At 39.8% G+C, this 72,089-nt stretch overlaps 1 protein-coding gene across 1 annotated transcript; it reads right to left on the bottom strand.

Annotated features, from left to right (window-relative positions):
* Nucleotides 1-56,040: 56,040 nt before the first annotated feature.
* Nucleotides 56,041-71,570, bottom strand: CRLF2 (cytokine receptor like factor 2). Its single transcript, XM_075135914.1, has 8 exons — nt 71,495-71,570; nt 64,558-64,669; nt 63,687-63,859; nt 61,681-61,820; nt 60,786-60,948; nt 58,647-58,761; nt 57,521-57,605; nt 56,041-56,313 (listed from the first exon to the last, which is right to left on the bottom strand). Exons 1-8 carry the CDS (start codon nt 71,568-71,570, stop codon nt 56,041-56,043), a joined length of 1,137 nt encoding a protein of 378 aa, XP_074992015.1.
* Nucleotides 71,571-72,089: the final 519 nt, after the last annotated feature.

The raw sequence follows: 72,089 nt of genomic DNA, 5'->3' as shown, positions 1-72,089 counted from the left end.
CTGCAAATTTCATCTGTTGCTCATGAAAAAAAAGGTATCTTCAAATACGCACATACGTTTTTCCCTGATTTTGTCTCTTGTGTGGCAAGCGAGGCTGTATGGGGCAAAAGTAGATTTTACTGTGCAAATGTGAGCATGTGCATCTGCATAGTCTTCTGGCCCTTTAAAAGGTAATTAGCCAGTATAGTAAGGCTGCTGTGTATGTGTGATACCATCATATTTAATGAATTGTAGGATTGAATGTGAGGAAGAAACTCTGTTGAGTCGAGATCTCCCAGAGGCTTTGCTGGAGCTTGGACTGGCACATGACTGATGCTTTTCTGTATCCTCAGATTCAACACCAAGGTCAACTTTACTTGCAAAGAAAAGATCCAATTAAATAAATCCATACAAAGCCTGCTAAAATAATACAATTTGAGCAAATCAATGCCTTAGGACTTTCTCAAAAGTATCTTAAGAAACTCACTGAAAGGGAACAGTGCATTTCTAGTGAATACCAGTTAGGGACTTTAACACAGTCCTCTGTATCTTGGTGACCTTGCAGGAGGTGGGATAGATTTTCCCCACATAGAGCACACGTCTTCATTTTGCAGCACATTGTAAACACACTTTTCATGGTAATGTCTTGTTTTGTTTTGGTTTTTTTCATAGATTATGCATTAGTAATTTGCGCATCACATGCTGGCAAGCAGAATCACAGTATATTGCGCACACTACTAATGTGAGACAGAAACCTCAGCGTATTCTAGCTCTCTTCTCATATCTTGTTAGCATCTGTTTGTGGTAGGCTGGGATGATGAGGTGCTAATATGATACAGCGAAGGAAGTGTAATCCATGAACATTTTTGTGTCACATTTGTGTAATATATTACACTAATCTGACCAGACTTTCATGTGCTCTTACCCAAGGAATGCCATTCCAGCCTCCTCCCTTCCCCCATCAATGCCTTTGAAGGTTTGTGAATGATTTCCTGTACACAGGCTGTGTAAGAATGTGCACACATTCTTTCCCTGGTCGAGGAAGGACTGCTTTTTATGCCCGCTTGCTCTCAGCGCAACAACGTTCATGAACAAATTGCACTAAAGAGGGAAGCATGTTCAATTATATTCTTCTTTCTTGGCTCAGAGGTAAATGAAGTAGAAGGTGCACTCTCTCCAATAAGCGTCAGATCCATTCAGAGCGCTTCGTGCAGTGTCTGGGGGCAATTTTTTAGCAAAACTTTTATGAGGCAGCAGCCTGCAGGTTACACAGCAATAACTAGGATGACTGAATTGGCAGCTATAGTTTCTTCCTGAGAGGTACAGTCAACCGGTGGCATCTTGCAAACTGGTTCTGATTTTGACCTTGTTACTTGTCCGTAGAGAATTTGCTAGGTCTATTTTTCCTATCCATGATTAGTTTTGCCCTAAACTGGTTCTTCAGGTGATAGCTGTCTCTTCCTATGTGTCTACGTAGCTTCAGCACATTGGGATCCTACTCCTCACTGGAACTTCTTGTCAGTACTGCAATAGAAATAAATGCAGTAGTAAAGTCAAGTCATAAAAAAAAAGCATTATAATTATAATATGCAATGCTTCATCTTGCTGATCTGATTCAGGAATGGAAAGCCATCAAAGGTCTGGATGAAAGACATGAAATTAGAAAGACATAATGGTTTTGGCAAGTCATTGCATATTTCTCTTCCTTGTGGATCCTCAGCGTAAGGTAAAATTTATAAGGAATGGTGAAGAAAAGATATTTAATAGTGAAATTTAACTGGACTGTGGAGTCCATATCTATCTATCTATCTATCTCCATATTTTAGTTATTCATCTAAATATCTCCATATTTTAGTTATTCATCTGAGACTAGAATGCCCTGATACCCATCATATGGTGTAACTCTTTAGGTGAGTCATCCTATAAATTCTTAAGAGCTGCATGCAATGGAAGATCACAGCCTGGTGTGGTGAGTTGACCTTGGCTGGACACCACGTGCCCACCAAGCTGCTCTATCACTGACCTCCTCAGCAGGACAGCAGGGGAGAGAAAATAAGATGGAAAAAAACTCATGGGTCAAGATAAAGGCAGTTTATAAAGCAAAAGCAAAGGCCATGTGTGGAAGCAAAGGAAAACAAAAGATTTATTCTCTACTTCCCATGAGCAGGTGATGTCCAGCCACTTCCCGAGAAGTAGGGCTTCGATGCGCATAGCGGTTGCTCCGGAAGACAAATGTTGTAATAATGAGTGCCTCCCTCCTCCTTCTTTCTCTTAGCTTTCATTGCTGAGCAGATGTCATATGGTATGGCATATCCCGTTGCTCAGTTTGGGTCAGCAAGATCCCAAGATCTTGCCCACCCCCAGCCTACTGGTGAGAGGGAAATGTTGGAGAGACAGCCTTGATGCTGCGCGAGCACTGCTCAGCAGTAGCCAAAACACTGGTGTGTTATCAACACCTTTCTAGCTACCGATACAAAGCACAGCACTATGAGGGTTGCTGTGGGGAAAACTAACGCCATTTCAGCCAGACCCAATACAATCTCCACCCCTTATTCCATACCATTTGAGTCATGCTCAGGACTCACATAATTTAATACCTATATATATGTCTTCTTATCATCCCATTGTATTTAATTCTCAGGACTGAAATCCCTTCTTACCAACACTTAAACTACATACTTAAACTATCTTTATACGCAACATACAGATTTATACATTCTCATTAACTACTATCCCCTGTCCTTTAACAGATAGACATTACTCTTCCATTCCATGGGCTTCCTCCAGATGTTCATAAGAACAGGCTATGACTTGGGCCCCATCTGTCAAGATGGGTGCTCAGGACAGGAGAAGCAGTATGTTCAAGTGTTGGGCACCAACACCGGTTTGGTTTGGGTCATTGTTGCACTTGTCTGGTTCCTCCCTCACTCTTCATTGGTTCAGGTCGTTCCTGCTACATTACTTCCTACAACATGCAACTCACATCACAGATTATTTTTCCCCCAAGGTTAAATCTTCTTGAGGCACACATCCTTCCGCATTACCCATCAAGTACACCCCAGTCCTTGAGCAAAGACAATCCCACAAATGGGTTTGCCTTTTCCCATGGGAGGAGCAATCCACACCACCTTCCCCAGCCACTTCCCTATGTGCACTACGGGGACCTTATCTCCTCCCACCTGTAGGGGTTTTGTTTGGGCAGGACCAGGATGGTTAGCAGATCCTCTGATGTTAACCAAGTGGCTTCTGCTAAATTTGTATCCCAGTGCTTGCATGCCCCATTGCCCAACGCTCTCAACATAGTCTTTAACAGCCCATTATATCTCTCAATCTTTCCAGAGGCTTGTGCGTGATAGGGGATATTTCCTTTGAACATCCAGTGTAGCACGGGCAATTGCGGTGCCAAAAGGAGATATGCTTCTGTACCAACAACTTCTGAAGTGGCTCGACATCCTCATATGCTGCTAGTATCTCTTTTTCAGTTGGGGTGTAGTGGGCTTCTGATCCTCGATACCCCCAGCTCCAAAACCCTAATGGTCAACCTCAGGTTTCCCCTGATGTTTTCTGCCAGAGGCTCCAGGTGAGACCATGCTCCCCAGCTGCAGTGTAGAGCACATTTTGCACAGCTGGTCCTGTCCGGACAGGCTCAAGAGCTACCACACAAGCAATCTCCTGTTTGATCTGCTCAAAGGCTTGCTATTGCTCAAGGCCCACTCAAAATAGTTCTTCTTTTGGGTTACTCAATAAAGAGGGCTCACAAGCTGATTATAACCTGGAATATGCATTCTCCAGCATCCCACAAGGCCTGGGAAAGCTTGTGTTTCCTTCTTGTTAGTTGATGGAAACATAGTTGCTATCTTGTTGACTACAGCCATAGGCACATGACAGGTCCATTCTGCCATTTTATTCCCAAGAACTGGATCTCCTGTGCATGTCCCCTGACCTTGCTTTTTTTTATGGTGAAACCAGCTTTCAGAAGAATCTGAATTACTCTTTTTCCCTTCTCAAACACTTCTTCTGCTGTGTTGCCCCACACAGTTATTGCCCCACAGAAGTCATCGATGTATTGTAGATGTTCAGGGGCATCAACCTTTTCCAGTGCAGTTTGGATTAGTCCATGACAAATGGCAGGGCTGTGTTTCCACCCCTGGGGCAGTCGATTCCAGGTATATTGGGCACTCCTTCACATGAAAGCAAACTGTGGCCTGCTCTCTGCTGCCAAAGGAATTGAAAAAAACGCATTGGCAATATCAATTCTAGCACACCACTTGGCTGCCTTTGACTCCAGTTCATACTGGAGCTCTAACATGTCTGGTATAGCAGCACTCAGCAGTGGCGTTACTTTGTTCAGGCCACAATAGTGTACTGTTAACCTCCACCCTCCGTCAGACTTTTGCACTGGCCATATGGGACTATTAAAAGGTGAGTGAGTCTTGCTGATCACTCCTTGGCTCTCCAGTTGATGAATCAGCTCATGGATGGGAGCCAGAGAGTCTCCGTTTATGCAATATTAGCAGGTGCACTGTCCTGGTAGCAATTGGCACCTGCTGTTCTTCAACCTGCAGCAATCCCACAATGAAGGGATCTTCTGAGAGGCCAGGCAGGGTAAATAGCTCTTTGATCTTCTCTGTGTTCACAGTGGCTACACCAAAAGCCCACCGGTACCCCTTTGGGTCCTTGAAGTACCCTCTCCTGAGGAAGTCTATCACAAGGATACAAGGGGCCTCTGGGTCAGTCACAATGGAGTGCTTTTCCCACTGGTCCCCCTCACCTCAGCCTCCAATACAGACAATTCTTGGCAACCCCCCATCACTCCAGAGATCCAGATGGGTTCTGTGCCCCTACACCCTGATGGCACCAATGTACACTGTGCACCAGTGTCTACCAAAGCCTTATACTTCTGTGGGTCTGATGTGCCAGACCATCGAACCCACACAGTCCAGTGTACCCGGTCATCCCTTTCCTCCTCCTGGCTGAAGGCAGGGACCCTCTATTCCTGTTCCTGGTCAGAGTATTCACTGTCTGACCCTTGTAGTGCCAGACCATAAGTCCCCTCACAAGGACCAAGGGAGGTGATATTAGTTCTTCTATGTCTGGGAGATCACTGATTGCCTTTTGTGTGTCTACAGCAACTAAGCTGACAACCTTCTTGGGTGGCCCCTTCTTAACAGCTGTCTTCCCTCTCAGTTCACATACATGGGCTTCCAGCTTAAAGGTGGATTCACCATCCCACTTCCTCATGTCCTCCCCCTGGTCATGCAGGAAGAACCAGCCCAGGCATGTGCCTTGGGCTCCCTTTCCCTCTGACCAGGGCAGGAGAGGACTGATTTCTTGGGGCACCCCTGACCAGCCAAGGTGCTGGCCCGTAGGGATGAGGAGGGACAGAGATTTTCTTCAAAGTCTTGGAGCCAAGAAGACATTCTCTCCACAGTTGGTGTGTCCATATCTGGGCAATACATCATTGCCAAGCTGTTAGAATATGACACTGGGGCACTTTGAATCACCTTCCTCCACATAGCCCATGTGCACAGACATCCTCTGGATCTTTGGAGACCTCATCATTGTCTGGATCACTGTAGATGACTTCCAGCACCGCTAATTCTCTCAGGTACAGGATGCCTTCATCTGTGGTAGACCACTTTCCTGGAGAGTTCACAAGATCTTCCTTGAATGGCTACCTTGCCCTCACACTTGAGAGGAGCCATCTCCAGAAACTGCAAATTGCTGCCTCTTTTCCAATTCCTCTCTCAATTCCCCGGTTTCTAGCAAGGCATCCCAGCTGCTGGGCTTCCTTACCTTTCAATTGCTGACTGTCGGCCCCGTTGTCCCAGCATTGGAGCAGCAAGGCAGACCTGGCTCGCAGCTGTAATCTTTCTGCATGTCTCGAAGTTCTGATGACGTCAAGGACTGGGTAGTTTCCGCTTCTTGTCTGAATTCTGTCACTCCTTCCTCCAGTTTCTTTGTTGAAGGACTGGCTTCTTTATCAAACCTTTCCTCTTCTTCCTCCTCCCTTACTAATTGATGATATGGACCTGTTGTTTTCTTTGTCCACTGTTTCTTTTTCACTACTGGGGCAATTACTGTAATTGTTGTTGTTTGGGTCCCTGCCTCAACCACAGTCCTCTGAGAGTACTGAACTGTGGCTTCACAGGCACAGGCCAGGCCTCAGTACAGTGCCAGAAGCTGCTGGTTTTCATTGGGGTAGGCAAGGCACCCTTCTATTAGGTGGCCTGTCAGTTTGCTGGGGTCTCTTGCCTGTTCAGGTGTAAAGTCCCAGGTTATGGGAGGAGATAACCACCTTAGGAATCTGCCCAAATCCTTCCACACACCTTGCCACCCAGGGACTGGCCGCCTCAGGGCACATTTCAGCATCACCTCAGCCAAAAGTTATCTTCTTTTACACCAGGACGACACCAAATTCCACAAACCCCATAATATGCTAACAGTGTTAATTAGTAGTATTAAACAGCTCACTTAAGGGTGAACAAGGACTTCGGGAACCTGCATGATAAAACCATCCACATCAATGCCAGGTAGGAAGAGGGAGATGTATTCCCTCATCTTCTCCACAAGTAGCTTCCCCAGCACAGCAAGGCCATCAACGCCAGGGCAAAGCCCATAGCCATTATTTGTATTACCATGTTCCCAAGCTCAGCAAAATAAAGACATAAGCAGTGCAGCCAATAAACTCTGTGACTGGCATAGGAGCTTGCCACTTAATAACTACTATAGCTATAGCATGCTTAATACAAAACCGCCATTGTCTCGAGCCCCACATTGGGCACCAGAAAGGACTGTGGTGGGTTGACCTTGTCTGGACACCAGGTGCCCACCAAGCTGCTCTATCACTGACCTCCTCAGCAGGACAGGGGGGAGAGAAAACAAGATGGAAAAAACCTCATGGGTCAAGATAAAGGCAGTTTATAAAGCAAAAGCAGAGGCTGTGTGTGGAAGCAAAGGAAAACAAAAGATTTATACTCTGACTCATCCATGATTTCAGGTTAGAATGACACTCAGCTGCACATGATCCTCTCCTGAACCTTGGTGGGTTTTTTGTTTGCTTGTTTGTTTTTTATTTTGCTTTACTGGGGAAAAAAAAATCCCACAAGCATGCAGGGTGAAAAAGAGGCATGATGTTTTTCCTGTCCTGGACAGTGACCAGAATGGCTGGTGGTGCCATGCAGTGCTTCTGTCCTTCAGTGCAGCCAGTGGAAACTGGAGCAGACATGTAATGCAAAGGCAAGCCATGCTTGTCTCTTCTCTAGGCAAGCAAGTTATACATTGTAGTATTTCAGCATCATGAAACATAATATTGGTGAATTAATCTCAGTGAAAGAAGAACCAAGACCCCAAGTAAAGTGTTTGTGGATAATGTTGATGTAAAGAAGACAAGTATGTACTACAGTACATTAACTTGGTACTACAATATGGGAAAATAATGTAGTATTATTTCATGTACTGACTTCCTATTGATGTGATGAGGTTTTGAGCATAGCTAGTTTATTGAATGTCCTGGTAAAGCAAAGTTGAATAAAATTAAAATAAAGACTGTATAAATTGTAAAAGAGAAAAAAAGAAAAGAGGTAATAGACAGAAGCTTTCAGAGTCCCATGAGCTGTCTTTTTAAAATATTTTTTTCTCTAAGAACTACTCTTCTCCTTATGTCTTTCCCTGACAACATTTTGCTTTTTATCTCATTTTAATAAAAAGATAGTATTTGAGGGCATCTCAGAATCCAGCATCTCAGCCTCTGACTTTGCTGTTTAAATTACAAAAAGAAGAAGAAAAAAAAGAAAAACCAAACCTCAAAGCCTTTCGAGAGAACCTCATCAATGTGATTTGGGCTTCCTCTTTAGAATTCAAAGCTTCTTTAACTGCCATTAAAATCGGGAAACTTGATCATCCCCTCCAACAAAAAGCCATTGAAACAGGACTCCAGCACAATAACAGAAAACAATACTTTATCTGATGCTATCTATTGTGAAGTGGAGGCTTGAGAATGACAGGAAAAGGTGCTACCCTGAGACTTTCCCTGAGCTAGTGTGTACCTCTTTGCATTCATCTTGCCGAGGATTTGAAAGCAGGAGCGTTCCTGAGAGGTCAAGTCCTTGGCTACTGAGACTATAAGGACCTCATGACTTCTCAGGGGACCCTCTCCAGGCCATATGCCACGTGCAAAGGAGATATGAGGACAAAAAGACTCTGCAAGGTAGAAAGATGCTGGAGGGATGACAATGAGTTAGTAGTGAATTGCCTAGGACGAAGGGGTGCTTATCTTTCAGGTACCAAAAACGTGTTACTAGGCTGCCCAGCTGAGTATTGTAGGAGGGATGAACAACTTGGAGGAGGTTAATTCAATATTTAAAAAAGCTTTGGAAGGAGCACATTGTTTCTTTCGCAAGATTTCTGCTGAAGACAGTGAAACTTGTTATATAATCTGGAGAACCAGAGAGAACTATGTTTAGATGCTCTGGTAGGTCACTGCCCAGTTAATTATTTACAGGAGAAAAAAACCTGACACGTTGGAAAACACTGCATTTTCCGCGTTGGCTTTGGACTACGTTTGTTTGCAATCTCAGTTTGTTACTTTGAATCTTGTGTCAATAATATATATCTACAAAAGGAAATGGTTTATCCCAATACCTCCTTTCTTAATATTTGGATCTAAAAGCTACACTTGATGTGGTAAGAAGTGGCAAATGCTTTTTCCAGATCTCAGGAGAAAATCAGACTCCTTTTAGTCATTTAAATATTTGTAAATACCTGCTTTCACCATGACGAAAAAATGCAGGTGCATGCAGAACAGATAATTTTTGTAAAAGGGTATTACAGTGATTAATTAAATGATTTTATTTCTGGTCAGCTGGGGGCTGACTAACCAGAATTTGGGGTGAAGACCTGGGTTTCCTAAGTGTCACTGTTCTGTGACATATGACAGGGAATAGAGTAGAATTAGTTTATTATACCTGCAAGCTCTTTCTTGTTAAGCAAGGCCTCTTTTAAAGATTAGGCATATGTCAAAGCATATAGTCACTCACTGTTCAAAGCATATAGTCAGTCCTATCTGCTGGGAGAAGAGAGGTTGGATATACTTACGTATCATCTATGATGTTTAAGCATACTTTAGGAAAGGAGCCTCTGAAAGCTATAAAGTTATGGGTTTATTAGCCATACTAACTGTCAACAAAGGGTAAGTGATTTGTTTAAACAATCAAACACTAAGGTAATTAGTATTATAATATAACATGCAGGAGTTTTCAAGTTCTATAAATACGTGTAAAACACGGCAAATTGGTCTTTTGGGGCTGATTCTATAATAGAGCAGACCAGATAATTGAGTTTGTGCAGTAAATGAAATACAATATAAAGGGATTGGATTGTAACATATGCAGTCTTCATTGGTGTAGATTGGTGTCTGCTTAAACAACTATTGATAGCCCAGCATGACATATAGGAAAGCTCATAAGTAAGATTTAAAGATGAAGACTTCAGGTAAGACATCACCACATTTTCCCTTAGAAGCATAAAGGTAGGATGAAACAAAAAGTGAGGTGTGATGATGTATGCATTTTCATAGTTAGACTGAAAAAGGTCTCACCTAGAACCACTTTTCCACTGGAAAAATGGAGCTGAAAAATATTTTGAGATAACATTCAAAACCTACAAGAGCTTCTAAAATAATCACCAAACTAAAAATATCTTCATATGGAATTTGATCAAACTCAGGCTAATATTATTAGATTCTCATTGATTTCAATAGAAGCCAGATCAGACCCTAAAATATTTTTTGCAGCTATCTTAAAAACAAAAGAAATGTGTGATTCCGTGTGCAAGCAGTAAACAATTTTAACAAACATATCTATCTTCAGATTTTTTTTTAAGAATGGAAAGAATGTTCAGTTTTATACACATGAAACAGGCTTAGAAACATCTGTATTCACAGAATACTATTATTTATTGTTTAATATTGCTCATGTTGACTCACTCAAACAACCATGAGAAAAATGGTAGACAATATAGGGAAGGTACAGCACTGTCATAAAAGTGAAGCAATTCCTCAGTCATCTGAACTAATGCACTTTCTTTCATGTGAAGAATGTTGGCCAAATTATAGAGGGAGTCCAGGCCAACTGAACTTTATATTTTGCATTAGGTTCCATTGGTCCATAGACCATTAGGTGCATATTTTATACCCACACAAAATAGGCTTCCCAAAAGATAAAATAAAATTTCCAGCTCATAGTGCACAGAACAGAAATGAAGAGCAAATTGAAAATTATACTTTACTTGCTATAACAAATATGGTTTACATTTATTCCTATGTAAATTTTAGCTTGTCCTGTCCCACTGAATTATTTGGCAGAAGTTGTTTGACCTCAGTGGAAACAGAATCCTTGCAGGAGGTCTGTGACCAGGTTGCCATGGGAAAGAACCATAATTTCTTCGTTATGGTTTTGATAAGGATCTTCCTTGTGATTTTTTCCATGCTTCTACATTTTGATCGCAATGGAGCCGAGCAGCACAGTTACTCAAGCAAAAGGTATCAGGGTAAAATTTAAAGATTCTTGAAGATGACTAAGCAGAGCTGACATGGGAGCTGCTGAAACGCTCGATGGGAGCAGGATTGTGGGTGAGATCTAGGGGAGGAAGTTCTTCTTAGAGAGTTTCCTTCCCCATATTTGTGTCCCAAGAGTCTTGCTCATTATTTGATTCTCAGAGGCAATCTAATCACTGTTGGCATCACTTAACACTTCTGGGTTCAGTTCCCCAGCCTGCCACTTAGAGTAATTTTCTCTAGTCTCAGTGTATCTCAGTTTATTTATTTTAAGTAAAACCTGTTTTGTTATTTATTCTGTTCACTGGAATGGAAGGAGATTGATTTATTTTAAATATTTATATATAAATAAACATTATATATGTAGGACATTACATATATAATTTTATTAAAGTAGCATAATATAGTATCTATTTACAAAGTACATATAGACAACTGTGAGCAAAATGACACACACATATTTATGTAAATATATGTATGTGTCTAGATTATTGGAAATTACATTGGTACTTGTGAATGGACAAAAAAAAGTCACTTCTCATATCCCAGTTAAAGTAATACCAACTTTACTTCTTTCCTCTGCATTGATTTTTCTTTTAAAAATTCTCTTATTTTTCTCTAAGTAAAGGCCTTAAGTGAAGAAATCTCTTTGCTATTCTCCAAATTAAAAGCAAACTTCCTCCTCCACACACTTGGTTGAAGGAACTGTTGACCTTAACTAGACTACTCACCTCCATTAGAGTAAAATGTATTTGTCCCAGATGTGTATATAACTGTGTAATACATACAATATTTCTACACAGGCAACTTAATCTTTTTTGAGGACATTATTTTTAAAGTGTCTCTAACCAGATGTGCTTTCTGCTCATTCTTTAATTTCTCTGACCATTTCTAAACATTTTACTTTACCCATTTTCATAACAATTCCATTCACAGGCAACTTCAAAAGCTTTGTACCAGTCTTCCTGTTGTATAGGATGCAAGGGGACCCGTCACCTCAGCCAGCATCCCTGCCATGAGCCATTTATCGCAACAAAAGGCACTGTGTTAATGACATGGCTCATCATCAGTCAGTCCTGGTGCAGAAGATGTCAGATCCACTGCTGGAGAACAAGGATAATTTGGACTTTGCTTTTTGAAATGGAAAGATGGCAGGGGCTGCGAAAAAAGTCACCTGTAAATTGGTTGATGATTTTCTACTTTTTTCCATGGTAAATCCCTACTCTGACTCTGACCCTCTTTTTTTTTTTTTTAATTTTGCCTTTAGAAAGCATCTTAATTTTAATCAACCTGGACATTTTAGTTTACCCTCCCATTTTAAATTTAAAGGAATTTTATAAATTTAAATTCCTGTTCTAGTGTGAAATGTTTTTTTCACTGATCCTGTAATTGAAAGGGCTGAGAAATCATTACTATAGAAATTGGAAATATTTTCATAGAAATCTCCAGAAAATGATAAGCCTGCCTGCCACTGATATATATCTTTTAAAGTTTTGGTCTCACTTTTGACAAGTTTAACACTAACGTTGGCAAGAAAGCAGCTGCATGTTCTGATAGGAGAACGTCAGTTTTAACAAGTAGTTGGGCTGGAAATAATTGTACAGGCCTTTCAAAGGCTTTTACTCAATTTTTTTCTTCTTGAGTTTTTGTAAAAAGTTTGATTACTGGTATGTGAGTTCATTGTTACATCCTTTATTACTGCACTGTTTCTGATTCTTTTTTTCTTAAATATACTACTAAGGAAAGCTGAAACTTACCTGTCACTGAGGATTTCAGCACGATATATGACACTTTGCATTGAACTTTGGAGGGATAATATTTCTGAAGATAAAGAACTGATGTACAATCTGACCCCAGATTTACAGTAACCATTTTTGAACTAGGTAAATAAGCCACCAGCTTGCAAGCACATGCATGACTCATTTAACTGCAAGTAGTGTTTACTCACACTTACTTTAAACACATGCTTAAAATTAAGCATGATCATAGGTGTTGAAGAATCAGGGCCTCCACAGGTAGATAAAAGGAAAAGTGAGACATGTAAGTTATTTGCATTCAGCTAAAGCATTCAATATCGAGTCTCATGAAAATTGGACTAAAAAAATTAATTCAGTTTGGTTTGAATATACATGCTCTTCTGTGGTTTGAAGAGTGTTCAAAGGAGCTTGGTAAACAGTTAAGTAGCAAGTATCAAACTAGGTTAAGGTGTCTAGTGAGGTACCACAGGGATCTCTATTAGGTTTTATTTATTTAAGTGTCATTAAGAACTAGAAGAGGGATTCTGTTAGTAAGGCATATAAAATGAATGTTAATGACTGCAGTTTAATTAAATTCGCAGTTAATGCTAAATTGGAAAGAAGTTGCAAACAATAGAGAATTAATAAAGAGGGAGATAAGCATCTGGACAGGACAAAATAAAGTGAGGATCAGTTTGAGAAAACTGATACAAGTGGGGAAAAATATTGTAATGCAGAAGGAGGAAGAAGCAAATAATGCAGAGAGACTTAGGAATGACAGTGAATAGTAAAAAGCTCTATACAACTTTTTCTTCTTGGTGTGTCTGTATTCAGAAAGTATTATGTCATGAAGCTGCTTTCTGTACTACTTTTGTGCACTGCCCTATAACATTTTGTTTCTATGTTGAAGTTGTTTTATTGAAAAGATATTGATTCATTTAGTGGATTACAGGGTAAAAAAGCACTGTCTCAGAATGCTGGAAGAAACAAGAATTAGAGGTGTGAGACCATAAACACATGAAGACAGAATGGGTTTTATTTTGGGTAGTAAAGAGCATCTTATCTATTGGTAAAAGGATGGAAGTAAAAAAAAAAAATCTGATGTGGGTTCCTTTATATGGTGGGAATGTGTGTGTTGGGGCAGGCTGGGGGACTATGAGGCACTGCCTGGACTTTTTAAAACCATAATCTTTAGAATTTGGAATGATTCTACCTGACTGAGAGACATTATCCTATTCAAAAAAACCCCAAAAGTCTATTGCCAGCTGTGATTTTCTTGACAGAGGACAAACCCTTTAAGCAAGCCATACCTCTTCTGATTCTGACTTCTAAGTTTCTGTGACACAAATTATTCCTACATGAGGAACCTGTAGTGTCTGGTTTATGTGCTTCTACACTCTGCTAGGAGACAAGATTTTCTACATTTCGTTACTTTTTCTTTGTTAGTCAACCGTGTATTAAAGCCCGTGCTTGTAGCTGCATCACTGGCTTGGAATACGCAGAGGTGCACCTTGCAAACTTTGAAAGCTCTGGCAAAGGTGTGCTTGTTGTCCTTATTCTGTAGCTCTGGGGAACAGGACAGTGCAGATTTCAACATGGAAGTTAAAAGGAGAACTCATTTGTTATTTTCTGCATCTTACTGATGTCCATTCCTTCCATAGGCCCCTCTGATTTATCATCCTAACGTTACAGAATGGCTGTAGTTGATGTTCTGTCAAAGCTGCGAGGGGAATAGCTAACAGCTGTGTATGGATTGTATTGAAAAAACGCACATCCTATGATTTTACTTGTTCCTTTCTAGTTGCAGTTGGAAATGGTACTAACAGATGTAGTTTAGTAGTTTGCACAATTTATGAGTTTTTTGCCTCAAACATAACGTGTCCAAAGGCTTGTTTAGGCTTGATGGTTAATACAAGATAGTTAAGCCACAACTTATGAGCTGAAATGCATCTAATGTTATCTAATTAGCTCTGTATTTACTACCTAATATATTCTTATTTTCTTTCTCCATTTGCTTCTCAAACTCATGACTCTTGTATATGTGAACACGTCTCAACATGGCTCCCTTCTCCTTTGTCCAAAAATAAGGGTACACAGCACTTGAGACCAGGTTTCAAAATAAGGCATTAGCCACTTAAAGTGAATTGAAAAATGATTGAAAATGCTAATTCAACCATCCCCAGCTGTGAAGATATCACATCTTTCTCTCACTGAAGACTCCCAGGAAATCAAAGTTCTCTGCATGCCAAGAAGCACCTTGGTGGAGGATCAGAGAGCAGTCGTCCTTTGCTGAAGGCCCTGATTCAGCCAAGCAAGCCTGTGTTCTAAGAGCACACCAAAAGCACTTTGACGGGAGAAAAACTCATCACAGAGTGGCCATAGCACAAGGTGGTTTGAGCACACTCATTTTACAACAAGGTGATAGCCAGAGAGCATTTGGCCAGGACGTGGGACGCCCACATTGAATTTTTGCCTGCCTGACAGGATTCAGAAGTCCACACCTCTCTTTCTGCTAGGGGTGCTCTCTTTATGCATTTTATCCAATGACAGTTTCAGATAAAAAACGTAAATACTTCTTTATATCAAGCAATCATTGAGCAAAATATAAAGGAACAGCTTTTGGTGTTCACACTGAAGTCTGAGATTTCCTATTCCTTCTCTCTCTCTCTCTCCCCCCTGGCTCTCCCATTTCCCTTCACCCAATCCCATCTCAACTACCAGTTAGCTCTAGTACACTGGGTGTTTGGATTCACACTGTAAGACACCCAATCCTGCATGCACTGGGTTAAGTGCTTTTTGTCCAATTTGTATTCAAGATTTCATTCTGGGAGCTGAATAAACGTGCAAAACTTGGTGACTGGGTTTCTAGGTCCCTGGTTTGAATGAATGTACCTACAGGGAAGCAAATAGCATCCCTCTGAGAAAAAGTGATAAAGCTAAGTTGTGAGCAGACTGATATGGAATGCAAATATGTAGCTTCACCTAGATAAAACTGTGCAAAACACAACAAAAAAATCTTCTGTTTACATTTTGAGAGCATTAAACTCAGGTATTGTCTTGGAAATGTCATTATTAAAAGGATAATAGCCAATTGTACTCACACATTAGTGAGTCATTAAAATTGAAATGAATAGCAAACAACCTGAATTAGCAAGAGCATGTCTACAGCTACTGCTTTAGGTTTCAGGTTTTTTAACTTCTTTCTCTTCTTTCCATGTCTATGATAAGTGACAAAAAAATGCATTCCTGTTTTTTCCTCATTATCCTTCTTCTTTCCTTGCCCTGGCTCAAGGACCGCCCCCAAGGTACAGTCTGTAGCTTACAGACACTTTTTCTTTCTTTTATGAACATTGGCCTTGACTTTAGCAGGAGAGAGATATTTTCCTTCAGTAAGAAGAGGCAAGAGCAGCCTGCCCTTAATAGGCTGATTAAATTCTGTTAAAGTCAGCATCTCATTTTTACTACACATATCAAGGCCTTAACTACTGCAGAAGTTTGGACTGCTGTAATGAGATCAAGAGAAAGTGTCTTCATCCTAGGGTAACAGTCCATTAGGACCTGTACCAGTTTAACTATTTCAGAAGGAAACCACACACACCCCACCATATCTGTACTGATGTGAATGGAGACCAGGCCTATATAAAATGTGCTATGTTCATGCCAGGAAAAATTCAGTGGGTTTTGATAAATATGCAAGGCGGATAAATACAACAAAAAATAATTTCCAAATAATTAAAAAGAATTGCTGAAGGTCACTTTTAAAAGTGTAACATTCTAAATAATTCTTGTTACTCATAGAAAAAGTTCAGTTGGGATTTCCCATAGCTGTGATTTTGTTTTAACTTCCTGAAAGGCTTCTTATGTAAAGTAAGAAAAGTAAAGCTGAGATGCCTGCCATTTTTTTGGTTTATGCAACTTTATAAAGAAGGATTTCTTGATTCTACTGCTGTTCCAGTGAAAGCGCTTTAACAATTTGCATGAGTTTCAAGTGCTATATTCACTCAACCCTCTGCCACCAACAGATGTCAGGGATGGCAAAGCAAGCAAACAAGTTCTGTGTCAGTTAAAAGTAAGCCCATTTGCAGTAAAAACGGGGCCAGATCCAACTGCTCACCTGAGTTAGTGAGATTTTCACTGCTATCAGGCCCATCTTCTTTTTCAACCAAAGGACTGAGGAACCTTGTTGCAGGTGGTTTCACATTCGGCTATGAATACTTCGTCCTGTTGAGACCTTGTATTTAAAAAGTGTGTTGAGACCCTCAGACAAGAGAAAAGCTGTAGGTGCAGGGTACAGATTCCCAGCACAAACAGTATGAAATGTCAGTGCCAGGAGGAGCAGGACCCAGGAGGAGCAGTATGTGGTGTGGACTATAGGGATACACAGACACTGCGTCCAAGGACATGGTGTAGGTGTACTTGAGACGGCTTTAACTTACTACTGCCCTAATCAACTGTATTATACCTGTGTTCATGTGGGTTTCATTAGCTGAGGGCTTAAAAACACTCTGGAGAGCCTTGTAGTATCTATGCTGAGCTCCTTTCCATCACAATTGGACAGCTACTGATAATTGAATAAATTGTTTAAAGTTAGCTTAGATATCAAAGTCACTGCTTTGGATCCTGGTATTCTTGTATTTGGATTTCAGGTTTAGAGAAGGGACCTTCTGCAGGTCCTTTGTCGGGAAGATGTTACTGTCTGTGGGGCTGCAGAGTAATTCCTGTACTCTGTTTTTCTTTAACAAGAACACACTCCTACCTCCTTCTGGAAAAACGTGTGCTATAATGAACCATTTTACCAGGTTTCTCTTGTGGGATTTTGCATAAATTCCTCTCGCAGGAGCAAAAAAGTAAAGTTAATGGCATTTAACAGAAGTGAGGACCTGGAGAAGGTTGCCTACTATGCCCACAAGGCATTGCTAGAGACTGCTGTTGAAGTGGATTCCCTTTACTTCCACATTATCTTTTGTTCTCTCTGATTACATAGACAAACAGCATTATCAGTATCCCTTCAGTCCCTAGTTGTCCCAGAGTCCTCTCTCAGAAGGGTTTCCCAAAGTAGGATATCACAGCAAATTCATCACTTCTTCCTTATCAGTGAAATTCTGTGGGCTAAGAGGGATTGCCCATGTTTCCCAACTTCTCATCCTTCCTCCTACCCATCCAAAGCACCAAGAGTCACATCTGGAAAGTCCCCAGAGGAATGATAGCACACAGCAGTGGTGCATGGCCCTCTCATAGGGCTACTGAACTTTAAATGAAATGTGTCTCTAAAAATGACCATTTAGTATAAACTTAATGAGAAACAACAAATACACAAACAGAAGTAGGTAAAAAACTTAAATCCTTTAGATTTTACTTGAAGCTCCATATTAAGAAAAGACGGGAAAAAAAGGAGTGCAATGGAACATTTCACGCCTTAATTTAAACCATTGTTTTTCAAAGGAAATGTAACTTGAAATAACCATGTATTTCTTACTAAGTGGAAGCAAGTGTTATGCAAACAAAGAGTCATGTGTGAAAGTAATTCTTATCTTGCTGCCTGGACTAGTTGGGGAATAAAGTAAAATAAATCCAAGTCGGGTCCAAACAGAGAATGGAACTCAAAACCCTGGAGCACATGGAGCAGGGACTGAAAATGCTGTAAATCAGGGGAAGTCAATTGACTGCAGTAGGAAACATGCTCTCTTTGTGCACACCTGTAGGTCAGGACTAGCAAAAGCACTATTAAAAGCAATATCCCTATTTAATTTTTAAGGACTGTTTACAGATCAAAGTGCACTCATTATGCATATAGATGTCATGTTTAAATAGTCCCTGCTTTACTGCCGTATAAAGTACTCTCAAAATATTTCCTTTTTACTGTGAAGTAAAACATTCTTGGCACCACCAGTCCTCCCCTGCTCTAAATATCGCTCCTACCAGCAAATAGTAGATATACAAAAGAGTATATTTAAAAGTTTTTCACTATAGCTCACATAATCTCAAGTGGACATCAGAAAAAGTCCAAGCTACATAATCCATAGGACTCAGGAAAAGTTCTGGTTGTGTAGGACAGCTTCTGAGCCTGCTACAATAAAGGGGTAATACTGTACTCTGTAGATGGTCCCATGGATTTAACAAGAGTTTATATGAGGAGAGTTACTGAACACTATCAGTAAGAAATCAAATACCGGTTCTCAGTAGCTCACAGATGCATCTTCCCTGGGCTTGAGGTCAGTGTCCCCATTTTACTGAAAACAGGATATGCGCCTACTGTATCCTCCTGCTCTCAACCTCTCTACTATGTCTTCAACCATCTTTTTTCCTAAATGCCTCCCCCCTCCCTCCACTGCAGAAGGATACAACTTTCTTTTCATTTAAGTGCAAAGATGCCCTCACGTGCAAAGGAGCTCTTGAGCCATAAATCAATAGAGACTGGGAATGTGTTTCACAAAAGTATTGTTATTCATTTTGTCCTTTTTATGTTCTTTTAGAAGATATTGGACTGAATGGATCTTTGATCTGATGTACTATGACAGTCTTAGTTTCCTGTGGTTTTTCTCGTCTGTCCAGCCTTCACTGCAGTGGTGTACAGCCTGCCTTAACAAGCCCGACTGAGTTTTGTGTCTTGCTGTATCACCAGTGGTTCACTTCTAAACAACCTAGTCCTGAGATACAAACAACAGTAGCTAAAAAGCAATAGCAAAATTCTTCCTACCGTGTTCTTCCAGATGGTCTCTCTTCTCCAGAAAAAGTCCTTCAGAATAAATGGGCTTTGCAGTGTGTTTTGAAGGTGGGTGCATTCCAGTCAGGATGAAATAAGGCAGGAAACAGGTTCCTTGGTAGGGCCCTTCGGTGAAATCGCTCTGCCTTCTGTCAGTTGGCGGTACAGTGTGGGGTTGTAGCTGAAGTGTCATAGTTTGGAAGAGGTAAGTAGGACTTCCCATCTAGTGCCTTCCCAATTTCCAGGTAAATAACCTTTGAACTTTTGATGGGCCAATGGTACTTTAAAAAAGGATTACTTTAACGCATCCTATTCAGAGAGGATATTTGATACGAACGCTTTCCTGCTATTTAAAGGCTCAGAACTTGTATTCTTCAGTGTCTGGGTTTAGCAGCGCTATCCTTAGTCTACAATGCTTCAGATTAGTAGTGTAGATGTTATTCCATGCATTTTGGAATTTCTGTACTATTTCTTACATTCTACATACACCAGAGGCAGTGGTCTTCACTGAGATCGGTACACTGAAGAGTTTGATGGTCTTGACTACAGTTATTCTCTAGCATGAGTCTAAATCAGGGAAAATGTGACGGGAGTCAATGCAACCATGCATGTGTAAAGACAATATGACATGAACAGACAGAAGACTGACCTACAAGTTGTTTCCACCAGTGTAAAGTATAATACCTTTTTGTCATCCCTAATTTGAACTTTGTCTTGTACTTTGTGCCTTGTGTTTGTATTAGTTACTCCATGGTGCTATGAGTGTAATAACACATCTCTTGCCACTTGTAAAGAGCACAGTGGGAATTTTTTTTATACAACCTGAAATTACAAAAGTAGCCAAGCAGAGTTTAGTCAAACTTAGAAAGCAAATATTTAAGTATGACTAAGTCTGTAAAGAATAGTAGCAATCAGCTCTGGTTGTTACCAGTTCAGAAATAAGGGTTTTGTAAATGGAAATGCTTTCATGTCATAATTATAATGCAAGGGAAATCAATATTCTTCAGACTTATAAAATAGCTTGGAAAAAAGACAGTAGGAAAGAAGTGGCCCTTATTCTTACCTCAGGTTTAATCCCCAGAGGGGCAAAGTGTCTTCAGTTCACATCAGTTTCAGTTTGAGTTGATAGCGGTGCACTCAATGTCCCACAGAGTCTGCCCCTCACACCTGCTTGGGGTTTCTTTCATCCTCTAAAGCATGGATGGCCAGCTTTCATATCCTAAAAGCTATTTTTATTCCCAGCCAGGTGCTATGGGGCCAAACAGATATAGACATATTGCTACAATGCTGCTCCAATCCACCAGACCAAACCCAGATCTGCACCTTCTGCCTCCTACAACGTGATATAAGAACAGGCCAATTGCTGACTGGCCAGTGTTCCCCAAGCCAGAAAAATGTCCTTACAGGCTGAGTCCTGGCCCTGAGCCATCTGTTGACTAGTTTGGCACAAGACTATTCCAAATCTTTTCCCTTTATTCTTTCTACCTCAAGGATCTGAGTGATTAGATTCCAACCTCTTTTCCAAACCCACCTTTTTTACAATACTGGCACAGTTTCTGCTAGTGACAACCTCTTCCTAAAAAATGAGCTTCTTCCTGTAAGTTGTTCTGAAAGGCTCTGTAATACTAATCTGGCGTAGCCCCACCAAACAGCATTACCCTTTGAAACCTTTGCTAAGAATTGCTTGTCTCGTTATTTTCCTCTTTTTTCATGCCAATGGTTGGGCTTTTCGTGTGTTTTCCTTTGTTTCAACTGAGATGATGTTTTAAAAGGATCTGCTAGAAAAAGTCGTTCTGAACTCTCTCCCTCTCCTAGGAAGGAGGCAAAATGATTTTAATAATGATTGCTACAAGGTACATTCTATTTTTAATTGTACTCACAGTAAATTAAAATAACCATGATAAAAATTAACATTGTAATTAAATGGAATGAAAAGACTTTAAAGCTAAAGGCTAGTGTCTGCTTTTAGTTATGAGAATGGAGAGTTGTGTGGCATAACTTCACTGACAGCACCGGTGCTGAGCTCGACAGTATCCACTGAAAATCAGAGGTGACAAGGGGAGGTGGGGGGGTCCTTAACATGAAAAGCTGGTCAAGGAAAAGACAACTATCAACTTGCTGATGTGCTTTGCCCTTGTCCATTATGATTTATTTCTTTAACATTGTCCAGTGAAATATATTCATATCTATAACAAAGTTCTGAATATTGATAAACTGAGGACTCAAGGATTTCCTGGTGGTGGATGCATTTCTGTAGGAGGCAAACAGCAGACACACAAGAAAACTGTCGAGTGCATGGTGCACTATAATGGGCAATATCTTGATGGATGGGCAAGATTTTCCGTTTCCTACTCTAGATATCCCATGCTCTTTTGATCAACTCACTGCTAGTTTATTACCTGTCCTTGTGACTCCGTAGCTGCTCCCTTTCCTGTATCAGTTAGGAACATCCAAACTGGAAATAAGGTACAACTTTTAACTGCGGTGGTAACAATCATCAGGACCACTTCACTACCTCAATGGAGTCCTTAAGCCAAACCTGGTTATTTTCCTAACAGATTTATTCCAAGTTAACCACCCACATCACTGGACTTGATGCAGTGAAAGAGCATGGCTTATGTTGTGCTCCAGGTCAGAGCAGATGCTCACGCCACTCCCTTTTGGATTTGAGGATCCCTGAATCAAACCCGGTGCTTTGGTTTACTTCCAAAGAAACTAAGTAAAACAATCAGAGACAGCCCCTGAACAAACAAAACTGGCTGCCTTGCACCAGTGGAAGTAAATTCATTTAAAGTGTGTTTTGACACCTAAGCAGAACCTAGAAAAAGAAAGCTTCCCTTTCATTGGTAAGCTCCACCTCACCTGCTTAAAAATATTACCACAGATGAAGTTTCCCGTTTTAACAATAAACTATTTAGTAAATGTTGGGCTTCAGCCTCTCACCTTTACAGCCAAATCATTAATTATGACCTTTTTAGTGCTGTTATTAAGCAGTTCCCCCCTTCCCCTTCAAATTCTTTTCCTTTTCTAACAGTGAACCTTCTGTGTCAGTGGCTCATAGACTGGAGCAGTTGTAACATGTAAGTAGCATCCACAGATCAAAGGGGGGGAAAAAGTTTACTGGAAAGGGGCAATGCAGCAAAGGCAGGAGCACATGGATGGGCAAAGCAATGACTCCTCTTTTTTTGTCCCCGTTATTAGCTGGGATTGTTTGGGGGTGGCTCTGCAGGGACAGCCATCGGGATTCACAGAAATGTGAAGTTTAAATCATATGAGTCTCTGCCTTCTTAGGGGAGATGAGAAGGCTGCAGGCATCTCTCCAGCAGGTGAGGACCCAAAGCAAGCATGATGGGGTGCCATGGGCACCTCCTCCCAGCAGGGCTGCCCCCGGCACTGGCTCTGCTATGGCCTGGGCACTGCCTGGGGAGCCCTGCGCGGAGGGAAGGGTCCCCATCTGAGGAGGATCCATCATGATCACCCTGGAGACTTCCCCAACACAGTTCACGGAAAGAAGGAACAACTTTTTCCTTTGAGTAAAAGAGGCCCTCCCTTTACATCTGCCCAGGCATTGCTCCCAGAGGGGATGGGAAGGCATGGGGGGATCTGCTCTTGGAAGGGATGCGAGCTGCATTACCCAACACATTGGTTCAACTACAGATGCATCAGGCTTGTATACTTGCATTTGTTCAGTGCAAGTAAAGACTACGAAGCCGACGTGTTCGGTGTGAGAGCCGAGGCCGCTTTTGCCCTTGCTCGTGCATTCACTGAGGCTAACCACCGCTGGCCGCTTCCCAGGCTGCCATTCACACTGCGCTCCTAGCTTTCCCTTCTCTGCTGAATCTTCAAGGCATTTGGTGAGGGACCTGCTATTGAATTAGTGCAATGTGATCAGCAGAGTTGAGAGGCAGCCCTCTCGTAGCTGCCACGTAGCTCATGGCATTAAAATTGAGATACCTTTTTTCCTCGGTAAGTTAATTTTAAACTTTATTCCTTCCTTCCTTCCTTTCTTCTCTTCTCTCTTTCTGAGTTGCTACAGAGGTTGAAATCACCTCAGGAGAAATGAAACAGAGATCTGCTGCCACCTTCTGATCACTTGGAAATCCTTCCATGTCCCCAACACAGAAACAGCTCTGTGTAATAGAAGTGGCTACATTTCACTAAATGGTGAAAATATCCTTCTGTCATCTGCAGCAGTACATTATATTAGTTTTCATCACTGAGAACTTTGGAATGAATACAATATTGAGTGAAATATTTAGAGAAGAGGTCCCACTCTTTTGTGTATAATACAGAAAGGCATTACATGCCCAGCTCCAGCGTAGGTACCCAAAGTTTCCAGTGAGCTCAGTCAGTGTTAGAAGTCAAAATACTTTTGTGTGTCATGCCCAAAACTGGAAACAGACACAGAATCCAGTTTACTCTGAACAATCACAAGAACTTTAAACCTGTCATTACTTTCATTTATTAAGAAGCTCTTAAGTTTGTAGTTTGAATGTAATATTTGGCATGGCAGGGATGGAAAAGGACGTGGGCGAACAGCCTATTCCTGTTGATGGAGTTTTGAAAACACTCGGGGGGCTATCCCTTGGCTGCTCTGTAATCACTTATTTCAAACCTTGAATTATTCTGGTATGTAAATACTGATAATAGCTAAAAATAACAGAAAGTGGCCACATACACATGTGTACACCATATTCATCCGTCAGGATATTTTCCTGGGTCTTCAACACCAAACTCCTGACCTTTACCACTTGAAATAAAGGCTCTTTTGTCTATAAGCAAACTAGCAGGCTGAACAGTAATTTTGGCCAGCCACAAGAAGGACAGTATTAGGCATTCACTTCTCAGAGGCATCAATATTGCTAATGATTTCAAACCCCTGACTCAGGCCTCCTGAAACCATTAGACAGGCCTTACAATCATTAGCGTTTAAGACAACAATAAAGATGTAAGGGTTTTTTTATTTTTCATCTGTTTTTCAAATCTTTACAATTCTGTGTTTTAAATTTTCGTCAATCACCCTGACAGACAATTTTTGGGGGAAACTCAGTTTCTCCTGCAGGTACTGGGTTTTAAGGGGGGAAAAACCACACACACACACACAAAAAAAAAAAAAAAGAAAATGTTAAATATTGGATGGCTATGAAATCGGGAAAGTCAGCAGCCTGAGTGTAAGCTTTTTGCAGCCCACAAAAGTGCGCAGAATATTAGAGCCCCCGTAAGCAGCCATTTAATCGTGGGTACTGTCCCATTATGGGGATGACAGCAGCCCTGACTCAGGCTGACTGCTCAGGATCACGTGAGCTTTGCCATCCCACCCCAGCCACCAGAGAAAGCAAGACACCACATGTAAGGCTCCTGTTGTCCTTTCACAGAGGAACAAAATCTGGCACCTGGGAGGAATATACCTTGCAGCACCCCTGCTTAGGCATTGTAGGTCCTCGCATCCCCTGGCCCCAGATGCCGCTGTGCCTGCAAGACGAGCTCTGCCCCTTGCCCAAAGGCAGAGCTAGCTGGGTCATACGCTGTGCCCCGTCCAGTCATGGGGAAAACCATGCCTGAAGAGCCAAGTCCTTCTGCATGAGATCAGCAGCCTGGATCACTAGGTACAACTGCATTTATCTTACAGATAACACCAAGACTGAAAGTCTTCAGCAAGTTAGGGAGAGGGGCTGGGGACCCTCAGTTTTTGTTGCAGAGCTTAACGGAGGCTGATATTCAGAAAACGCTCAGCATCCACCCTCAGAAAATCAAGAATGGTGATGATCCCTAAAAGCAAAGCTCTGACAGCATTAGTCTCTTCTGAAAATCTCAGCAGGAGTTTTTAATCAGGGTCAGCCTTATAACGAAGAGGCAAGTAATGATTTCCTATAGTCTGTAAAATTCTGATGAGAGTAAAGTAAACATTGTTATTACAGGGTTACAGAGTCAATTTCCTATCACTTTTCACTAGGACTATTGTAGGGAAGCATTTGGGTAACCACATGTTGTGCTAAAAAAACCCTAAACACTAGCAACATTTCCTTTTTAGGAAAAGAGACTTGTGAATGTTTTAAAGCCTGATTCTTTAATTTGGTCCCTCTTTTCCTCTGAAAAAGAATAGGGGAGAAGGGGGAGGGTGCCAAAACTATATTGCACATTACCAGATTTCCAGGATTCTGCATTTTCGTACTCATTAAACTTCACACTGAATATGCATCACTTCTCTGCACACAGTTCCAGCCCTAGGGATTGCACAGTCCAAATGTATTTTAATTACATTATTTATTATTTAAATTAATTTAATTACAAAAAATAACAGACTCTGCACATGTTCGAAAATGCCATGCTGTACAACTAAATCTTGAGTAATTGTTAAATTTCTTGCAGGCCTCCTGCTAGGAAGTACTGTTTTTCTTTAAAAGTGAGAACACTATTATATCCGTCAGTGGAAAGTTTACACATTGTATTTCTTCTTTCATATGCCGTTAAACATGAGGCTCTCTCATTTCCCCCTTTCTTCAGAAGGCAGGAGACCCATCTGGTAATATTCTGCAGATCAGCATTTCTTAAGGAGAGTTTGATTTAAGTGGTGGTTTTGTTGAAGGCAACGAAAAAGAAACTTATGAACCTGGGTTGCAGCACTATGTCTTGCGTTGTTATTAAAGTTACTCCATGCTTGTTCCATGCCAAAGATAGAGCTGTCTTTAAGCTGCAGAGAATAAGTAAGAGGTATTCTCTTAGTTCTCATCCCACTGTATTTTTGACTTGCAGCAAAGAAAAAATGTCCAGTGTCTGCATAGCTCTTGACTTGCCAGCTAATTTTGTTTTGAGACTTGAAAACTGATGTAGACAAAATAAGAACTCCTTCATAAGCTCATGTGTTGTAAAAGTTTTAGAAAAAAAATTAAAAGAACCATTTTCAGGACTGGTAAGTCTCTGCGTGCCTTTTCACTTCTGCTTTCTGGCTGGCACAGGGACGCACAGGTGTTGAGATACTGCAAGAAAGATACTATCATCTTTCTTTCCTGGACAAAATTTAGTGGTTGAGCCTCTTTTCCTTTCTCTCTCTGAGCTGGGAATCCAGAGCAAAATGTGTGAAAACTGGGAATATAGCTTTCTTGGCTGAGAGAATGCAGCTAAGGGATTTTGCTATAGAGCAATATTCCAACAAAGATCAGGAAACTTTTCAAAAGTTTCCTATTGGAAAAAAAATATTCTTGACCAGAAGTAAGGTTCATAATACAATTATATTATTCTTTTCTCAAACCCTAAATGCCTCAAATTACCCCAGACTTCTGTCTTCTCTTTAGCAGGACTTTGATTCTGTAAAAGAGAGCAGTGCATGAAATCCACTGGAGGATTTTCTGCTGCTGTTGCTGGTGTTTTGTATGGATTTTAGTCAATAGTGATAAAAGCTTAATATAGGCATCAGGCAGGGAGAACGCTGTACAGGAAATGCCAAGTCAGATCAGCGATCTACATAGTTCATATTTTGTTTTTAAGAAAGGCTAGTGACAGATAATTCAGTCCTGGTCATTTAAGTAATTGCATCATCTTCAAATATTGCCATCTCAGTACTGAGCATCATACCCAAATGACTAGCAATTATGTTAAATAGTTCTACTCAAACGCACTGAGGCAGCGAAATATTAAGGTATGCAGTGGTGAAAAATGCACTTTTGATTTTAGCCTGGTTTCTGCCAATCTAGCTTTAGGAAATTAGCTGAGGTCCAGAAATATAACTGTACTTTAGGCTGTCTTTGTGGCTGTTGTAGAGAGAAAAGCACTTGTAGAAGGTAAGTAATCCAATCTAAGTGTCCCACTTGCAATCTGTAAGTAGTCTACCTTGGAAGAGTCTACCTTTCTCCCTCTCTCTATAAAGAAGGGCCAGCAGGACTATTCTCTTGGCAGCAATAACGGACAATTTATGAATGACTTTTTTTTCATTCCACACCATAAGACAGCTTATTTGATGGGTTGGCTTCCACCAAAGACTTAGACAAAGACTTTCTGAAAGTCCTTTCTCTCCCCTTGGTAGAGAGAGCCGTGGATATTGTTTACCTTGACTTCGGTAAGGCTTTCAACACTGTCTCCCATAACATCCTCATGGAGAAGCTGATGAAGTGTAGGCTGGATGTGCAGTGATGTGGATTTAAAACTGTCTGAATGGCCAAGCCCAGAGGGTGCTGATCCGTGACATGAAGTCTAGTTGGAGGCCAGTAACTAGTGGTGTTCCCCAGGGGTCAATACGGGGTTCAGTCCTGTTTAACGTCTTCATTAATCATCTGGATGATGGTGCAGCATGCCCTCAGCAAGTTTGCTGATGACACAAAACTGGGAGGAGTGGCTGATATGCCGTAGGGTCATGATGCCATCCAGAGGGACCACAAAGAAGGTTGATGGTATTACACACTGCCCCTTGACACCCTGCCCCTTGACCAGCACTGGCAGGTAGGCAGGATGCCACACACATCATCTGAAATGACACGTAGGACATGCTACTGCCATGTGAGGTATGATTCTCTCAAATCATCCTACTACTGATGGAGCCAAGGGGTGGCATGACTCTTACCCACATTCAAAAGGCATCTGCACAATTGACTGTTGCTCTCAGATGACCTGGACATTAAGGGTCCCTGACAGTCCGCCAGAGCCATGGCATTGCTTATCGGTGTTTGTTATCGGTGATCAGGTGAGTCACTGTGTGGGCACGTTGTTGCTCCTCTTTCTTACAGCCTCAATAAATTTTGGTTTATAACAGGTTGTCAAACTCCATTACTGTTAAGACCACATAGTATTATGGGCTGCATTAGGAGGAGTGCTGCCAGCAGGTCGAGGGAGGTGATCCTTCCCCTCTACTCAGCACTGGTGAGGCCACACCTGGAGTACTGTGTCCAGTTCTGGGCTCCCCAGTATGAGAGACATGAGCATACTGGAGACATCCCAGCAAAGGGCCACAGAGATGATCAAGGGACCGGAGCATGTCTCATGTGAGTCAAGGCTGGGAGAGCTGGAACTGTTCAGCCTGGAGAAGAGAAGGCTGATGGGGGGAATCTTATCAATGTATGTGAATACCCGAAGAGAGGGTGTAAAGCCAGGCTCTTTTCAGCGGTGCCCAGTAACAGGACAAGAGGCAATGGGCACAAACTGAAACACAGGAGGTTCTTTCCGAACATCAGGAAAGACTTTTTCACTGTGAGGGTGGCCAAGCACTGGCACAGGCTGTGCAGAGGGGTTGTGGAGTCTCCATCCTTGGAGATATTCAAAAGGCATCTGGACGTAGTCCTGGACAACCGGCTTTAGGTGGCCCCTTGAGCACAGGGCTTGGACCAGATGACGTCCAGAGATGCCTTCCAACCTCAATCATTCTGTGACTCTTTGGTGATGTCAGAGAATTTTGGTTTAGAAATTATAGGTTTGTGGCTTTTTCTTATCTGTTAGATTCTCTTCCCACTTAAACTAACCCAATGTTACTGATGTAGGTTGAAAAGCAATTTTGTATTTACACTGATGATGATGATGGCTCGTGAGTCCAAGCACACTCTTTGCTTTCTGTAATGGACTTAAACTTCCTCTTTCCCAGCTTCTATTTCTGTGGTTCCTCTTTTCCATGATCTTTAAAAGCTTATAATGTTCATTGGAAGGATTTCTTACCCTCTGTATCCCTACCTCTGATCTTTTTCATTGTCTTGTATTTGCCCTTCTGTATACGTTATCTGAAGATAGTATAAGACTGACTTCAGCTTTCATCCAGAATGATACCATAGGGCCATACATGCCCCAGACTGTCAGGGCCAAACCAGAGTTTTCTGTTTCTGAAAGTTTCATCTTCACTCTAAAAAGCTGTGTCCTCACTGTGACCGCAGCAGAGCTCGCAATTTATAGGCCCAGAGGTGAACTTTAAGAGAATTTAGTTAAAAGCTTCAAGGCAAGGACCTGAAAAGGTCTCCTCTCCCATGAAATCGCTTAAGAGATTTGTGGTTCAGTGAGACTTTCCATCCCTTAACACAAATGACATCTAAGAAATTCATCCCTTGCTACTAGATTAAACACTCTCCCACCTTCCCCAAGCCTAGCTGTGGTAGCTGGGAGCGTCATGAAAGCAGGGATGAAATACTTCAAAGTCTGGATGTATATTTTCGGTACTTTTGAACCCAATATAAAATCCCAACTGTGGACCTTCATGTGTCTCGTATATTCCTATTTCCTAGAGACAGGGTACATGTGATACCTGACACCTTTGGCTTCTGAGGAGGATAGAAACAGGCAATTTACAATGCAGAATAATCCTACCAGATGGAGCCATGCTTTAGAAAGAGCTGTTCATTTGGCCGTTCTCAATGAGAAAGAAAAGGCTGCGGAAAGGGGAAGGTGAATGAATAGATGGAAAAAGTGATGACTCCACAAAAAATGAGTGGGCTTTGCTGAAAATGAGGTGAACCTTGGGGCAAAGTAATAATAGAATAGTAACTTAAATTGATAAAATACCTTTCAGCATGGTCTCAAAGCACTGCACAGTTATTAAAACCTAATGCCAAATTTAGCACTACAATAAAAAGACAAAACAAAAGCAGCTCCACAATATAGTGAAATATATATAAAATACCAAAAATAGAGTAACTCTAAACCTCGAACAATCTTACTTTCCCCCTAAGTTTGGAAATATGAAGTGATTTTCAGGGCATTGAGTACTGGGCTGTTGTTTTACAAAGAAGGCCGTAAAGTGAGTAGGCAGTACACATTTTTGGGTAGGGGGCACACTGTGGGCAGAAAGCAAACTTACTACCTGTGTCATGGAAATGCCCTAGACTCTAGGAAATATATTTTTAACATTGAACATAGACTTTAAATTTAAGATGGTCTAAGAGTTTGGTCTTAGAGGGAGAGGAAGGCAGGTAAGGGGTCACATTTTTTTCATTGGGTCACAAGTTATTTGGCTCAGTGAAAGGATTATTGTATAAAATACCAGGTCTGGGTTACGCAGGAAATCAGACTATGCGGTTGTAATGATCCTTTTCAGTTTCAAGAACATGCACATCTACCAGTAATTAATGTTATTTATTGTGGATATAAGTATAGCTGAGACATATGGGGGATTTTTCTTGCAGCTTATGTCTGCTCTGGACATCCTATTCTTTCCTTACAATTAATAGAGAGATATGGGCGTCTTCATTCATCATTCACCTGCCTCGCTATAACTATCTCCATTAGGAGGTGATGAACCATGTCCTAGAAATTCCTGTTTCCCTCCATCAGCTTTACAAGGAGTTTAGGAGGACAGGCAAAGAGCTCTTCATTCAGTCACATGAATTTTACCTTGGCCTGGGAGCTGAGGGAAAAAGAAATACTTTCCATTTGTGCAGAAAGAATAGAAGAGGCAGAAAATACTGTACTGGCTGAAACTTTAGATAGCCAACCTGGAAAATACAGAATTTGGATGAGACAGTTGTAGGTATTTCTCATATGCCACCAAGCAATTTTGGAGTAGCTAATGAACACATCCATTTCCAGGACATTTGTGTAAAACATTTTTTCTGTTTGACTGTACTGAATGCAGTTGGTTAAACTAGAACTGCATTCAGTTATCAAGATATTTATTTGTGTGTCTTGCAATTTATAAAACAAGCTGTGTTCTCTCTCTTGTGCTCTCCTTCCATCCCTTCTCTCTCTGATTTGTTACTGAATGGTCAAGAAAATCATGAGGAGTGTAATGAATAAGACAGACTGTTTTTAAAAACTTTACTTACTGATTTACACAAAATGAAAAATACTGCCAGAATTATACAAAAAAGAGCTTCTTTGACTTCATACCACTTAAGCAAATATATTGTGAGTGAAAGCTGAAGAAAAATGCAAGCCTGCAACCCCTTAAAATGTGTATCCCAGAGAAAATGCACTATCCCCTCCTCTCTAGCTTAACATCAGTAATCTGATACCTAAATTGCCAGTGCAATCAGGATTTGATAGGTTTAAAATCAATTAGAAGGAACTGGGAATAGGATTGGTAATCTACGGATACTGACTAAAACCTGCAAAACTATAATTAGGTATGGATCTGGAAAACAAAATCAAGTGGATTTAGAACAGAAAGGAAGAAACAATATAAAAATTATTTGTTTCCCAAAAGGCACAGAAGAGAGAGAGATTCTGCTAACCGTTTTAAGTAATGATCTGCTGTCTTCTGCATCTGAAAACAAAAGCAACAGTAAGGCCAGTGCTCACAGGAGTCCCCAAACTGCCTCCTTTCACAGTCCTTTTCAAAAAAAACCAAGACCACGATAGTAAGTTTGCTCAAAATAGCAGATTCTGAAAGTCTTCTGGAAGATTCTGGAAAGTCTTAGTCTGGGAGAGCATCAGGCACAGGTGCTTCATGACTATAGCCTACTATGAGGAAAATAAAGGAACTGAATGAAACTACTGCCCATCTTAAAACAATAAGTGAAAGACACAGGATGATTTCATTTCAATTTAGTTCACATTGTAATGTATTTTACATATCAAGAACAGAAGCACATCAAAAAGGAGAGAAAAGAAAAGAATGCAATTGTACAGAAACTGAAGTTAGTGGAAATGGTCTGGAAAATTATGAGCCAAATTTGTCCGAAAGTGAAAAGCTCCACCATTTTAGAGAAGTGGAATTTTTTTAATCTAAAACAAAGAAGGCATCACAGAGCAAGGAATGGAAAAGTGGTGAATAAAAATCACAAAGCTGTGGTTGTTTGAGACAATTTAGGTATAACGGAACTATAATAGGCAAAATAGTAAAAGTACTACTGTTGGTAACAGAAATATGAAGAAAGTGGGTATTGAAAAGCGTAATTCTAAACCCAAGAAGAAAGGAAAAAGAGGTAGGTATAGATTAACACAGGAAATGAGGAGGAGGATGACCTGGAACAGGTAGTAATCCCCCTCCCAGTTCTGCCCAACCGATATCTTAATGTGATGTTGCAGCTTCACCCTGGTGGCAGACTGAAACGCTGCAGGTGGGACTTCACCCTGAAGGTGAAGAGGGGGTGGGTGTTCCTCACCGTCACAGGGTGAGGGTGGGTTTCCATGTTTAGGAGTAAAGGAAAATAGGGTTGTGGAAAGGATTATTTGGGGATCCACATGGATGGGCATTTGAACTGAGGAAGCAGCAAGGGCTGAGGAATAATGTGAGGAGACATATTTAGCTGTCTGGGACTATGGTTAAGAAAGTTAATTTTAGAGGTAGGTTGTATAAAATGATGAAAGAAGATTTAAAAAGTAACCCGTATATATTGGGAGACTGAGAAATAACCAAGACGTTTATTATCTCTTTGTAAAAAATGAAAGTCGGTTTTAAGCTGTACACTCGGTATTCCAGCTTAACACTCTATTGGCAGGTCTTAGTCTGACAGGGTTGGAATTACATTGTAAAAACAAAAAGGTTAAGAGAATATGGGCTGATAAACTGTGGATTTGTGAGTCAATAAAAATTGTATCTATAAAAATTAAAGGTCCAAATGGCCCTGTCAAGAAAAAGAAGGTTTTACAAGCAACACAGGTAGATATACCAGGTAATATACTGTAAAAGAAACCCATTTGCAAGCTGGGGATAAAAAATAACTAGGAACAACATACACACACAGCACACTGTTCTTTACAAGAGCTAACTGAGAAAACCAAAACCACTTTATTAGCTAAAAGTCACTTTTGTTTTAGGAGATAGTCTGAAGAATGAAGAGGTAGATTAGAAGTCATCTAAAGCAGAATGAAAACTAATAGTTTTCCTGTGAGCCATAGGCAGAATCAATTCTTTTCTTTTTATTGTTTTTAAGGTATCTTAATAAATTCAGGTAGCAGGAGACTGCTGAAATGTCATAAACTGCCCCTTGTAGGTCAAGGGAGTTGAGAACTGGACAAAGGAAGTTATACAAAGAGCTAGTAAAATGTTAGAAAAAAGAGATCTGAACAGTATTTGGAAAATGAGGAACTTGGAAATTAAAACTCACACATACTGTTCAGTGCCACAACACAGAATATTTGGATATCCTCCCTCCTAAATTCTCCTCAATGATCAGCTGCCACCATCACTTACACTTGGTGTTAATACGCTGGTAATCAAAAAGCAAACACTACAGACGGAGAGTGAGCAAAATTATATGCTGCAACCTCATAAAAGTACAAGAATTATACAGGCACCTCTCAGAAATTTCTAAGAGAAAATGCTAAAGATTAAATAGATTAAAAAATGTTGCAGGCTTCTGGCAAGCAGTAACAAAGTTTCCCATCTGTAAAAAGAGAACAAAAGCTAAGAAGAGACAATATCTGTCAGAATCCTGGAATTAGAATAAGCTTAGAGAGTCCAACAATTATAAGAAATTACTGGAAGTGAGAAGAAATTGGACCTCCTGCAAATCAATAAAATGGAACAAACTTTAAGATACAGTTAAAACAAAGAATGTGACAAAGAAAAGGACAGGCAGATCTGTAACAAGAGGGCTTCAGAGAAAATGCTTGGTTTGGCAATCATTTTATTTAGAGATAGTAAGACACTAGCATATAGTTCAAAAGAGACAACGTATTATTTGAACAGTTCTGTGGATCTCAAATTTTCAAAGCTGGAGGCCGGGGGAAGAGGTTGTCTTCATGTTTTATACTTGCTTCAGTTACAAATAGAAAACAGAGACTTTCTGGAGAACTGTATTACACAGGACATTCTTATTAGGAACCTGAAGAGAAATGTGATAACACAATTTTACAAACTTCTGAGAAAGTTGATGGTTTAAGGAACAAATTCTTTCCCTTCCAAGCAAGAAGGGTATCTGTCAGAGTCTAAAGCTGCAAAATAAATGAACAAGTTTGGAAAAACTGAAAGTGTATCTTTCAGGGATATTCTGCTTATGAAGAAAAATAATTTGAAGTAAAAGAATAAATAATTTTTTAAAGATTTTAGAGATAAAATGAGGAGTTGTATTTTTCTGCTTTTTATAAAAGTATGCTTTTGTGGTAGGGAATGGAAATCTTCTCAGATTAAATAAGAGTAATGCACATTTTCACCACTCTTGTTTGCACTACCCATGGAATCCTCAGCTTTAGTAATTTTCATATGAAAGCAATAGAGCACGGATCTGGGAGAGAACGTGAAGGTAGTTCAATTTACACAGCTCATATGATTCTCTGTACAAGGTCAACTTCTTTAAAAGTAATAGTACTCTAAACATGTAAATTTAGCTGTGCTTCTCAATATAAAATAAACAATGACAATCCAGAAGAGTTAGTTGGCTGCATTTTAATTTAACTAGAATGGGAAAAAATGTAAGAAAAATTGCAAATTCAACTGAGTTAAAAATGCAATAAGATACCCAAATATAAACCTTACAGGAAAACATGGCAGCATGTACAGTTCCTCATCTATCTCTTGCAGCTTTCTGAAGAGACACTGGTTAACCCTTATTTGCCATATTATTAAAAAATAAAATCTTTCATGAGGACCACAACCATTTTGTTCTCAGTGACAAATAAAGACTAACCATGATGCAACAGTAACATTGGGAATGAGATACTTTAACAAACTAGTTCTCCCAATACCTGGTGCAGGTTTAAAATAATGAAAGGCCTTCAGTAATGGGAAGGAAGAAAGATCTTTTCAAGGGGAAAGAGCAGTTACCATTACAGGAAATGGTATTTTCTTAAATTTCTTTTTCCATTTCAATGTTGACCTTTAAGTGTAATAGATAGGTGGGTCTTTAAAGAATGGGTATGAATGTCACCTGGAAGAGTGGCCAAGTATGACCAAGCATGTGAATATTGCATTATACTGATGTTCAAACAAGAACATTTTCACAGCTTTCGCAGCCTAGTGAGCCCTTTTTCATACAGCTCAGTTGAAGAGTGACATAAATCCACGTATTTATTGATCAAACTTTATTCACGGGTATGGACTGGAGCAGAATGACATGAGGAGTTTGGTTTCTTAAATGTTTGCTGGGAGAAAAGAATTCTGATTAGTAAAAAGTAAAAGCTACTAATTTAGTCAAGCTATTTGAATATTGTTGAATAATTACAAGAAGTTTCTTTCTCATGTATACTAACTAACTTCGTTAAAAATAATGAAGTCTTACCAAGAAACTTCTGATGACCCCCTTGGAGAGGAAAAAAAAATCTTTCAAATATTTTCAATATTTCATCACTTTTTTAAAGAAAAGAATAAAGAAAAAGGAGGGAATAGGGAGATTTAAGCAGAAAATGACTTTGGAAGAAGAGCTTAGGAAAGATACTGAGATGGAACTGGAGTAGGACTATCTATTTTCCATTTGTTTACACAGAGAAAATAGTATGAAATAATACGCCAATAGAAGCTGTCTCCGGTTAGGATCAATGCATTTCCTATCAGCAATGCAATTTTCTGGAATAGTTATAGAGAAAGAAGCTCCTTTTTCTGTCTCTGGTAGTTATGTTCAGAAGTACGAGAGTGCTGGAGAGAAATTACCATTGTAGTGGATAGCAATATCCTTACAGGTCTGCTAAGTACTCATGTAAGGAAATTCACTTTGTGCAGAATAGAAAAGAAAACAAACAAACAAACAAAATCAGCTATCATTCCAGTGAATAACTTCTGGTAAAGATGCTGCTCAAATGCATAAGGAAATTTTCATCCCTCTCTCTTGTTAGTCATGAAAACATAATATAGGATATCCTGATACTAAAGGAATGATTCTGTCAAGGCAAAAAGAAGAGGCAAAAGAGGCACAGCTATTTAGAAATATGGAATGTTTGTTGTAGGATGCACAAGACATACTACAGACTCAGTAAACTTAAATCCTAAATCAGATACTTTCAACACTAATAGTGATATTGGATGATATAAATTTTCCGTAAATAGTGGAGATGATTTGAACTTCAGACAACTCATCACCAATTATTTCTTCTGTAAATAATAATTTCAGCCTTAGGCAGTTGTCTAGCTATCTGGTGTGTCTGTAGGTTTGTAGGATTACTTGCTGCTGTTTCTTGAGTTGCCTGAATAAAAAAGGTCATTGAGCTCTTTCCAAGAAATACATTGTCATGGTTTAACCCCAGCCGGCAACTAAGCCTCAGTCAGCCACTCGCTCACTCCCCCCCCCGGAGGGATGGGGAAGAGAATCAGAAGACTAAAAGTGAGGAAACTCGTGGGTTGAGATAAAGACAGTTTAATAGGTAAAGCAAAAGCCGCGCACGCAAGCAAAGCAAAACAAGGAATTCATTCCCTACTTCCCATCGGCAGGCTTCTTTTTTGTTAATTGTATACTTTTGAGAAAAATACATTAATTATTAACATTTCAATATTAGAATACAACTACTGAAATTTTAACTTTATTAGTGCCCTATCAAGGAATTATTACCTCTCTCTTCCCTCTTCATAAATATACAAAAGGCATTAAAACCACCTCTGCTGCATTTATTTAAGCATAAATGCAATGCTTGATGACTATCAGTGTTCACAGCTGTAACAAAATCATGAGATAGTTCTTGTAGGAAATAAAATATTACCTCCAAGTGACAACACCGTGTCCAGAGCACTGAGAAACCCACTCTAGAACAAGGAGAGTAAGCTGGCCAAGCTTCAGGTGGTGTCAAATTTAATAGAAAATGGTAACACTGAAATAGAGATTCAGAAGGGCCAGTTTGAACAGTTAGAGGGATTGATGTGGAAATCTTAAGCTCCTGGTTGACTACTGGGACTTAAATGTCCCATTTCTCCTCTGCAGCAGGTACCGCTATATCTCTCCTAGATGGCACACCTCACCTCCAGTGGTCCTTTCTGAATGCTGGTCTAGCACACCAAGCTCTGCGTGAGCAAGGGCAGGAGAGGCTACAAGGACACATCTGAATCACACATGCATCGTGGGTCCCATTTGGTCCCTCGTCATTTTCTTATCCCCTGCCATCCCCTTTCTGATGCAACATGTGCCAAGGGGGCCTTAGGAGGCATTTTAGAGCATCTCTGAGCGGTTCTTCATGGTAGCAATGGAAAGCTGCCACTGGTCTTTGTCTCTCAGAGGCAGCAAAACTCACCATGTTTGTAAGTACATCTTCTCACTCTTCTCCCATCAAATGGGGGTTCCCATGCTGACAACTATATCCATCAGGATTGCTAACTCAATTTCCCTCACCCTAAAGTAATAGAACCCAATTTCATCCTCCTTCCCTGCTCCGCAACAGTGGTTTTTACTGAGATCGGAGACGCCAATCCAAGTCTAATAAACATTAGTAGCACTGGAGCCTAATTTTTCCTGAACAGACCCCTTATTTAGTTAGATTCTTTTGTCACGTCATCCATCACAACCATCAGTTTTAGCCTGTTCCTGTGATTCGGTTACACTTAATGCAGCAGTTCAGCTAATTATGTGGCCTTGTACACACAGCAAAAGTTTTGTCTTATTTGCTGTTTGCTGAATTAGCATTTTATGACTAAGCACCGATGACCGTCACTATACAGCCTCCTGACAAAGAGGAAAATAATCACTTACACCATGTCACATTAGAAATGCAGATCATTCAAGGGAAATATGCACTCAGCTGAGAATTGTTAAATGGGCTTGTTTACAGGGTGAAACCTCATATAAAGCAGAAGTCCCTATTTTACCAAATATAAAGCAGTAACAAAAATAAACTTAAAAACAAAACAAAGTTGGCAATTTGCTTTGGTGCTAACTTGCTTAATCAGGAAGCTCAATAAAAAAATGTTCATTTTATGCTGGAAAATCAGCATGTCTGTCATTCTATGTTGCAACCTTTCCACATTTCAGCCAACACTGGCCTTTGTCAGGCTTATATAGTCTTGAATTTGTTTTGACGAAGTCTAATGCCGTCCAAACTGCCAGAGGTACTTAACTTGGCTACTAATACCCAAAGTAATAAAGGCTGTTCTTCAGCATGGACTGCATGATCTTTATTAAGCTTGATGACTAACGAATAACTTACTAGATGAAATTAAGCTTTTTATATATAATGTGTACACACACACACACATATTCAAACGTACATTCATACACACATTCATTTGTAGACAAAAGTGTATTCATTTCCTCCCAAGAAAAAACAGAACTCATGGCAAATAATTTTTCTAGAAAGGACTATATTAGGTTAGAAAAGCAATTGGTTGCATTTTTAGCACTGTGAGAAATTCAGGTATAAACAATTCCAGAAGAGCATACATATGAGGAACATTTTAACAACTGGATTTCTCAATTGTTTCAGGCACCTAAAGGTGTGAGTAGACCTCAAGAAGGACTTACAGAAGTGTTTAACCAGCGTCACTCTTGTCATGGTTTAACCCCAGCTGGCAACTAAGCCCCACTCGCTCACTCCCCCCCGGTGGGATGGGAGAGAGAATCAGAAGGGTAAAAGTGAGAAAACTCGTGGGTTGAGATAAAGACAGTTTAATAGGTAAAGCAAAAGCCTCACAGACAAGCAAAGCAAACCAAGGAATTCATTCCCTACTTCCCATCGGCAGGCAGGTGTTCAGCCATCTCCAGGAAAGCAGGGCTCCATCACGCGTAACGGTTACTTGGGAAGACAAACGCCATCACTCCGAACGTCCCCCCCTCCTTCTTCTTCTTCGCTCAACCTTGTATGCTGAGCATGACGTCATATGGTATGGAATAGCCCATTGGCCAGCTGGGCCAGCCGTCCCGGCCACACTTCCTCCCAGCCCCCGCGCACCTGGCAGGGCATGGGAACATGAAAAGTCCTTGACTAGCATAAATATTACTTAGCAACAACTAAAACATCAGTGTGTTATCAACATTATTCTCATACTACATCCAAAATACAGCACTATACCAGTTAACAGGAAGGAAACCAACACCATCCCAGCTGAAACCAGGACACTCTCTAAAGGGCTTTTGTTACACCCAGGAGGTGACTACCTCATATTTAGGTACTTACTGATATTAGCAAATTTATCCTCATTGAATTTTGGAGAGAGTATTATGCAGACTGAGAATGGGCAGCACCTCAGAAATGACAAGAAAAAAAAAGAAGAATCAAACCATTTGTCTACAGCATTTAGGGCTGAAAATCTACCGTGAACCCACTTGCACAATAACCCTCTTGTACACTCTCTTCTACCTAAAATTTTTATTCAGCTGAGAAATACTATGAGAAATACTATGTCTAGCAACCTAATCTATCCCTTATTCAGAAGAAGGTAAGATGACATTCTGACCTTAGTCTTGTTTCTTCCAACTACCGTGAAAGTAAATAGCCAGATGCCACCTAGGCATTGCCAGCTTGAAATGGATGAGCTCCTTCAGCCCCTGTGATTGAGCAGATGGGTGCCAACTGATACTATCTGCACTGAAGCCAATTTTAACTTCTTTTTACTGGTTATAGTGAGCTTTGAACCAACTTGTTTGACAACTTTAAGGCAGATTTTGAAAAACGGTTAACCTAGCAGAGGGATGTAATCGTAAGGTGGCTTGGCAAAACAGTCAGCTACTGAGATGCTGGCAGAATAGCCACATTTACTGGGAAGATCTCAGATCTGCCCGATGTTCGTTAGACAACATGTCTGAAAGCTTCTGTCATGTTTCACAAGTCGTATTGCAGGTGGCACTGGCAGTAACACAATTACAGGCTTCTACTACCTTTCCCTAGAAGCTTGTGGTTTCAGCCACTTTGAACTTTGCTAATCTTTTTCTCACTGCCTGCTGCCCAGGCTTTCACACGCCTTCAGTCAGAAATTTGGGGAAGTCTGACAGAGACAGTTCAGCATGAGAACTGCTGTAAAAAGCTTTTTCAAAGATTTGAAAAGAAAATAGAACTATTTTTCCCACTTCTAGGCCGTGAAAATGGCTTGAAATTGTAAAAAAAAAAATTATTATACCTAGGAAATAATTATTATTTTCCTTGGGGAAAGAACAAAATTAATTCATATATGGTCAGGCTATAAAACTCTGGAAATCACCTCCTCAGAGCTTCTCAGGAGATTGGCTCCTCTAATCTCTGAGTAACCATGTGCACATACTTATGAAAATAAGGCTCATACGAACCCCAGCCTCAAAGAACTCTTTAGCTTTGTTTTCCGTAGAGTATGCTCAATGCCCACAGTGACACTTTGTGCGTGCCAGCTCTGCTCACCTTGCTTAGCTTCTGAGGAATATAAAGATTTCTTGGACTCCACAGTTACATACAGGCCGATCTGTGGTTTATTTCATTCACAAAACAAACAACACTGATTCAAGAAAAGGATTAATGTTCATGCAAGGTCATAGCATTTTCAGTGGTGTCCAAAGTGGTAGTCCTACTGGTTCTCCCACAAACTTACCAGGTTACACTGGATAAAGAAATTAGGGAAACCCCAGCATTTCTTAAGCTGTGAGCTAACAATTTCCCACCTGTAACATTAAGCAATTTATTTTATATTCTAAACATATGTTTATCACCCCACAATATATTTAGTAAAGAAATGTTAGGATTACGAAGTTACAATGCGGAGAGAAATAATAAGAGAATTACAGTGGCCTGTGTGCATGCATTATGATGCAGTCTTTAATTATACAGCCATGTCTACCCACAGGACCTCTGCCTCATTCAGTGCACAAGGCAGACTGTGCTCACAAAATGAGCAGCCATGCAGTATTTCTTTTTCTTCTTGTCATTTAATATATGTCCCCATACCTAATTTTCTGCACACCATCCAAACCTTGCACTGAATACATAATTATTCATTTCCTAATGGCCTTTTCCCTGGTGCTTTTTTTTCTTAGTATCCTACTTATTAACAGAAATTAATGAATTTATCTTCATAATGTCCCTGTGGTATTATTCTCCCCATTTTACAGATAGGGAATTGTCAAAAGTGCCAGCTAATTTGGGGTGGTAATTTGAGATGCCTGAGGTCTGATTTCTCAGAGTATATAGCAGTATGTATGCTTAGAGTAGTGCTCCTATTTATCTTAGTGACTGTTGCAAAAGCTGGGCAATTCTTAAAAAAATATTGCAGGATCACAAGTTGTATGTCCAAAATATGAAAATAGAGAATTTATATGATTTTCATAGAAAATCTCTGACAAAGACAGGATGGAACCTGGTTTTCCAGGAACATTCAGTGAATTTTATCACAATCCTTTTTGTTCATCTGCTCATGCAATGCCCATCTCCAAAGCATCAAGTGATCTTCAGTCATGACACAAAACTGATTCATGCCTAAGCACTGTTCATCTTATATTTTTAATGAAGTTGGAGTCTTATGATCTTTAATTTCAATCCTCAGGCATAACACATATTCATACAGTGATGTATTAAACTTAACTTTATTTGGACATTTTCTAAAGTTGAGCTACTGGGCAATTTTGCAGTTTAAAGATTCTTTCAATGTAGCCTTGTGGCTTAGAACTAATTAATTTGAACACAGAGGATGTGGGGGGAAAAAAATTGAAGAGCGCCGATGTATGCATGTGTCCCCACACAAGCAAACTCACTGAAGCAGAACTGGGGTGTGCAGAGCAGCCCTTTATTCTTCAAAGTATGGTGGAAACTGGAAAAGGGAGGAAACACTGGCTGTGTGGACCTCCCACTAGAGGGGGGTGGAGGAACACATTTGACCAGTGACTTTGGAGCCTCGGAACAAAGCAGAAATGTTGAGATTCAAAAGCTGTTGATTTTACAGAGGTGAAATTTTTAAGGGGTGTGGATGTATTGGAAGAGCAGTAGGAAAGCTGTGGCACTCTTATTTTCCCCTTTTCCAGTGGACATATGTACTCTTGATGACAGGACAGCTGTGTAGTAGCTTCATCATTCCTTCATTGGATATAGAGGTACCCAGTTCTCCTCTACCCAAGTCCTTAGGGAAATGGATACACTATATTCTGTGTTCCTGCTCCTCCCTAGCCCCAGGTCTTCCTTTCTTCATTTTTTTCCCTCTGGTGTCTTGCCTCGCCACTTCTTGCTCACTCTCATTATCTGCTCTTAATGCTCCTCCTTAACAATTTTCCATCTCTCAGCTCTGTTCAGCTCCTGACACCTTCTTTTTCACCACATCTCTTTCAAATCTCTACCCTTCTGTTCTCCACCCCACCTTCCCACCTCTCTCCTCATTTCCTACTCTACTTCCAAGTGCAGCTCTCCCACAGCATGCCGCAGGGGCGGAAGAACATGGTGTGGGCTCAGAGTGGGTGCGCGTGGCGTCCATGACCAACCCTGGCAGAGCATGCTTTGCTGCACTTGGGATGAAGCTGCCCAAAGAGTGACAGCCACATGGTCAAGCAGCATCCCATTTAGTTGCGAGACTGGCAAGACTTCACAAAGTGTGTATCAGGTGGTTTATGATTTTTCACAAGTTTATAACTTGGCCAGATTTGGGCAAATTTACACAGTGCAAGGCACAGTCCTTATATGACTATGATCTTTATACCAAATTTCAGAGGAGCCAGAACATTTCCAAGGTACAATTTTCTATTTTCCTCTTTTGTTTGTAATGTGATTTAAAGAATATTTTATGTAGCATCGTTCTCAGAAGTGGCTACACCATTTGTGCTGAACAGCAAAGTAACCTCTGTTATTCAAAAACCTTAAAAACAAAAAGCATAACGGAAACAAAACCTTCCTTCAACGTCCTATGGCATGGGGTTTTTCAGCTCTACGGTTGAAGTTTGCCAAGCTATAAACAGCTAGTGAGTTTTAAACTGTGTAGTGATGTGAATTTTAGTTAACATCGTATTTGTTGCATACCTCCTGCACTATAAACCCACTCTAAACATTACCAGAGCTCCATTAGAAACTAAAGAAGGATTTTCGGTCATATTTTGTATAGTTACTGGAAACCATGAAATAGCATCAGTGACAGATGTTTGTGTAAATAAGTACTCAGTGAAGACCTGTCCATTGATAGCATGTTCTCGATTCTTATGTTTAAAACTGGGTTTGGAAGAATGCTCCATGCCCTCATCATAACAAACTGTGTTGGTTCCTCTGTCACAGCAACGTGATAAAGTAAGTGAAGTCATATAATCAACGTATGAGTATGTCACTTTTAACCAGGATATGCTTCTGTAAGAGTAAGATCTGTCACACAAATTACACTGAACATTTTATAGACTTACTGATCTTATTTTTGGCTAGCAACTTTTTTAATAAGCTTGAAAAATATTCCAGTTCTGATGTCATGGACCTGGTTTCAGATGGCCAAATATGGACACAGACTCATAAAAGTAAATATTCAGCTTTTAAAAATTTCTGAATGGTTATAAAAGCTTTGAAAGAATAAATTATTCAGGTAAAAATATTTTTTGAATAACCCAGACCAGAAAAGTCCTGCCTCAAAAAAATACAAGTAAAAATAATGTGGAATGTCTCTACCCACATTAAAAATATTAATATTTGGTATGTTTTCATTTACCATTATTTATTTTCATCTTTCAGAGAATTGTATTAAATTATAATAGTATCTTATTTCTTGAGATCAAAAGAATCTGCATTTAATATTTCATAGGAGCAATTGTCCGTGTGGTCTCATATTATCTCATTGGAACATCAAAGCTTGTTTTAGATTTCTGCTAGTACCCCCCTGGGCAGATCCCATGTTCACATGGAAGCTATTGGTTGAGATTCAGGCCTGACTTTCATGTGGGGGTAGGAGAAAAAGACTATCTCATACCTATAAATGGACCACCAGGGGATGCTTTGAAGATGGGATGGAGGCAAAACATACACTATGTGTGAATGGTTACTTAGGAACTTCTTTCATGTGACTGCTGGGAAGAAGTTTTGTTTCAAATGGACAAACCTGATGACAGACCTGGGGAAATTTGACATTTCCATACGCTTTCTTTGCTGTTTTGCCTATGAGTGTAGGCATGTTTTGAAAGGCTCTTTAATGAGTAGCTGTTGTATACAGGAATCTTTTGAACGATATATGCAACTGCTATTGATGTTCATTGTATGTATTTCTTAAAAGCCCCTGGTAACCTCTTAGTTTATATGAGACCATTTTCAATATGTATTTAACGTGATTGTGAAGGGTCCAGTCCCTCTTGTATAAAAAGCAAAACACAATAACCACAGCAACAGCTGCATTCTTGGACATTTGGGCAGGATTTATCTCTTTCAAACTCACCCATGTTAGTGGACTAGTCTGAGCTGGCTGTCTTAGCTGCACTCTAGTCAATGGAGAGAAACAGAAACCCCCAGAAGTTTTCCAAACTGACTTAGATATCTCAGATGGGGTGAACTGCTCTCTAGAGATTGCTTTCCATAGGGAGACACTAGAGGTTTGCTTGAGTGGATGTGAGACAGCTAACACTTGGTCAACTCAGCAAGCTAAGTGCCATGCTTTCATACCAATTTGCTTTTGGAGAGACTGCTAAGGATATCACAGTGTTTGTCTAGGACATTGTTCCTAGACATCAAGAGCCATCTTACTGCAGCTCATGGGCTGTTACTTACATTGATCATTAGACTTTAGGCAGATTATTTCCTCCCTGCGGAAGAACCGTGAAGTCTGGTGTGACAGCTGGAGACCAGGCACAACACTAAGGGCATCTCAGGTGATGCCAGATAGCTATGTCTGTACAATTAAATCCAGTCCCTGCATTCAGATACTTACGTTTAGATACCTGCAGCTTGGTGCTCAATCTGACCTGCACTGCTCACCTGCCATTAAGAAGAAACTTCTTTTGTCTGTCATCGAATTGTTGATACTGGAGGTGTATGTATCCTCTGAAACACCCAGGGTTCACTGAGAAAGGATACTACATAAAAAAGGACCGCAAGTAGCACTCATCCCAACTCAGTTTAAATGGTTACAACACACACGCTCACATCTGAGTTAATTGTCCTGAGCCTACATTAACATCAACAGAGAGGGAGAACTCTGAGGTATAATTCACCTCACCTACTTTTTATGTTTTCTTTAGTATTAAAAAGTGCTGGTTTTTCTGTAGACTGTGAAGGGGGTGGAGGGTGACTAGCTCTGAGGTAACGTCTGCATTAGAGCTGGCCACATGTGATGGTATGAACCACACCTGCTCTGACCACCACCCACCCAGCAGCACTCTGCAAAGGGTGTCTGAAACAAAGCGTGCTTTACAGAGGCATTGCTAATCCTGAAAGTGGTGGAGGGGGACTATGACAGCTGCCCTCTCTCTGCAGCTAAAAGTTACAATAACAGCTCAGCAGAAAAGCTGTTTGCTGTGTTTGCCCAGTCCTTAAGCTCTTCAAGGAGGAAACAGTAGGGTGTAATTCAAGCAACAATTGCTACCTTTTGTCACTACTTGTTCAGGAAGCTGCCTCTCTCTCCCTTGGTTTTGTATGGACTCATGAGTATAAGTAAGAGAATCCCAGAGAATCTTTATGTAGTTTTTCTTGATCAGATTTTTTAAACTTGTGTTCAGATGATGGCAGTTTCTAATGAGCAAGAAAGCTGGTTGCTCATTGTATGGGGTCCTGTGAGACTGTTGGATGTCCATAGGGGTATTTGAACCATATACCGCTGTGTATGGAAAAATACCTTCAAACTCCAGTATTTAAAGACAAACAAGGATTATCATACTGAATCAAACAAAAAAATTTGCTAGCCTGTTCCGCTGTTACTAGTATATACTTTACACAGGTAGGTGAGAAATCTTTCAAGTAGGCTGAAGCGGTGCTCTGTTAACACTCGTGCTTTAATCTGAATTTAGAATAGGCAGTGTGAATTCAGTTTTATACACTTTTTCCATTTCTTAAACTAACCATTCTATTTCCATATACTATCATGATGTCAGTGAGACATCTTTACTGGAGACTTTGAAAAAGAAGATAAGTACTAGGGATCCAGAAGCAAAAAATATTCTCCTGGAATACAACATAGGGGAAGAATAGCAAGCAAACATAGTTCTCACTTTTTGAAACAGTTAGAAGTAACACTAGACAAAACGGAGAGCCCATTTTCTCTTACTTGTAAAGACCTGAAACATTATTTTGGCCTTATTTTTTCAGTATTTGTCTAGAGAAAGCATTGTGATGCTTTTTGTACTTGAAACCTTGTTTCACATGATTATATAGTTTGTATATAATATTAAGCCAGGCAGAAATTGAAAGACAGTACTCTTGTGTGCATGTCCTACTGGACTGTAAACATAAGCAGCATGAAAGGTTTTATCCCTGAAGATTTTATTGCACTTGATGGGATCATTGCACCAGGGAGAACCACTTGTTTGGAGGATGCTCTGAGGGAAAGTGTCCTGAGTGATTTTTCAGGTTGGATTTGGTGGAAGAAATACAGACTGCTTCAAGCTATTCTCATCATGTAACCAGAGAGAAAAAAATATTCTGAGAGTATGTGATGTGCATGTTGGTCACTGAATCGATGTTTGAAGCAATCTGTACTGTTCACTGGAAACCTACAGAAATTGAACTACCACTTTATCTTCATCAAACTTTGTAACTTTCAGTGTCAGTTCTTCTGACCAGCAAGGCTATTCTTTGTCTTCAGCTGTCTAGCACTTTTTATAGCCCTCCTTGGTATGATATACATGCTTATGTTATCTAGTCTATAAGACCCCTTAAGGCTTCTTGCACTTAAAAAGTTAAAGTACTGAAGCAATAAACCGAACTTCTATGCAAAATAACATAGGACGTCGTGATAATGATATTTTTCCAAAATACCCGGAGGCAGCTGACTGTATTGTCAGAGTACTACAAGGACAGTAATACATCTGATACTACTAAGATGCTTTCTACATTGGTGTGTGGTCCAAAGGTTATTTGTATCTTAGAGGACATATTTTTATTAGATTTGCTAAATCATTTTGCCCTTCAGGCTGACTTTGTTTGCAAAGTTTCTTCCTTGTCTTCAAAGACCGAGCTGCAAACGCCTATGTAAATGCCGACAGAATGTGTGAATGGCGTCAGAGCGTTTGTATTCCATCTTCAACTCTTGCTTCTTTTAGAGCCCTGAGAGTAAAATCACATCAAGACATCAAAAGGGTTTGTTTTCTACTGTTTGAGACCTAAGTTTACTACAGCATGTGTGCTATCCCTTCCTCGCCCACCTACCTCCCTGTTTTTTTAGTTCAGCTTTTTGCTCTCTGTAGATGCTGCCTATAATTCTGTGCACTCTTTGCATCGTTTCTAGTACAGCAGTGTCCCACACTCAGTTTTCTCTTAAATACTACCTTACTGAACATGATAAAAAATAATTTATTATGCTATTGTTATAGCAATGGGTGTTATCAACTGCCACCCTCCACAATTTTTTACACTGGTGCAGGTCAAATGAGTGGATGAACCATGCATTTTGCATTTACACAGAAGTGTACACACACCTGTGCAAAATAATTTGCTTATCTTTAGACAGTGAGCTTGAAATGCTGGAGAAACAGGGTGACAGGAACTTTATGAAGTTCAGCAAAGAGAAGTGCAAAGTCCTCCACCTGGGGAGGAACAACCCCAGGCACCAGCATAGGCTTGGGGCTGACCAGCTGGAAAGCAGCTTGGCAGGGAAGGCAAAGCTAGTAGACAAGAAGTTGACCATGAGCCAGCAATGCACCCTTGCAGCAAAGAAGGCCAATGGCATCCTGGGCTGCATGAGGCAGAGCTTTGCCAGCACATAGAGGCAGGTCATCCTTCCCCTCTGCTCAGCACTGGTGAGGCACATCTGGAGTACTGGGTCCAGTGCTGGGCTCCCTAGGACAAGAGACACACGGCCATACTGGAGCAGGGCCAGAAAGATGATTAAGGGACTGGAGCACCTTTCTTGCAAGGAAAGGATGAGAGAGCTGAACCTGTTCAGCCTGGAGAGGAGAAGGCTCAGGGGGAATCTTATCCATGCGTATAAGTACTCAAATGGGGGCAGTAAAGAAGAGAGAGTCAGTGGTGCCCAGTGACAGGACAAGAGGCAATGGGCACAAACAAAAAAAGATGAAATTCCATCTGAATACGAGAAAGCACTTTTTACTGTGAGGGTGGTCAAACACAGGAACAGGTTGCCCAGAGCTATTATAGAGTCTCCATCCTTGGAGATACTCAAAATCCAACTGGACATGGTCCTGGGCAACAAGCTGTGGCTGCCTGCTCTGAGCAGGTAGTTGGACTAGATGACCTCTAGAGATGTTTTCCAGCTTCAGCCCTTCTGTCATTCTGTGTGGATCCGTGATTCCTCTTCTAGCTAGGCAAGGCTGTAAGTTTGAAAACAAAAGATTCTTTGCCTTTTTGCAGAAGGAGAAAGAAAGGAAGAGGAACATACCCTCTGACTTTCCTCTTTTTTTCATGTTTTATTATTCTCTAGGAATGACCATCTAAGTGTCTTTCCTAAACAACACCTGGAAGTCTGGAATAAAATTTAAATTTTAACAGCTAATAGAGGATATCTGTATTGCACTGGTTATAAATTTTCTGACTCTGCAGTACAATTAATGTACTTGCAGTACAAGATCACATAGAGGCTTATATAAGCAAGACTTTTAGTCAACACTTTAGAAAGTGTCCTTCCAGTCAGATTGCTCTTCCTTTTCTTAAAAGAGTAATTTAATTTTTCTATGAATTTCCCTGTTGCTGCATAAGCAGCACTGGAACAAAAGGTTGTCTAAGTTTCTCTGTCTTTCAACTCCTTTGGTTTCGCAGCTTCAAAGAGCCACATCAAAATATCTTGCAACAGAACAAACACCGACTGGATTTTCTTTCAGCATTCAGCAGATACCACATTCTGCCAACTGCCCAGCAGAATATGGGGAAATGCTGCCAAATTCCTTCTTGACATACAACAGAGCCCGTTAATACTGAGGTAGCTTTATGGGTATGTTGCAAAAATTTTTTGCTTGGTTTCTTTAAAGACACTTTCACATCAAACCAAATGGTGCTGTAAAAGGCTGATATATAACATTTGAGGTAAAATTGTACTGTTGAAACATATCATTCAGTTGTCTGAGCTTTTTCTCTTAAAGCTATGACACTTCGATGCTCCCACTTTCTCCCTATTCCCTCAAATTCACTGCTGACAGTCCTCCCATTGAGTCTCATGGGAGCAGAAGCAGCACCTCAGCCAGCATGTAAATTTTGAAAACAATTCTGATTTGACTGATTTCAACCCAAGATGTGGAATAACTTCATAGTTTTGGGTTTAATCAAAATTAAGAGGAAGTACAGACTCTCTTCTGACTGCCTCTTTTACCTCTTGTTTTTAATCTACACCATATTAGCTGTGCTACCTGTTTTAGTCCGGGGGGTGGTAACCCGCTGAGACTTTTCTGATGTGGAGATCTTCTCCAGTACCTGGGTGTTCAAATCCTTTGTGTTGTTGATTGTGATCTAACACTTTTTGCAAAATAGCATGCAAGAGACATGAGACATTTGCACGCATTGAGATACCATGAGCGATAACTCTGCTCTCAACCATCTGCTAAACCCTTTGTTTACTGCTGCTCTTTGTACTGAAGTTCAAATATTTTGGAATGAATGGGGGAAAAATTGCACAAGAAGCCCCCCAACTCAGCTTTAGGTTTTTTATGAACAACATCTGCAGAATATGATAAGAAGCAAAAACATCTGTTTCCAGTGGCTTTGCTGTGTTGTGCCTTTCTAGTGACTCATATGCAAACCTGAAGCCAGGCTGTTCAGGGTGTTCTCTCCTTTTTTATTATGTAAAAAGCCCTGGGCAAACTCAATACACAAAGGTAAGATACTCAGAGGTGGAGCAGGTATTAGTAGGCCCACAGTAAATCTGCTTCAGCTTCACAACTTCTGGATGAAGAATCTGTTGGATGGAAATGAAGATTGAGGTTTTGGTTACCTAACGAGAGAGAAATCCCAAAACACATCTATTTTCTAGTGGTAACACCATTGCTCATGGCAAGATTTACTGTAAAGTAGAGACAGACTTTTGTCTGTACCTATTAGTTTCATCTGGTCTATGACAATTTAATGCACTGGAAATTGTGGTTGTTTGCCTAGCAGACCGGTGTGCCTGGTTCTGCTGTCCTGGTCTGTGTTTTGCTTGGATGTACAAGAGATGCTGGGCAACGCCTGTGTGACCTGGTAAGTGGCTGTGGTGTCCCACTGCCTCTAATGAATGCATTTAAGTGGTGGTAGAATTAATATTTGAAAATCCATCCTTTAAGAATTTCAGGTGAAAAACATTATTTACTGTTATTGTTGGCCAAAGATTTGAAGTTTAGGCCTCCCTGTGCATGCAAAATTGAAATTTTCCCTTCTTTTGACCCTCTCCTCGCCCTTTCCCTGCTTGACCTCATAGCTCAGCAGTTAGAGGACTCAAAAGACGTGTAGAAGTCAGACTCTTACTGCTCTTCTTTTTAGTAAGAAGGACCTCCTATACTTGTTAAAAACCATGGTGCATTTGTGTGTGCTGCTCTCACCCTTCTTTTGAAGCTCAGCTTTTTCACAAAAATAAAACTCTTCCAGCCTGTCTGGCTCAGAAGGGTAAGAAGGTATATGGCTCTGTGGCCCAGAGACGCAGATGCCCACCAAAAGGGAGGCTGATCCTTTTTCCATGGACCTCATCACACTAAGGAGTCACTGGGCAAAGCAGAGCTGCTTGTGCTGAGATACAGTAGTGTAGGTAATACATGTCCTGCTCCATCTTACTATTGGCGACTTTAAGATCTTCCCCAGTTAAGAGGTGTACTAAGGACACTTTCTAAGTAAGTCAGATGCCTTTATGGATAACCAAGCTTCTGTGCAAGTGACAGGTATTAGGGGTATCTCATCCTTTAAGGCAATTGTGTTGAAATGTTTCGTCTTATTTATATATATATACACTTAGCAGTGCAGAGAGCTGATGTTAGGATATAGTTCACTCTGTCTCTTGACCTTACAAGACCTATCACCTACAATTTATCAACCCATCTACCAACCCGTCTTGTTCTTATTAAAAATCTGAAACTGATTATATTCTTCCCTTTAATAACCTTCCAAGAACACAGCCATAGAGGTTACTTTTTAATAGAAGTCTTTTGCAGAGCAATATAGAGCAGGAAAATATTTATCAAAATAATAGTGATCCTTGGGCATATTGATACAAGGAAAAACAGAGAGGAAGAAAGCAAAATAGAGCTGTGAGAGAATATTTGTTCCTCTTCTATTCTGTATAATAAGAATATTATATAATTCAGAAAAATAAAGATATTCCTTTGGTCCATCTTCTGATAACATTTTCAGCCTGCCTAGATATATACAGGGAGATTTTTTTTAATATGGTGCGTATTGTTTCTTTCTCACGCTTCTCCTCTAAGACTAGGAAACCAGAAGCTCCAGCCACAGAGCAGGTAGACATGAATTCTATCACTAATCCCAGGGATTTAAATTTGAGAAAGAAATGGTGTTATTTCACTAGGAAACAGACACAGGCTCTTTCATCTGCAGCCCATGATAGAGCATCCCCTGCCAGGCTGCGGGGCATGGAGGGGAGCCAGGCTCTGCCTCCACCTGCTCCTCTGGCCCTGCCGCACCCAGGTGAGGAGGAGAGAGGAACCCCAAGCAGCTGCAGCTTCTCCTCTTGCAAGTTTGGGGCTTCTTTCCAGGTTTGCCACATGGCAAGTGTGGATGCATGCAGGGACCGGGTGTATGCTCAGGATGAGCATACACCTGCTATTTCCCAGCCACAACCTTGTGCCAGCAGTTGCCGGCAAGAAACTGAGCAGGAGCAAGCCCTGCAGGTGACACTAATTCAGCTCACAAATCATAAGGGTTACGAGAAATCTGCAGGACAGCATGAGTTATTATTGCATTTCTTCTCTTATTGCATAATACTGCTCTTTCGGCCACTAAATTAGTCGGTGATAGATGTCTACTTAGATGCTCGGTGACAAAAGGTCAATTAGGGCCATGTTTTCTTTTCCCATGGAAAATGCTGACTATTTGCCTTTGGTATTTTGACAAGTTTAGACCTGCGTGGCTTTTCCAAAAAAAAATGATTGTATCTACTCCAGACTTTCAAGCATTCAATGAGTGTGACCCTTTATTTTTGTCTTTCCAGCTCACATTGTTTTCAGAAAAAGGGAAAAAAAAAAACCACTATGTTTTGCATGGCTGAGTTTAATGACTGTAAAAATGTAAGCCACCAAAAAAAGCAAGGATAATTTTGAAAGCTTTTATGAATACACAGTAAGAAACTTCTAGGTTCATTGCAAAAGAAGCAACCATTTTCAGCTCAAAATTATGCATATGATAATTGTGCAAAATGTATTTCCAAAAAAATTGAAAAACACTAATGTAATTTAAAAAATAAACAAAAAAAAAAAAAAAAGGGAAAGCAGAAGTTGCAAGACGGGCTTCAATAAGTCCTGTTACTTGTTTAAAAAAAACCAAGTGATTTCCTCCTATTCTTCCTCTCACTGAAAATCAGACATCAAAAGCAAAACAACAGTATAGATGCTCAATCTATCAATGTAAATTAGCTCAGAACTGGTATAGCTAACACATAAATTGCATGAGGAATAAATATACAGTCTGTTTGTTCTGCTGTTGAGAAAATACAATTCAATTAGTCTGGACTACCGTATGATACACAGTTTCTCCCTTTCTGTGGGATATAATTAGGAACAAGATGTAGCATCTGAGGGACTCATGCCTTTGAAGAACATGACAACTTTTGAATAAATAAGAAGGAAGATGTGAAAGTTGCCGTGTACCCTTCGTCTCACTGTGGGGAGTTGAACAGGCCTTTTCCTGTCTGGCCATTTAATTTGCTCATTTGTAGCTAGACTTCCATGAATCACTGCAAGCCTGCTCCGACAGACAGGCTGCACGGCTGTGTGACCATCTGGGAAATGCGAAGGGAGGAGAGAAGAGGAGAGTGAACAGAAGAAAAAGTGGTGACAAAATGATGGAAAATGGCAGATGAGCGATTAGGGAAGCTTCACGTTACAGTCCTTCCAACTAGTCACTGTTTGTGACAGCAGCTGAAAGCACCAAGCCAGCCCACTCTTCTGTTCAGTAAACCATGTGGAGCGAAGGCCCTTGAATTTTGCTGCAGAGCTGCCCAGCACTCTCCTGCAAAATGAGCAGTAGGCCAACAGCCAGGCACATGAGAAAGCTTCATTTTTATAATGTAAAAAAAGTGCCTCTTATTTGAGCAGCAAGGTAATATGCAGCACTTTGTCACAGTCTTAGAAGATTAAGAGTTTTGTTGGAGGCAGCTGTCTCTCCTGAATGACTTGGGACCAAAGTGATGTCCTTGCAAAGTCTGTAACCTGTGTAAGCTAAAGGCATTATTTCAGTCAATATGTCATAAAGTTTAAACCAATCCTGATATGAAGATGGGGAGATTGGTTATACAGCATAACTGAAAGGAAACTGTGTTCTTGAACTTGTCTAGCTTGCTAATATTCCTCTCTAAAGTGCCAGATCATCCAAACCCTCTTAGATTTGGTGTAGAAAGCATACAATCGTATTTTCATAAAGATATTTTGTTCTACCCTTCAGACACTTTTTATTTAGGTCCAACTTCTCATACTCTGATTGATCTCATTGGTCTTTCACTAAGCAGTGGTTCAGCCCGAAGCCACAGTGTGCCCAGGAGCGCTGGCTCCCAGCTCTTCATGCCAGGAGCTGAGGCAGAGGGTGCCATGGGCACCAGGCATCCTTCCTGGGGAAGCATTGCCTGGTGTGACTGAGGGCTACCAGGGTCTACATCTCATCGGAGATGGACTACGGCAGGCACCAGGAGAGCAGAGCTCAGGGACATGCTTGGGTTCCCCCAGCACCCCCAACACCCACAAGCAATGAGTGCTGCTGATCTAATACGTGTCATCTTGTACCGTGTTTGATAGAATCATCATCAGTATTTGGGGGATGACCTTCCCGTTGCTTAAATCATGTTCTTCATCATTATGTAGACATTTTTCTAGAGTTCTCTTAGAATGGAAGGGTTTTTTTGGAAAAAATGGCTTAGTTCTGAATTTCAATAATTCCCTATGTTTTATTTTCTTCATAAGGGGATGTTTTTTAAAATAAATATTTGAGATATGTGGGTGTTTTATTTGTTTTATTTCTAGTCTGTTATATACAATGTGAATATGGTTGTATACATACACAAAAAGAACCTTTATGTCTATAAAATATAATACAAGATATTATAGTTTGTACTAAAAACTTAAATGACTATAACATTTCAGTTCAAGAACACTGCTTAAACAGCACACTTCAGCATGACTTTCTTCTCTTTTTTTCCACAGCAAAATTTCAGGAAAATATACTAAACCATTTTGAATTCAGAGTATTTGCTCAACAGAAAGTGGTTTAATTAAGGTATCTATCTAGCTCTGTAGACAACCATATGTATGTGTAGTTCAAACATGAAGTAACTAAGCAATGCACTCTGGGCTTTACTTCCCACTTTATTGTTTGAGTCATTACTGGAACAGGTTCTTATCTGTAGTAAGCCGCTGTAACTTCTTTGTTTCTCGTGCAATAATGCCAATTTATATCAGATGAGAAGAGCTGAGCTGAGCTAGATTCTGCTCATCAAATTATATGCAGCTTGCGTTAGTTTAAAATCCATTTCATTCTTACGGTGCTATTGAAACTTTGCATGGTTACCTTTATAAAAAATTTCCAGAAATGTGGGGTGTACAAAAGGCCCCCAAAAACTTGCGCACATCTGTTTTAGACAGGAAAAGGCAGAAATGCTTTCAGGATTATGAGAAATCCTTTGTTAGCATGTTAATCTTGTAATGTCAAGTGCCTGAACTGTCCTTCCAGTTAAGTTTCCCAGTTATTGGCCCGAAAATTTCCGGATTTTTTCTTGTACAGCAAACTGGGTCACCTAGAAACAGATTTTGAGACCTAATGATCCATATTACTGTTTGCTATTCCCAAGGAGATCTGGAGTTGAAGTTTTTAAGCACTGAATTAAAAATTTTTACTAATCACAGTTATTTTAAGATCTGTGCAATTTCCAAGTTACACTATGAATTTTAATCAATGAAAGTATGCAATTTGCAAAGCTTAGTCAACTGATAAAGCCATTTAATGACTGATTGATATCCAGGTAAATAACAGGAGCTAATTCAATATATAATCACAGTATATCTACAAGACCTTAACCACATCATAGGTGCTTTTAACACCTAAACTTTTTTATAAAATTTGCTTTCAAATACCTTGTAACCTAAGTGATACAGGGAAACTCAGAATAGTCAAGATTTTTTTTCTGAGGTCTAATTGCATAGTATATTGCATTTTAAATTTAAAATTAAACATATTTTAAAAGATGGTATGTTTAGAAAACTTTAGAACATAGTTTAAGAACAAGAGGCTGGTGTATGCAATATGAATAAAAAGTCCTAATTTAGGTCTACAGCTGCTGATTGCACTAAAAAGCAGTGAGAAATAAATGCAACTCAGTTAAATATAAATATTGTTCAAAATGCACCTCAGCTTTCTAGAAGAAGTTGCTTAGTCATACAAAGACTATGAGATACTGTCCATGAAAAGGAGGCCCATGAAGCCCCACTGTTCTGGAGGAAGCTGCCTACACAGTACTACTTGCAGGATAAAACGTGACTCAATACTGGACACCCTCACTCTTCTGTTCTTAGACACAGGGCTTATTCTTTCTCTTTGTAAAACCTTTGACGCGTGTCATGCAGCACAAAGTTTCACAATGGGAGAAGCAGCTTACAAAAGCAAGCACTTCTAGTCTAAGGAGGGCTTGCAGAACAGTATCCTATCCCTGTGAAAATGAGGAGTATATGGTCTGGTCTTTGTGAGACAAAGACCATTAGCAGAAAAATCCCTTTATTTTCTCTCTTCATTTGGGAAAAATAACAGTGTAGTTTGCACTGCCCTACATACTCCATAAGTGCAAGGACTGAGTCTCGGTTCTGCGAACGTGTATTACGGAAGAGCTCTTGTTGTCTCCTGTCCATAGCAGGAAAATGGAGCTCGGTTTAGTCTTAGAGATAAGCCCCAATTAGAACAACAAAACCTAAGTCTATAAATTAACAGGCATTTATTTCAAACACTGAGCCTGCCCAAATGGTGATAAGCGCTGGGAAAGAACAGATCTGAAACCAGATAACACAACGTAGGGTCTTTCTTGATGTGAGTCTGCTCATGACAAACTTTTCTGTTCAGCCACTCCCCTAAACTCATCAGGATCTTTTATGTAATTTCCTAACACTTTCTGCATTATGCAAATTTCATAACATCACATACATGTCATCATTCATTAAAACCTGGAAGCCAGCAAAAGAAGCTATAGTGTTAGATGTTGGCATCAGGCAGGCAATCTGAGCTGCTTTGGGGTCATTATTTTCAGCTGCTCTTGAAAAACTGAAGATTTTTTCTTGAGGCCCCTGTTTGTCACTATTCTTCTCGTCTTCTTGCTGGCTTTCTGCCTCAATGATGCACTCTGGCTCTTCATATTCTAGCTTGGTTTGTACCATTGCATGTTCAGTTTTGTCTATCCATTCCTAGGAAAATGAAAATGTTGATGTTGGCAGGGACTGAGATATCAATCAAAAGAAACCCGGCTGTGCAGACATTGATTTTCCTTTAGTAATGGCATCTTTCCAGGATAAGCCACAATGGAGAAGATGAAAAGGAAGCAATATAGACAAGCAGGACACAAGATAGCAGGATGAAAGAAAGGCAGGATGGCGGGAAAGCAGACAGGATTTCACAAATGCATACAAACTCCTACTTATTATCGAGACCACATTAAATGCATCTTTGTATTTAATCAGGGCCTTTAGAAAACCTTGGATGTGTAAAATACCTGGTGTTCCCTCCTTGATAGATTCATGCATTCTTTGACCCAAGCCCTGACTTAATCTAAATTGACACTGAGTTTACATGGAGACATACACAACATAGCATTTCTCTATTAAAGCTTCAGTACTGATTTGCATTTATATCTTTCTTATGCGGTTTCAGTTTAAAGCTATCTTATAAATAGAAAGTTTTCAGTTTGTCACTGAAATGATATTACTGCTCTTTGATATTGTCATTGGGTTTGAAAATGTAAATATTTGACCTGTCTCCACTCAGAGCAAACTTAGTAGTAATTAACATAAGGACAGCCCAATTAATACAGAAAAATACGTCACATACGTGATATCATGGACTCAAGAAGCAGTAAGAAAACGAAAGCAAAAACTGTGATCTATTCATTTGACAGCCATTTCATGTCTAAAGGTTTAGTGACCATACACCTCTGTGGCTAAGAGAGGATGCTTTCTACTGTGACTGATGCCTCCAAAGGCATGAGTGCCATCACTGGCTCAGTACTAAGTCTCACAGCACTTCACAAACATAAAGGGCAGGATCAGATTGAAGCAAGCTGCCTGAGTTATCGTGTGCAGGAATGGATGCAAATACCACAGTGGCATCTCACTGCATATTGTGCTTCTGGACACCCTTAAATTCTTCTCCAGCAATTTCTCGGTCTCTTTCTATAGCAAGTGTCTTTTCACAGTACCAAAGTAGCACTACACTGCTTGTATGAACTCTGGTATTTGCTGTGTGGATCCTCTTGGTGATGCTGCACAAGGGGAAGGCTTTCCTCTTGAGTCAGGGAGCACTTGGGGTAATGCCTGTGCAGAGCAAGTATCAGTAGGTACTTTCAAGTTATTCTCAACACTGTAGAGTTCACAGCCTTGCTAGGAAGGGAATGTTTACCTGGAAGTTTCCATTATGATCATTGAAGACATCAGCAAATATGTATTTTGGATCTGGTATAACAGGCATGACTGACTTTTGAAGCCTGCAAAGAGGAAAGAAAAATACAAATGAATGTTTTGTTAGTGTAGTCATTCATACAAAAATCTACTTCAGCACAGTTCTGTAGCCACAAATATATTTTATATGACGGTACTCTAGGCTGGATTTCTTTTAAATGTGTTCTAAAGGCAAAAAGCATTTATAAGAGTATGATAACACCACCAGGCTAAGAGTGATTTTTCTGCTGGATTTTCAACCAGCGTCATCCTAGTAAAATCTGGACTTTATATAAACTTCCAGCTAGTCAGCGAGTGCCATTCTGCTCCATGCAGTAGTCAGAGCTTTACAGTCCCCTAGACAGGGAAGATGGTGCAGCAACTGACAGTTCACTGACTTAGTGAACACAAATGTAAACTTGAAACATAGAAGTATAGGAGAAAAAACTCAACTTATGATCTAAAAAGGTTATCAGAGTCCCATATACTTTCAGCTCATTTTCTGAAATACTGCATTTTTGGCTTTTTTTTTCCACCAAAAAAGCCAAAATCTGGGGCCTTTGCTTGTTGTTTGGTGGTTTGGGGTTTTTTAAATTGTAGATTCTAAACATGAACAGTCATTCAACTGCAAATCCAAATATTGATATAGTCTTATTAAAGTCGAATGCACTCAAGTTTACTTCAGCCTACTGCAAACAGACATTGAGTCTGATGAAAGTTGCACAAAAGAATGTCAGTTCAGAAGAAGTAACCAAAATAATTGGCTTCTCAGGATTTAACTAGATTTCTAAAAAAGAGAAGAAATTAAGTGGAATAGACAGAATTTTATCCTGAAACATTGTCTTTTACCAGAATTGTTCTGATTTTGAAAATTAAAGGCCTTGGTGTTTGGAAGGCCTGGATGCGTTATCCCTCAAATAGTAATTAAGTGACAGATTTCTACACCTTTGTGATGACTTCATTTATCAGATAAGAATTTTAAGTGCTAAGAGACTTGAACGATAGCTCTATTTTCATGATAGCTCCTGAATGATAGCTCTATTTTCATGACATGGATATTTAGTAGTAACCAATAAAATTATATTTACCTCTGCCGTTTACACAGAAGAATCAAGAGGATAAGTATCATTAGAAGTACTGCCAGCAAACAACTTAAAACAATTACTGTGTTTGACTGAGATTTTATATCATCATCACATGAATCTAGGAATAATCACAAAAAAAATATGTGAAAAAAATATTTTTTGCTTTAACAGTAAATATTCCTAATCACACTAGAATGTTGACTTTTCTTTAAAAAAAAAAAAAAAAGAAAAGTTTTTTAAGAACAAATAAGACAAGTTCAATTGTTCAACTGAAGCTGAAAAGAAAAGCCACTCTTCCCCAAACCTTGCAACAAAAGAAAATTGTGCTTTTATTTATCTAAATTGACCTGGTACAGGACAAAGGAATGGGCTTACAGGCAAAGAGTAGAGGTGTTATGAGTGAATTGAGTATTTCTTCTCATCTTCATCACATTACATTGACAGTGATACAGCAACTTTGTGCTAAGATCTGTATTACATACACCTACTTACAATCACCAAAGTTACAAGTGCAATTTTACGTGTAGCCTAAATGTCTTATTTCCCAAGATAAAAGAAACAAACAAACAACATCTTCCCCATCTCAGCAAACAAAAAGTCAGCAAACCACAAGTGCTGATACCCAGAAAGTAACTAGTGGTAGGATATCGTCTAACACACAGGTATGTAAAACTAATATATTTGCGTGCTTTTTGGCATTCTCAGTGTTTTTCCTGCAGCTTTTGTAATGCCACCTCAAAACTCTACCTCCTATTACTGACCTTCTGCTCTTCACATAAATACTATAAAAACTAAATGATTATTCATACAGGAGCAACTGTCCAGCCTGTTCCACCTGCCTGCTTTGTTCAGCTTGCCAGAAAGCCACAACAAAAGTTGTGATCCCCAAGTAAGGTATTCAGAGTCTATGAAATTTCTTGAGCACAGCTTTGTTCATGGCTTCCTCTGATATTAGATCTGGAGTCAATAATAACTCCTTAAAGTCCTGAAGTGAAGTGCTTGCCCCAGTGAAGGGGCTGTGCCAATGTCACTTCTGATCTAGGGACACCCAGAGCAACTGAACTATTAGTCTGTCTGCTCTGTGCTTTCCTTCATTGCAGCTACCTGCTGGAAGCCTCTGGTCAAATGGTCCAGGTAGGGCTGTTATGTGTTCATCCCTCAGAGATGCACAGGGAGACATTGTCCTCTGTGTTTTCTTAAGGGCATTTGCCAGCCACACCTGAGGATATAGTCGCAGGCTCAAGATCTGCATGGTGGAGGAGGCTTCTATGTAGGTTAGCACTGTGGCTACTACTAGTGCGCAGACTACACATACCTATGCTTCAGGACTTCATCCCAGCTTTGTGTATACAGATTTTCTTCAGGTGAGCTAATAGCCCATTGCATTTTAGAGAACTCATATCTGGGTACACTGGACATCTGAGTGTCTCATAGTTCTGATAAAGCTGAGTAGGTGGCATTTTGTGCTTAGCTGATATGATATGAATGTGTTGGGATGGTGTACAGTCTTTTCTTTACTACAGGAAATCTGTTTTTTGGTTTTGACAACCAGTAGAAATACTGTTTCCATCAAAGATCTAATCGCAGTCAATCACACTCAGTTAAATGTGACTGTCTGGTGGGAAAGCAGTGCTGATACTGACATGGCTTCCATTTCATCTTTTTTCCCCTATCCTCCCTGTTTTGATCAATCGTATGAGCATCAGACTGCTATCACCTCTGGTCCTGTAGTTCAACTGGATGTACTTTCAAAACAAACTGCCTTCAAAAATGGGGCATCAAGGATATTCTTGGGGTTCAGGTTTGATGTCCACATATCACATGTGGCGACACACCCCCCGCCCTCCCCCCCCCCATGCACACATTGCTGTCATTTGTGGACCCTAGACACTATTGTAACACAAATAATAAGGACACTCTTAACTGTGCTGACTATGGCATAAATTATAGTGTTACGGGCCATCAGGAACAAAATGGACAGGAATTAAACATGGGCAATTAGACATCCACGTGAACTTTCTTTGACAACAGAAGATGGAGCACAACAGTGCAACATTAATTTGCTTCATGTTCCCAGCATCTTTTGCAGTCACCCTTTCCCATTTGTACTTAGACAATATATGAATGTAGCACAGCTGTTACCTAATAATGTGCCATTCATCCAAAATGTTTCTGCTTCCCAGTCACTGCTGTAATTAACTACGTTGCAATAGGGTACTAGCCTCTTCAGTCTGACCCGGAAAGAATAGCATTTCCTTGGATCAAAGCCTTGCTCTCCAACACTGCAACACTTAGAAGTTCTGGACTAAGAAGGAAGGCGTAATCATCGTTAATTCTGGTTTTCAAGACAGTGCTTAAGAATGCTACACTCAGTCACGGTCACACTAGGACAAGGGATAGACCAACCCAAAACCTCAGAACTGCATTTTAACTTCTCTGAGTTTCGAGGAATTCTGTTTCTTAACTGACTATTCACTATTCATAGCCATTCCTCATTGTCTGATACTGAGTTGAAGGTCATAACAATCATTACATAGTGCACTATGTTACAGTTGCGTATTTACAATATGCAAAGACACTTCAATCCACAAAATATTTACAAGTTATATTTGAGACTGGAAAGGTTTAAGTCAATGAAATAATATTTAGAAATACTTAACAGCTAACTTAAGAATAAATAAAAATCCTGTGTCATCTCTTTTCTTTCATTCTATTTCATGTTTTTTTCTCCCTTTTTCTCTCTTAACTCTACTCTACTTTCTGCTTTTGTCTTCCAAAACTCCTCTATTCTGAATGTTTGACCTTTCCCTTAGATTGTCCTCAGTTCTTTGGGTGGCAACTAGATATAACTCAAAAAGTAAATGTTTTCTGGCATGGCAGGGATCCAGGATCCTAAAAATCTAGCTGTTTTCTGCTACCAGCTATATTTGGAAATATAAGATGGAGAGCAATTCGAAAACAATTCTATTTTACATTCTATGGAGATGCTACTTCCAGCTCCTTCCAATGTGGACTGAAAATGCCATGTCCAACTCACTTGCCAGTCTTTGTCAAACTTGCTTTTGTATTGAAGCTCAAGTCTCAAGCACTTCACAGCTCTCTCTGGTTTATTACAGCTTACAGTAACGGTGTCCTCTTTCCAGAAGAAGGTCACATTTTCTGGACGATTGGGCTTTACTAAGAAGAAGAGAAACAAATTATGCTATAGTCTCTTAAAAAGAAGTACTTTGCAGTTAAAATTATTGTTATTCCTTCCTTGTCTCAATGTTTCTCTGAGTAGTAAGTGAAGAAGGTGGACTTTCTTCTTGAAGGACACACTTTTGTAGCTGACCTCCCTATTAAGCATCAAAATGGAGCCTGACACCATGACTGCTCATCATTTGAGGTGCCACATTCAAAGGCAGGTACTATCTCATGTCAGGAACCTATTGCAAGTACTTAAGGAAGGACTCCAGTCTCCTCATACTCACTCCCTGCAATCAAGAGAAAGAAAGAGGCTTCTTCATTGGAAAGGGATGAACAAATTCAATACCATAAAACGTACAAGAGACACTTGTGCAGCTGCTGGAGGCTACGTGGAATATGGTAGGGCACCTGCAAAAAGCGCTGGGTGCCTACCTGTGAACAACTGAATCTACCACTCGCTGTTTTCATATGGGCCGAAGAACATGAAATGGTTTAATCTATGTAGCTGGTTAGTCTTCAGCAGTGGGAAATAAAGGGGTGAGAATAGTGTTACCTGCTTTCTCAATCCTTCTAGTTGCCTTTTTGTATTATGAAAATTCTGCCTTCCTAATTTAAAGACTTAAGTCTGATCTTTGATATTTGTGCTTTGTTACCTAACCTTTTTGAAATTCATTTTAATATCAGTGGGTATTTAATAGCCAAAATTCGAGGATCAGGCTGTAGCTTTCCATAATTTACCAGATATTGGTGAAATTATGAGATAGAATCATAGAATCATTAAGGTTGGAAAAGACCTCTAAGATCATCGAGTCCAACCATCAACCCAACACCACCATGCCCACTAAACCATGTCCCTCAGCGCCTCATCCACACGTCTTTTAAATACTTCCAGCAATAATGACTCAACCACTTCCCTGGGCAGCCTGTTCCAATGCTTGACCACTCTTTCAGTAAAGAAATTTTTCCTAACGTCCAGTCTAAATCTCCCTTGGCTCAACTTGAGGCCATTTCCTGTCATCCTAAAGATATAAAAGTATTCTCAAAGTTAGAGGCCTTGACAGGTTTTTGTTTAATCCCTTTTAGTAAAACATTATTAATAAATTATAATAATGCATTTGGAATATATATATTTTTTCAGATAATTCCACGTTGTATATTTTCTGCATGATTTTTATCAGAAAAAATCCCTCCACTTTAAATGCTGTAACTGTGTGCAATTCCAGAAGATTTTGATAAACTAATCTCATACTAGATATGAGATACATATTTGGGGGTAAGAGGGATTTAATAAAAACAGGAACATTGTGTCTCTACTAGTAAAAGGATGTTTCTTTTATGCTGTCAGACTGTACCAGAGCCACTCAACTAATTTCTGTTGACATCTGCTGATGGTTTTATGACAGCTTCTTTGATAAGAAGTAGTTTGCTGCCTTGCACCCCATGGAAGATGGCAAAAGAATGGAAGGTTGAAAATATGAGAAAGATCACACAGCCAGCACTAAGACAAGAAACTATCAACTTTTATTCTTTTTCCTGATATGAATACTGATTAGGCCTGCACTAGACTAAGCACACCCATATATTTTAGTATTTTCATTCTGATTTTGAAACAGTGTTTTGGGACAAATCTGACTGTCCCATGTAATCCCACTTAACTGCAGCTGCACACAGGCCTGTGTAATTACTCATGACAGCAAGGGATGGAAATCAACGTGAAATAACTATAGTTTGGTTTTGGTGCACACGCTAATAACATTTTACACACCAATATAACTGATTTCTTCTCAAACTAAGGACAACTAGAGAATCAGTGAAGACACTAGGACTACCGAAGTAGCTGTGGTTTTACATACTTACTATAAAAATCAGATTTTAGTCTTTTAGAAAAAAGCTCTTCACTTCCATTGCTGTTCCTGATAGAGATGGCAAGGGTGGGTCCTTCTGTCTCAAAAAGACATCCAGAATTATAATCTTGGTCCAATAAATAGGTGGGACATGACTTCCAAACTTTGTGCTTGCCTTCATCAAATCTATAAATGAAATAATATTGGTGAATGGAACACTCTTACCAGTAACACAAGTTAATTCCTTTTTGTTCCTTGAAGCGGCAAATTTCATAGTGGTGTGAGGGAATTCATTACCCAAACCTCATTGACTTTCCAGCCCTGGGTTTAGATGCAGTCTGAAATTATCTAGTTTCCTTCATGTTGTGTTGTTGTTGTTGTTGTTGTTGTTGTTGTTGTTTTCTAATAAGAGAATGACTTGTTCAAACAGAAGTTTTCATGAACCTGTTTCCAAGATTGTACTGCTAAAAGTTCTTTCACATACACCACCCACAAAGAAAAGGGAAGAGCAAGCACTATTACTGTCTTTAACCAAAACATTAAATTTCTGTTAGTCATTAATGACATCAGTTAATAAGGAAAATATACACACATATGTGGAAAAACCACTTTCGATAGTGTGATTAGCATTAATATTTAGCACAACGACAGAAGAGGGACAAAACTTTCATATAATGTCTGTTGTAACTGACTATTCGGCAGGCTTATTGATTTGTACACTTCTGTAGCAGGTTGTGAATACAAACAGGTTTCATGCTGGATGACTAACAAATGTTAAAAACATTTTCAGGTACAGTTCACAGAAGACTCAAATGGACGTAGATATTTCAGCCTCCCGAAGTAAATCCTTTAAGAAGGGAAAAATAGGTATTGTCAATACTCACGTATAAGAAAATGACACATTCTCGCTGGGAAACAGTTCTCTTGCTGCCCATGTGATCTGCATCTTCTCATTATTGAAATTGATTATTGTGGTGTTGATGGCATTTTTCCAACCTGCCCAGGGCATTGACAGAGAATATGATTTCAGCAGTGAGTATGAAAAGCATCCCTTGACATTGGTAGGCAATCAGTATTTCAAAGATATGCATGCAATAGACTCTGATGATCATAAAATAAGAAGACATAAGAACATCTAAAATGCAAGGAAACAGAGTAAAATAACATACAGAAGTTGAAATTAGAATTTCAAAATAGCAAAATGAAAGCATGTGCAACAACACCAGAGAGCAGCCCATGGTCTCTGGGCCAAAAGGTATAGACTGGTTCACATGTATGCAATGCATAGGGCCTATACCTTGAGGCCAGCTTTCCCCCATCATACCTGCTAAGGTTTTCCTGCTAAGGAAAACTATTTGGGAACTAATACCACTGTGTGTAAACTGTCAGATGTTTACTGTAAGAAACAAGGGACTAGCACCACAGGTCAAGACCAGGTCAAGACCCATATGAACCCAGAGCAGATCAGCACAAGTAGGTGTACTGCATATTTGATCTATGTAGTTCTGGCTAATTCCACCTTACAGACAAGCAAGATCATTTAATGTCCTCTGACTGCATGCAGATATTATTTCCTCTCCTGACCTTCTCCTTGTTATAGCTCTTGCTAGGGACACAGGTATTTTAAATCTGTGTCCATCAGGATTCCACAATCAGACACTGAAGATAGATCTGACATTGAAAAATGGAGAATTTGAGGGAGGAAGGATTAGAAATCCATTCTATATCAAGGAGAAGGACAAGTTATTTATTTTGCATTCTATAAGATGTGAAATTATATTTACTTGAATGAATAAATAGGAAGAAAATGTATCTTGAATATCAGCAAGAAACCACTTGAGGGTAAAATTTTCAGACTGCTGTCTCCAGACATGAAGTGTCTACCACTAAAAACTTTTGCTGGAATTTTCCTTCCTAGCAGGAGAATAGGGGATTTTAGCTTTGATTGCTGTCTACGTTTTATGCCACTCTGGACTTCTGGAAGGGTTTACAGTGGAAAAATTTTAAAACTTTTCTTATGAGCTTTTTATCACATACAGTGATCCTGAATGTTCATGGGAATCAGGCCTAACTATCCTCATGGTTGCTATCTTTTGCTCCATAATCAACACCAAGAAAGGCAGGCACGTGGTTTCAAGTAACCGTTTTGCCTATTTCATGGCTATATCTATGTGTCCAGGCGTTTCATGACTTCTGTAACTAAAGTTAGTCAAAACATTTTTGTGTAAGTGTAATTGTGTTGTAACGTGTTGTTTTGTCAAAATCATTCAGGAGACAGTTATGACAGAAACCCAAGAGACACTGGGTAGATGTAGCTGCAGGTTCCTGCTATGTGATTCATGGAGCCCTGGTAAAAAAGATTCTGGTCTTACTCAAGAGAAGGACTTGAAACTAACTCCTCCATCTCCTAACTAATGCCTGCAGGTTTGTTCTGTATTGTTTTCTCAAACTGAAAATCTCCTGTGTTTTTCTGAAGAATAGAGAAGTCAGTACCATTACACGCTGAAGTAAAAACAGAACTTCAAAACCTCAAAACCTATCATAAAATGGAATTTATCCAGCCAGTTCTACCTCTGTTAAAAGAGGTAGCCCTTGTTTCCTAACTCCTCAAGCCCTTTGTAAGTCCCCTCACCAGGTCTAAGAGATGATCTTGGCTTTAACTAAAACCACTAAGAAATATGATAGCAAAGTGCCTAACAGTTGATTCTTGGTCTGCAATTGCCCTAACAAACACACTTTAATTTTTATAGATTAAATTCTCGCATGGTTGTGCTGCACAGTATCTAGTGTTATGCTTAGTGTAACTGAAATCCATACAACTACTTGGACTTAGATTTTCTATATAGTTAAACATATATTTAATGCATATTTGAGTGTATAATTACATGTTTTACATCTTTAAATAAAATTAACATTATAAAAAAGAATATAAATATTACCGAATGGAGAATACTGTACTGTCCTGAGATCATTTTTATGAGTATAGAATGAATCCTTTCAATTCCCTTTAGAAGCAACAAAATATGTACTTTCCACCTTTTGATAATTAATCTGATTGCAGATATTTTCACTTTGAGAAAGAACTGCTAATGTCCATGCTTCAATTATGAAAATAAAAACAGGACGAGTACTTGCTTTCTTAATCACATATTTTCAAGGACAATTGATTTCAAAATTAATTTACGATGTTGTTTCTATGTGCACAATAGTTTGGCACAATGACAGATGGCAAAATGCTGATTGTAGGGCATGTTTTTGAACCAATTTTTAAGTCAAACATGAACAAAATTCTTCAGTTTAATCTCAGAAGGTGGCTTAACATCTCTGCAGAGAGCTGTGCACACACAACTTCCAGCGCTTGGAATAGGTTATGTGCTAAGCAGAGAGGCATGCAGTCTCGCCAGTAGGACATAACAAAGAGTGGGTATCTGAGAGGCTACCTTGGGCATAGCCAACTAATCCAGGCTGTGCCAGGACCCTTACCAGACGAAGGGTGCCAGCTCAAAACCCTCACTTGGACTTGGGCACCTGGGCAGCCCCACTGAAAAACACAGCAGTGATTTTTCCATTATTTGGAGGGTGGGCTCAACATCCACCGTTTATCCCATTGCTCTCTGGCTGTGAGGTTGCAGCAGTTGGCCCACGATGTGAAAGATCTGCTTGCATTGATTTCCAGTGTTAAGCAAATGGTGCGGGTTGGGTTTATATCTGAGACTGGTCTCGGGTTGCTCAGTACTATGGAGCTGCTAGTATCGGAAGTCTGAAGGGAATTGTAAAGCAAAGAGGTAACTTTATTGGTGAAAAGTAGGTGCTTGCAGATGTCAAATGATCGGTAAAGGTTTTGGGGGATCTTGTAGAATTTGCTATGAAAAATGGTTCTAATCGCTCTAAGGCGTTCAGTCAATTTGGTCACAAGGGCTGTACAGGTACAGAAAAAAGGAAGGAAGAGGAAAAAGGGAGTTTATAACCTAAACAGTCAACACCATTAAAAGAAGAGAAGAAAGGAGAGGAAAAGCTTGTTTTAAATACCTCCAAGAGGAAAATACTGCAATGCTGTGAGTTTTATCCCTCCAAGTTCAGAGTGGTAAAATAATACTGTACTGCTTAGTCTTTCTGAATGAATTTTTGCTTACTGGGCAGTATAAATAACTTTTTTTTTTTTTAAATTATATTTATAGGGAAATTGGTGGAATTGACACAAATAGCACTGGTTCATTAATTGTGATATAAATCACACAGAATCTGTTCATGCAAATTTTTTGTATACACCTGACAAAAACTATGGTGCCAATATTTAGATTGAATAGGTGATGTGTGCTTGGGAAGCTCCTTGAACCTGTGACTATGTATCCCACAACCCTGACACTGCCAGCAGAGAAATAAGAGTAAAGATTTTGGTAAACCCACCCTTTCCTTTTCGTACAGGCCAACTCTTGAAATCCTTTTTCAAGGTGCCACATTTTCCCTCAATTCCAATGCAAAAAGGACACCAGCATCAAAACCCTGAATCGCATAAAGTTCTTTTAATGGAGTGTTCGATCTCTTCAAACTGGCAGTGGGTGAGTTCAAGGTGTGGTTGGCTCTAGATATGGATAATAAGGAAACCAGAGGGACCACACAGGATTTTCACACACTAAGGAGTGGACACTAGGTAAAAGCTGAGGGTCTGATCTGACTGGCCTGTTGAAAGGCAACAAAAGGCACCAATTCATTCTGAACTTTGGACAACACTCATTATTCTCTATTTTTCAGCATATTATGATAGCTCTACACTACTTATTAGAGACTGCAATTCAGAGATGCACACTAAATCTTGGGTTTGGCAATGCATATTTTTTTGGATGACAGAAGAATACCAGTTTCGCTCCAGTCCTGCAGTGATTTATCGATGGATTTAACATTCTGAGTAGTCCACTTGACTTCAGCAGGATTACTCAGAGCACATCAACTTAACAACACATATAAATCTTTCTAAGATCAGAAGCTTTTTCTGCAAAACACCTACATATTACGAATTGAAACTCTGGGATTTTAACATTTAAATATAGACTCCAGCAACTGCAGCTATTTATGTACTAAAATTGAAGGTAATATGTTATTAAATACTTTAACAATAAATAGAATCATTTAATAGAAATGAACAGAAATTGTAATAAACTATCTGGTGATATACACATATTCTTTCCTGTGCTCTAATTTTTAAGAACTTCATAAGAAATCAGTCTTAACATAATTAAGTAGCTATGTAGGACAGAAAAGGCTTTACCAATTTTTATTATTAAAGACTGTGTTTCTAGAGCTCTAGTCAGGGCAATTTTCTACTGTGCTTTCTAATTTCATGAGTTTTGTAGCCTTTTTGAATGCAGTATGAGTTGTGTTTTGTGTAAAAGTTCAGTAAACCTTTGCATGCATCTTTTCAAATTATAGCATGTATAAGTTGCATAATTCGCATTTCAACATGAAAAGATGCATAGCCTAAGTGAGGTTTTTAAAGTTTGGATTAAATAGACATCAAATCCTCTGTGGATATGTACAGGTTATCTGAAATATGGTATTTCCTTCTGATGATCTTTCCTTTGCCTTTAACTGAGCGGGTGTTTAATTTCCTTTTTTTTTTTTTTGAAGTCATGCTTCAGGCATGGAGGCAGAATCATTTATATCTTTTGTTAATGGAAAGAGATAGAAAGAAAGAGAACAGGGGGACCATTTCTCTCCCTTTCTTTATGATGGAATTTTTATGAATCCACCTGTAACACCATGGATCGTTCTCAGCTAATGAGCCAGCTCTTCCACAGTAATTGTAATTATTTAAAACATTCTTCTATTCATGATCCTAAAGTCCAAAGTAACACATTTATCATTTTTCTTTGTATTATGACAATGGAAAGGTCAAAAACATTACAAATAGGCAATCCCTGGGCTGAAGAGGGGTGGCAGCAACTTTCTGAGGATGGCCTGCTGGTCTAGCTAGGTATGCAGTATTTTGCAGTGCTGTAGGACACATACCAGTGCCCTGGAGCATGACCTTCAGTGAGAATTATCCAAGTCTACATCTTGGCTAAAACCAGATGGGAACTGGTAGTGCTCCACGTAAGACTTAAACCTCAGAGGCACTGCTGGGCTCCTAGCGCTTCTCAGTGGAAAATACCACTATGGTGTGTGGAGAAAGTACTTTTATACGGGGAAAAAAGGAAATTTCCTTGGGCAATAAATTATGCAGGCACAACCATGAGCAAAAAGATGAGCAAGTACATTCCATCTCCAAGACACTTTTCAAGGTTTATTGCTGAGAAAAAATACTATTGAAGGGGAACATTGTAAAAAGGCTGAATGTCATGGAACAGATCAAAAGAGAAGGAGAGGCAGAATGTCAATCTGCAAAGATAACAGAATGGAACATGCATGTACTGGAACAGTTGCAACCTCACTGAAACATAACAAAGAAGAAAAACCACTTTTGATTTCCTTACACTGATGAAACCTGATAAGTAACCACATGTTGAACTTCCACATATTGCAGCACACTGTATAGAAACTACTGGAGAGCAAGACCCAGATCTGAGCCTACAGTCTTTAGTTACCCTTAATACTACTGATCTATGAGAACAGTTTCATTTCATTAGTAGGAACACACGTAGGCAAAAGAGCAACTCCTTGCGCACAAGACTGCTGAATTGAAGGCACAGGACAGAGATGGAATAGAAAACCTCTTTTCAAGAAAAGGAACAAGAGAGTAAGAGAGAGTTTTTCATAGACATTTTGAGGCAAGGCATAATTCTTATAGTATAATTCTTATAACCCATCAAACTGAGTGGGTTTTTTTTTCAGAAGATCGCCATTGCTAGGCATGGTGCATCAAATAGGCATTTGCATCAAATAAGCACCAGAACTGTAATTTTCAACTTTTGTTCCACAAAGTCATGCCATCAGTACAGCATGGCTATAGGTGGTTGCCATCTCAGGACAGGGAAGATTCATGTCCCCTCACAGGAGAGCCAGTGACTCACAGGAGCAATTAACACTGGAGAATCAGGTGGTGCTGCATTGCCGAAAATGGTATTTACCGTACGTACAGCAGAAGAGTGAGCTGATTTATAGGTTGATAAGATGAGAGCATAACTTTAAAGTATTTCTCTCTCCTTATAAAATGAAGGACAGGGAACTTGTGATAATTTAACAAGAGTGAAGATTAGATTATCGGTCTATGTGTTGGGCTTTATGTTTGATTTCTGTAAGAACCCATTTATCTCTGGCAAGCTATAAGTAATGGCATTGCAGACAAACACATGAAATAGATATGTTCTTATATTTAGGTAGCCAGATAACCAGTGTTTAATGTCTTTATTAATTTTGCTGTTTAATAGTATTTTTACCTTGATGCTTTCTTAGGGGCAAGACATTGCTGGATATTTTCCCATGGTGTTCATTCTTCCAGAATACTAAGCACTGAAGTCTTACCCGGAATCTGTTTTATTGATCTTTGTTCAATGTGAAAGCTAGTCTTTTTTGGATGCAGTCTACTCTGTTATAACCTATGCTTTACACAGTAAGTAGTCCTGCTTAAAGAACAGACACAAGCTTAGCTAGTTCTGCCTTGATTTTTAATTAGAAAACTATCATAAAAATGTGTTTTCATCATCATTATTGTTTTTTTTTTTTTAAGAATCCACTTTCATCTCTGCTGGATATCAATTTCTGTTTCATTGATACTTTTCATCAAAAAAAGTACTGAATATTGTAACACATGAGGTAAAGTATGCACAGAAATATTGCTAACTAATATATCAATTTCTTAAATAATATCTGTGGATTTGAACTTACCAGGAGATTGTGACTGAGAAGCCACCAGATTGCCCAGTGTGAAGATCATTGAACATGCTTGAAAGATGAGTCTCATGGTTGGAATGACACAACAGACTGTGAAGAGATGAGTAATCGTAATCTCTGGACTTTACTATTTGATCGCTTTATACCAGAGGCTGGAGGGAACTGGAGGAAATGACTACAGGAAATAAAAAATCTCTAGCTGTAAACAAATCAGAAGTGCAGGACTTTGGAATGCACACCTTCTTCATACTATGTTAAGGAAAATAAAATTAATTTCTCAGAATATGAGTATCTCTCTTGTCAGCACTTTGCTTTATCTTTTCACAGCTGTATCAATCAGAGGTGACCATAGCCCTGATCCAAATGAGGACCAGGTAGCTGTGCATAGCTGTGGCCACATCTTATCATGGATGAAGACACTGACCTCAAAGTGTCCAGTGACCTGAGGGTAGGGGAGGTACAAACAGCCTTCCTCCCCACTTACAAATCAGGAACTGTTCCTGCTGGCAGATGTTTATATTGCCACTCCACATGCCTGGTGCACCTCATCTGGCTTGAGCCACTCTGTCCCAAAATCAGAGGCAGAAGT

This window comes from Calonectris borealis, chromosome 1 (genome assembly GCF_964195595.1).
Source record: "Calonectris borealis chromosome 1, bCalBor7.hap1.2, whole genome shotgun sequence".
NCBI classification, from domain to species: domain Eukaryota; kingdom Metazoa; phylum Chordata; class Aves; order Procellariiformes; family Procellariidae; genus Calonectris; species Calonectris borealis.
The sequence above is the reverse complement of the archived record's forward strand: the minus strand, read 5'-3'. Positions and strand labels throughout refer to the sequence as shown.

Bases quoted from the DNA above. Each gene is read 5' to 3' on its own strand.
- CRLF2 (XM_075135914.1), bottom strand. From the start codon at position 71,570: ATGAGACTCATCTTTCAAGCATGTTCAATGATCTTCACACTGGGCAAT. The intron at 58,762-60,785 runs GTAACAGCTGTG...GATTATTCCTAG, and splicing joins GATGAATGGCACATTATTAG to ATTCATGTGATGATGATATA. The intron at 56,314-57,520 runs GTAAACATTCCC...TCATTTTCCTAG, and splicing joins ATCATAATGGAAACTTCCAG to GAATGGATAGACAAAACTGA.